General features: G+C 36.5%; 2 protein-coding genes across 7 annotated transcripts; one reads left to right on the forward strand and one right to left on the reverse strand.

Moving 5' to 3' along the window:
- Nucleotides 1–328: 328 nt before the first annotated feature.
- Nucleotides 329–27,986, forward strand: si:ch211-247j9.1. Of its 6 annotated transcripts, none has more exons than XM_087301485.1 (8): nucleotides 329–583; nucleotides 14,834–14,950; nucleotides 21,569–21,776; nucleotides 24,427–24,559; nucleotides 24,689–24,762; nucleotides 24,935–25,056; nucleotides 25,227–26,226; nucleotides 27,113–27,986. In XM_087301485.1, exons 1-8 carry the CDS (start codon nucleotides 532–534, stop codon nucleotides 27,348–27,350), a joined length of 1,944 nt encoding a protein of 647 aa, XP_087157611.1. In that variant the 5' UTR covers nucleotides 329–531; the 3' UTR covers nucleotides 27,351–27,986. The 6 variants fall into 6 exon arrangements, with proteins under 6 accessions (XP_087157611.1, XP_087157612.1, XP_087157615.1 ...); XM_087301486.1 differs by having other exon boundaries at nucleotides 24,430–24,559; XM_087301489.1 differs by lacking the exons at nucleotides 329–583; nucleotides 14,834–14,950 and adding an exon at nucleotides 20,102–21,309 and having other exon boundaries at nucleotides 24,689–24,822.
- On the reverse strand, nucleotides 27,982–56,139 carry mapk9 (mitogen-activated protein kinase 9). Its single transcript, XM_087301570.1, has 12 exons — nucleotides 55,932–56,139; nucleotides 43,229–43,380; nucleotides 42,689–42,818; nucleotides 39,823–39,881; nucleotides 39,267–39,405; nucleotides 36,905–37,070; nucleotides 36,737–36,808; nucleotides 34,989–35,171; nucleotides 34,626–34,750; nucleotides 34,430–34,493; nucleotides 34,066–34,137; nucleotides 27,982–31,538 (listed from the first exon to the last, which is right to left on the reverse strand). Exons 2-12 carry the CDS (start codon nucleotides 43,342–43,344, stop codon nucleotides 31,399–31,401), a joined length of 1,266 nt encoding a protein of 421 aa, XP_087157696.1. The 5' UTR covers nucleotides 43,345–43,380; nucleotides 55,932–56,139; the 3' UTR covers nucleotides 27,982–31,398.
- Between the last annotated feature and the right edge of the window lie 15,950 nt (nucleotides 56,140–72,089).

Below are 72,089 nucleotides of genomic sequence, written 5' to 3' on the forward strand. Positions count from 1 at the left end.
GCCTAATGGAGGACGGTTCAAAAGTTTAACATGCCAGCCACCCGCTCGCATCTTTATATCCTCTTTGAGTCATTGTGCGTGGGTGAGGGCCGATCACATCGATGGCCATTAAACCAAATGCTGGACCGGTCCACAGGAGGGGGGGATTGGTGGATGCATTAGGGAAATTGGCTCTGGCTGACTGAGACGGCATACTGTACTGAAGTAATTACTGTGTGTGTGTGTTTGCCGCAGAGGGTCCTCGCCCCGCCCTTCATCTCCCCCAGTGAGGCGTCTGCCAACGGGACGGGGCTGGACTTTATTGATGAGATGGATGGAGTAGAGAGACAGATGGGGCTTCTGTCCAGGCCATGGCAGTGCTGGGGAGCCTGCGCTCAGGGACGCCACCAGTGTGGCCAGTCTCCACCGATTCAGAGTCGCTGGAGCACCAGGAGCTCCAGTAAGGATGATAATGATGATGTTCATGATCAAATTCAGAGGATCTGAGCTCGGCTGAAGATCTTGAGAGTAAAAGAGACGTGCACCTGCAGGATGGGACTCACCTGCTTTAAGTCCTGGAAGTACAACAGTGCTGCACAGAAAGGTGAGCGAGCGATTCTCACTAGTGTGACCGTGTTCATGTGTTTATATATATGTATATATATATATATATATATATATATATATATATATATATATATATATATATATATATATATATATATATATATATATATATATACATATATACATACAATAACTATAAAACTGAAAATTATGTAAATATTCGTTTTCACTTTGTATTTTTTATTTGTCGTTAACTTTTAAGGGTTTCTGCAAGTTTCATAAATCAAAAAGTAAGACTTTTTAATACCATTATTAATAAAATTTAAGATTTATATGGGAATAAAAACTATAATGAGTATTTTTTTTTCTAATGAAAAATCTAAATAATTTTACTTATCTCAAAGAAATTCTAATCTACTTATTTCTTACCCAAATATTTTAAATAATGCATCAAAAGAAGTAAACTCTCGTTTTGATAGATGCACTTTTTTTTAACATTACATTTCTTTTTTTTTTAAGCTAAATATATGCACAACTGTCTCTCCAGGTCAGTGTCCTCACCATAAATAGATGGATAACTTTTCAAATGAATGTTATTTATTATTATAAGGATGATAAACTATATAGAATGAAACCTTAAACTATATGTTAAAAGTTCTACTGATGTGGATTGCTGGTGATTGGATGATTTAGGCCCAAATGAATGGCTTTTCATGGACATAAGAAAATGAAGACCTGCTTAAAGTGATTTAAGACATACAACCACATTTTGGTAAATTTAAGACTTTAAGGCCCTAAATTTAGTTTTAGGATTTTAAAACATTTTAAGATATATGATATACGTCATGAAAAAAAAAAATATATAAAAATAAAAAAAAAAAATATATATATATATATATATATATATATATATATATATATATATATATATATATATATATATATATATATATATATATATATATATATATATATATATATATATTGAGAGAGAGAGAGAGAGAGAGATTTTTGAAAAGTTTAATTAATATATATTTTAATTGTTACTATATATATATATATATATATATATATATATATATATATATATATATATATATATATGTGTGTGTGTGTGTGTGTGTGTGTGTGTGTGTGTGTGTGTGTAAGGGTCCAGCCAGTTAGTCCAATGATGGTGTCTACTGGTGGATGAAGGTTCACTGCATGTTCGGTCTTTCCAGTGCACAATGTTGATTAACTTTAAACTTAACTTATATCTAACTCCAATTTTAGTATGAGGTGGTTTAGAATAATAATATATTTATCCTCGTTTTATCGGACTACATTTATAAAACATTGATAAGATTCTTTTGTTTCCTTTAACATTAATTTAAACTATGTATAAATATTCTTTTTGATTTGTTATATTTTATTCTTATTGATTCAGATTCCTCTAGCATCCTGAGTCTTGTACCGGCCGAGTTTGCAATGTCTTAAACACAAGCTTGTCAGTCTTGGTCATTAAACAGAGGCGATTAACCACTCTCCTAAAAAGGCAAAACCCTACTTACTCAATTTAGGACATTTTATGGCACCCATAGATTTGTTATCTACTGAATCAAGACAAACTATTTTAGTCATACCATAATCATTACTATAGAATCAAGCAGACAAATTCACTTAATAACTAATAACATGGTTATTAGTAACTTTTAATAATCCCCATAAGATTTATACAGTACATGAAGGCCTAACTTACCCACATTTAGATTAGTCTTAACAATATTTTGTTGTTCTAAATAGAAAACCCATTATTGGCCTTTTACAGTCTATGTATACTTGAATTAGATCCAAATGTGTTAATCGGAGCTCTAAGAACATCATATAGCGTGCCACACTGCTCTGTCTAACCTGTTTTAGTCTGTTACTAACCTGTACCGAAATAATAACACGAACTCTGTTTGAATAATTAAAAACATAACAATGTATTATATATATATATATATATATATATATATATATATATATATATATATATATATATATATATATATATATATATATATATATATATATATATATAATTGAATTCAGAATTATTAGCCCCCTTAATATATTTACCCCCGTTTATTTTTTTCCCGAATATCTGTTTAACGGAGAGACGATTTTTTTCCAACACATTTCTAAACATAATAGTTTTAATAACTCATTTCTAATAACTGATTTATTTCATCTTTGCCATGATGACATCATATTTGACAATAATATTTAATATTAATAATATTTGATATTAATAATATTTTGACAATAATATTTGATCATATTTTATAAGACACTTCTATTCAGCTTAAAGTGACATTTGAAGGCTTAACTTGGTTAATTAGGTTAACTAGGCAGGTTAGGGTAATTAGGCAAGTTATTGTATAGCAATGGTTTGTTCTGTAGACAATCGAAAAAATATATAGCTTAAAGGGGTTAATTCTTTTGACTTTAAAATGGCTTTTAAAAAATAATTTTAAAAAAACTACTTTTATTTTAGCCTAAACTAAACAAACAAGATGAGAAACAAGAAAAAATATTATTAGACATACTGTGAAAATTTTCTTGCTCTGTTAAACATCATTTGGGAAATATAAAAAAAAGAAAACAAATTTCAAAGGGGGGCTAATAATTCTGACTTCAACTGTATATATTCATAATTATAGTAAATAAAGTGATTAAGTATCTATAGATTATATGTAATAATATTACTTACATATACAGGACCAAGTGATTCTGTATTTAACATTGAATAAAATAAAAAAAATGTTTAAAAAAGACAGATGAACTTAATTGTGTGACCATTATACACTCACTTATTTTTGCTTGTTCAAATTCCTTATTTAAAATAAGCTGAATCAACACAATTCTTAAGATTTCATTAGGACAGCTTAATTTTTTTATGTTTAATCCACATAAACTTGTTAAAAGTGTTACAAAAGTTAACTTAATTGATTTGTGTTAGGACAACATGAATGAATTGTGTGAAACCCAGCATTTTTTGCAGTGTAGGAAATTTGTAGGCAACATTTAATTTGTTAAAATGTTTTACTATTAAAACCTGTAAATGTAACACACTAATATCTGGATAAGATAGGATTCGACAATTCTTTGGAATGTAAAAAGACACACTAAATCATCAAAAATGAAGACATGATATACTGTACATACTGAATATACCTAAGCTACAGTTCAGCCTTAAAGATGTGATTTGTAAGGGTTTCTGGGTCAAATAATTTGAAGGAAAGTTGAACAAAGGACAGACCCCACACAGACCGAGATTTCACTTATGAATGCAATAAAGCCCAAAAGCGACAAAAAAAATAATAATAATAATGTTTGAGAAGACGGCTTGATGGGCTTTGATACAGAACTTAAAAATATCTGTAACACACTGAAAAAAATATTTCTGCAAAACTGTTGCAAACAATTTATATTGGTTGAATTTAAACATTAATTTTTTTGTTTAAATTCAACACAAGTATATATTTTAAAACCACTTTACTTAAAATTATGAAATAAAATGAATCATCTTGGAGTCATTTTTTTTAGTGGATCCAAATCAATGCCAATAGAAAGATCTGAATCTGCAAATATAATGAAGAGAATTATACCTGTTGCATGATATACTAATGTTACTTATACAACAAACACCTCCCAGCTGGGAGAAAGATCTGAAGAATGCAAAGTATTAGATGAGTCATGCCTGATAACATTTGTGCCCTGCAGGAGAAGTGTCCTTCAGATTCATGCAAACACAAGGAGGAAGACAAGACTGTTATTTTACTGCCGTGCAAACACAAGGAAGCACTTACCATTCTTTTCAATTACCGAGCTGTCAAAACAAAGCGTCCAAACACCCTTTATTACACACTGCAGTCCTGTCTATTAAACACACTGTGCCAGTCCGCCAGAGAACCAACGGTTTACTCTAGTTCTTATGGTTTTCCTGGTCACGCTTTTCAAAAAGGTTCAATTAGTTAGTTCATGTGTTTATTAACATAAACAATACTTGAACAGCATTTATTAAAGGGATTGTTCACCCCAAAATGAAAATGTACTCATTATTTATTCATCCTCAAGAGGTTCAAATCCTTCATGAGTTTCTTTTTTTCCTCTGTTGAACACAAATGAAGATATTCTAAGGAATGGTAGAAACTGGTAACCATTGACTTCCATAGTTCCATTAAAAAAAAAAAAAAAAACAGCCAGATCTCACGTGGAAAGTTAAACTTTTTTTTTTTTTTACGTATTGTCAGACATGTGGCTAATTAAAACAATTCAATTTGTATAAAAACATACTTTTTTTTTTTTTAAAGAGGCATACCCCAAACCCCACCCCTAACTGCAGGATAAACAAATCATAGTAAAATGTACAACTGCGATGATAGAAATTTACATGAATTACCCACTGAATCAAAAATTATGAATGAAACTGAGCTGGAAAAATAAATACTATGAAAGTCAAGGGAAAGCGATTTCTGACATGTTTCAAAATAATTTTATTTCTGTTCGACTGAAATAATAGAAAAGTGAAGGGAGAAAATAAATCAGATTTGATTGAACTATGTATTTAAATGTTCATGTTTAACATTTACAAATGCATAATTAAAAATCCAAAATGTTAGGGATGTCCAGATCCAATCACGTGAACAGAAATCGGGTCCAATCACATGGTTTCAGACTCGATCGTAAACGGACATTTCCTACCGATCAGGACTCATTCTCATTAATTTTTAAAGCATCTATGCATCTATAGTTCCTAAAAGCCCATTACTGGCATTGCAAACACTGTGGCACTTTTATTTTTTTATTTTACATGCTTGCCGGGTATTTTAAGTGGAGTTGCTGTTTGTTTTTATATTAGATTTTTTTTATATTTACTGTTGCACTAAAGTGCACTGTAGTGCAAGTATAGAGTAAAAGTATCTGTTGTAAGTATTACTTAAAGTATGAGTAAAAACAAACCTTTTTAAAGTACTACGCTGTTAAAACCTGATGCATTTAAACTTAATTTGTGGATGTGTGTAAACATAACATTCTGTAGTGCGTTTAGTCATTGCCCAACAGGCACACAACGTCATAAGTATTTAATATTAGGTTAGAATTAGGTTGTGATGTCAGGTGACCAAAATCCAACATCTGATAGACATCATAGTGGTAATGTCCACACAACGTCAAGCTGTAACATCATTAGACGTTGACTTTAGGTTGGGCATTGGACACTGACGTCAGCTTGACGTTGGGTTCTGACTTCAAACATAAACCAGATTTTAATTTCCAAGCAAAATGCAACGTCATTACAACATTGGGGTACAACCTCAATTTGATGTCATGTTGGCGTCTTATGCCTGCTGGTTGTTTAAGGCCATTTTGGTCATCAAAGTAAACATCCGTCATCTTCTCATCAGTGACCTGCATCTAAACAGTCTCTGGGTCAATGATTGTAAAGATTTTGGACATCTTTTTGGACACTTTTAATGCTTCCAAACAATTTGCTGCAATTATAAATCGCCCATGTCTTGAGGTAGTTCATTATGGTGCGATTTACCTTCTTTGTGCGATTTGATCGAGCGTGTTAACAATGAAAGGTGTCATAATTTGTCACAGTATGAATGTGCAAATATAAAACCCAACTTTACCTCAGTTGGTCTCTGCTAGTCTATTATTATCAATACATTACAAGACAATATGCAGTTTAATGGTGACATTTAAAAACAACAGCAGATGAAAGAGACAGTTCATCCAAAAATAAAAGATTTACTATCTATTTACTCACTCTTGCGTGGTTTTAAACTTGTGTGAGTTAGCTGCAATTATAAATCGCCCATGTCCTGAGGTAGTTCATCAATATGCGATTTTCCTTCTATGTGCACTTTGATTGGACAGGAATCACAGCACTGATTTTTTTAATCCCCATAGACAAGAAAAAATAAGTAGTGACTGCAGGTTGAAGGAAAGTAGTGGAGTAAAAGTGTTGATAAAGCACTGAAAATGTACTCAAGGGAAAGTAAAAGTACACATTTATAACACTACTTAGCAAAGTACAATTACTGGGAAAAACTACTTAATTGATAACTAATTTGAGTATTTGTAATTTGTTACTTTACACCACTGATAATTGTACTATTTACTTTTCCTCATGTGGATTCAAATCTTTATGGGTTTCTTTCTGCTGTTAGACTCTGCTGTAAAAGCATTACCATTGACAAACCCCAAAATGTGTCCAGTACCACCTTTGGACCTAAAACCATAGCCAAAAACCAACAATTTGTTTATACATTAAAAACAAAAGGCAAACGCATTAGGATCTACATACAGACAACAAACTCAATGAAATTAGCCCTAATGTTTGTGAAAGAAACCTTGATAAATTCTCCAATGAATTTTTCCAATGAGTTTTACTTGCTGTAGGATTGGTCAGTCCACAACAAGTTTCTAATACTTGGAGTTTCTAATACTAACCCTAACCCTTTACTAATCCGGGGTCACCACAGCGGAATGAACCACCAACTTATCCAGCACATTTTTACGCAGTGGATGCCCTTCCAGCCACAACCCATCTCTGGGAAACATCCACACACACACTCATACACTACGGACAATTTAGCCTACCCAATACACCTGTACCGCATGTCTTTGAACTGTGAGGGGAAACCGTAGCACCTGGAGGGAACCCACGTGAAGGCAGGGAGAACATGTAAACTCCACACAGAAACACCAACTGAGCTGAGGTTTGAACCAGCGACCTTCTTGCTGTGAGGCGACAGCACTGCCTACTGCGCCACAGAATCGCCACATGCTATACTTGTAAAAGCATTTTAACTACTCAAGCTTGTCTATTGCGTTGGCTTTAATTCTGTGACAAACATCTTTTATTCAGGTCATTTCTTTGAAGCCATTTTTAACACCTGTTAATCCAAATACATTTTCAGAGGTTTAAGCAAAAATAAATTGTGAAAGCCTACTATAATTTATATCTGTAGTATACTTATTCTTGTCATGAAAACAGCCATAAAAGCTGGCATGGCATAAACACGAACAACATTTTTTCTGTTAAACACAAAAAAAAAAAAAGACTCATTCATTAATTTTCCTTTGGCTTAGTTCCTTATTTATCACTGATCACTGGTCGCCACAGCGGAATGAACCATTCCAGCATATGTTATGCAGCGGATGCCTTTCCAGTCACAACCCAGTACTGGGAAACACCCATACACTCTCGCATTCTCATACACTATGGACATTTTGTTTATGCAATTCACCTATAAAACATGTCTTTGGACTGTGGGGGAAACCAGAACACCCGAAGGTAACCCATGCGAACACAGGGAGAACATGCAAGCTCCCCACAGAAATACCAACTGGCCCAATTAGGAGTCAAACCAACAACCTGCTTGCTGTGAGGCGACAGTGCTAACCACTGAGTCACCATGCCGCCAAAAAGAATGCTTAAAAAAACATAAGTTAACCACTGACTTTCATAGCAGGGAAAACAAATACTGGTTTCAGGGTAGTGTTCCAGCTTTCAGCAACTGGAGAGTAATAAATGATGATGACATTTTCAGTTTTAGGTGCACTATCCCTTAAAAGTCAGCATGAGCAACCATTTTTTTTCATATTGTGACACAGTTGCTAGAAAAATTGATTATTAAATAAGAAAACAGTGGGCGTGGTTTGTTTTTTTTCTACTGCAAGTTGATTGGATGTAGTAAAGTAGGCATTTCATTCAGAAAGGTTAGGAAAAAGGTTGAGTTACTACAACCAAACAGACACCTCCTTCTTACCACTTCTATTTGTTCTTATAGTGCTGTCAAAACAGACAGTTGGAGGGGCGTGGTTAAGTATGTTAACCACGCCCAGTACCTCAGACGGACTTAATCTGAGAATTTAACTGAAAACAAACATGAAGTGCATTTTCGTTCATTCATTCATTCATCCTTTTTTCGGCTTAGTCCCTTTTGAAGTGCATTTTCAGATTCAAATTTTAGATTACAAGGACATTTCTTTTCTCCTAATGCCATGCACAGATGAGTTGTTTACCACAAAACTAGCAACTTGAGCTAACAAAATCAATATGGTTAGATTTGATTTCATGTGTACGTTAAGTCCAAATCTCTGCCAATATTTTGATCGATCCCAACTCAATGTCCATCAGAGGGCCTGGTTTAAAGTATGCTGGTCACTTGTCTGAATCTGTGAAATGCCCTTTCATGGCAATTCAATGCTCTCCTTTTAATATCATTATTGCTCAAGCCAGTCTCGTGGAGCGCTCGGTATTGATAAACCACTTAGCTGGATTTTTTACAGCCCTGGTCTTGTTACCGAAAGTGTCCGCTTTGGAATTAATTACTGCACTCTACCGGCAAATGTGAGTGGAATCTGGGGCATACTTTAATTGTGACCGAGACCCATCCAGTGATTAATATTGTCTCTGAGAAACACATAGAGGAGGAAAAAAATGGCAAGAGTTTTAATTAAATTATGAAAATCGATGCTCGCCCCTTCTCCCGCTGAACTCTTGTGGTGCTTAAAGATAAGAAATGGTCATCTGATTCAGCTCAGGCTGTGTTCCAGTAAGCTCACTGATGGACTTGAAGGACACTATGACCATTAAGGACAGACTGAGATTTTTGCACTGTAAAAAGCGATACACACTACTATGGAGTATTCAATACAGTCGGTACAGTCTCATGGGACATATGCTTCGGTTTAAATTTCTACATTTCTACATTACATTTTTACATTGAAAAACTTCAGCATACGATTGACTCGGGTTTCAAAACGTAGTATGTAGTATTTAAAATTTGCAAAAATGTAAAGGAGCACCCTCTAATGGATTTGTCATATAAAACGTGCAACAAAACATAGCCAGAGCAACGTATTTTAAGTTTTGCAAAAATGTCGACTGAGGAAATGGACAGCTGTCTATGTCCAAGTTCAGTAAACCACAAGATTAAACATACCTGGATTACATATTACTTCCTGCAAATGGATAGTTCCCCAAAAATGTTTGATGTAAATTAATAACCAACATGCATACATATACACTGTAAAAACATCCATAAATGAGCAGTTTTCTGTATTTATTTATTCATGTTTTTATTTTTAAGAAACATTTTTTGTTGTGCTGGTTGAAAGTCTCTTCACAGTCCAATAGTAATGATGACAGTAAATGATCTAAATGTGTTTATATGTATTTTTATATTCTGGGTAAAGCATAAAACTATAAAATGTTCATCCAATAAAATAGAGTAGGACCGACATCTCCCATAATACTGATAAGCAGCTCAGACTGTCTGTCAGCAAATGTAGATTCGGACTTCTGCGCATCTTTTCACACAGATCCGCCATTCGTACGTGCCCGTCTGAATAAGCGCCGCGCGGTCACGAAACAGACCGGGAGAAATCAAATGCTGATTTGAAACTTTTAAAAACCCAAATCAATATTGGAGTTACTTTAGCACGCTGGAGGAAGGAGACACCACGGCTGAAGTATTACTGTTAGACAGGTATTGTTCTGTTTTAAAACTATTTTAGTCAGGCTAATATTATGTTAGATTGTGTTCTGTTATGAATGACTTATATGCACAGACGTGTTTTTCAGCCACTGAAATCTCCCGGTGAAAGATTGATGTGATTGTTTTCAGTTTCATAAGGTCCTTTTACAGCATCGATAATGTAGATTTATATTTAGTTTAACAATAAAACATCAGTAAATAGAGCAATTCCGCCTAACTTGCTTTGAGATGAAGTTGCTTTTATATTCACATTGGGTCATTTTTGAACAATGACAGCCTTCCTATACTGTTTACAATGCTACTCTGAATATTTGCTCTGAAATAGCATGTAAGTGTGGCTAAGTAATAAATGTAATTCCTGCAGGCCGCTGGCTAAACACTAACTGGCGATTGGCGAATGACATGAACTAGTGGGTTGTCTGTCTGCTGTTGTGATGTGGTGCACGTGCTCGCGATTTCAGGGGGTGTGGCTTTGAATCACAGTCCCTCCCCGCCATCCAAAGATAATATGCTAAGCGGTTAGCATTTTGGCAGATCACCTACTGCACCTTTAATTAAAGCTTTTGACCTGAATTATGGGTTCTTGATATTTCTTCCATCAACTTTTAACCTAGAAAAGTAAAAAAAAAAAAAAGTGACTTTTATTAACATACTAATAGTTTAAAGTAATATGTTGTCTGGGTGTTGTATACTAAAATACACAAGACGTTATAACAAACTACCAGTACATTTTTTGCTATTTTACAGACTTATTTCTCTCAATATTATTTCTTATATATTAAATTATTTCAAACTACTAAAATGTTCATTAAAACTCATTTTGTTAACCTGTAGAGTTGAATTTTTATCATCAAAAGTCTAGAGAGCAGATTGTAGAACACATTTTCAATAATAACCAAGAGAAGAATCCTTATTTCCTGCTCATTAATACTTGGGTAGTTGTTGATAACTTTAGGTATAGGATAGGATTAAGTAAGACTATGGTAATAAATAATATTAATGAATAATTATTTTTTATAACAGCCAATCAGTGGTGGAAAGAGTACACAATCATAGTGCAAGTAGAGTAAGGCCCAATCCCAATTCTACCCCTTAGCCCTTCACCTTACATAATTCTAATTAGCTTGATGGTGTAGGGCTAAGGGCAAGGGCTAGATAACCTTTAACGGGGAGATTTTTCAGGACCACACTCGAAACCAAGGGGTAAGAAAATTTCCCAGAATACACCAGCCACAACGGCAACATAGCTGCACATGAAAGTCAGGAGATCCACAAATTAGTATTTTTGGTCATTATTACAAATGTTTACAACAAACAAGCACATTTTTCAATACATTCATAACTGCGTTCTTGTTTACTGCCATGCTTTAAAAAAATGGCTAAAATAAAAAACGCAAAATTTCGCAATCTATAATCCCTAAGAATAAATCCTGTACAGCAGTCCCACAACATTCTGTTACTCGATGACACTCGAATACCCTTTACAAAAATACTAGTGGCTGGGAATGACCTTTTTACAGTGTCTGCTATATTGTTAATGTTGTTTTCGTGTGTTTACATAGATGAATATGGCCACGGTGTAAATACATAGTACAGTTACAAGCTTATTGACAACTTATATATCATATAATAACATGATATCCTTATGATAACATGATGTCGTTGCCTTCAGTGACTTTCTGAAAATAAATACCAAAAAAATAACACAACTGGAATAACTACAGCAGTCTCCATCGTCGATCTCACATGAAGCAAGAGCTCACAATGACATATGATGACATGTGCAGGTGCTGTAGTGCTGTCCTATTTCTTAGGGGTACATTTTGAAGCCCTTCCCCTTCACACTCTGTTTCAAGGGCCAAGGGAAAGGAGTAGGGGTACAAAAATGGAATTGGGATTGGGCCTAAAAGTATGTTGTGAATGTTATAAAAAATATGAGTAAAAAGTATCCCCTTTAAAAGTACTTGAGTTGTGAGTATTGAGTATTATGATGTGAAAAGCTAGTGCGTTTACATACAATTTGTGCAGGGATGTGTAAACGTAACATTCTATACTGCATTTAGTTATTAAAGAAACTCTAAATATAATGAAAGACTGCTCATTTGAATACATAGGTGTGTCAGTAATTGTGGCATTAAGACTATTTGGCAATTTCAGTCATCATAAAGTAAACATCCTTCATCGTCCCATCAGTGATATGCAGTCTAAACAGTCTCTCGGTCGTTGCATGTAAATATTTTCAACATCTTCTTGGACACTTTTATTGCTTCCAAGTGGTTTGCTGCTTTATGAAGTGCCTATCTTTTGAGGGGGTTCAGTTTGATGCGATTTACTTTCTATGTGCTATTTGATTGGACAGAAATCACATGACTGATTTTTCTTCTTAGCCGATCCCCATAGACAAGAGGAAATAAAGTAGCGAATGCAGGTTGACGGAAAGTAGCGGAGTATAACAATACAGCAATAAAAATGTACTCAAGGGAAAGTACAAGTACACATTTTCAAAATTCCTTAGTAAATTAGAATTCCTTAGAATCAAGACTAAATTACTGTCATTTGAATGTTACTTTACACCACTGCAGCCAATATCCTACAAGTATAATTTAATTATACTAAGCTAATATGAAACTATAGTTAACAGTGAGCATTAGTAAATATATTAAGGTATTAAAACCCTTAACTAAATAATAAAATACATATGAATGTGTGCAGTAATATAAAAGTAAAGATTATGCTATCTTGTGCTAAACTTTAAATTGTAACTGTTAAACTAAATTTAGAGCAACATATAAGCCTCTAAATAGCAAACTCAAGAATAAACTTAGAATAATGGTATCCATGGCTAAAATAAAAAAATTGGCATGCCTCAGAACCAAATAACACAACTTTACACGGAGGACAGAGTCGAATTTGAGAGTTATCCTAGCAGGCCAGTATGATCTTTTAGTCAGGCAGATCTTTTAGAGTTCCCCTCGTGAACAAAAACATGTTTAAAGGGTCTTTTGTTCCACATGCTATTAAATGAATTAACCCGGCAAGTTTAACCTAAATGTGTGGTAGGCAAGAAATAACCTTATTTTAATGTGATTTGTCTAATTGTGATTTTATTTTATTGCATGTCATTATTCATTGGTTGTCTTAGTTGGAATGAGCGTATGAGTTCCACTCAAGTGGACAATAAAGTTATATACTGTAAAAATACAGGGTTTCACACAATTCATTTATGTTTTCCCAGCACAAATCAATTTAGTTAACTATTAACGCAAAAGTGGATTGAACATAAAACAATTAAGTTGTCCCAAAAAAACTAACTCAAGAATTGTGTTGTTTCAGCCCATTTTAAGTAGATAATTAGAACCAGCAGCACCAATATTATTTTGAGTCTACAAACAAACATTTAAAAAAGTTCAATGGTGCACATCCCACCTCTGATGTATTTTTATAATAAGTGTGACTTTCCTTAATCACAGCATAACTTTGTTTGTTTATTATGATTTTTGTATTCTGTTTTTATGTTTATTTTTTAATGACTTTTGCTGCTATACTTGTCTAACGAAAACCTTGTCTTTGTTCTTTTTTTATGTTCGTATGTTCATCAAAACTAGTGGTAGGCTGTTATCGCTGTTAACATGCTGTGTTAATGCGAGACTCATATTACGTGACAAAAAAAAATGATCGCCGTTAATCTATTCTTAAAGTTGGGTTGGGAGCTGGGTCTATTCTACGCAAGCTATGATGACTTTCACCTTTAGCGCGGATGTATATCTGAGTGGTGAGCCACCTGATAAAAAAGTGCCCTTCAGAATCAAATCAGTAGAATGCCTGACTTTAACTGCATAACTGCAGTTCGGCAGTTTCACTTTAACTTGTGAACATTTAATTCATGCCGCCGTGACAAACTGGGGTATTAGATGCAAATAAGGACTAATGAGAGTGTTATGAAATTTAATAACGCCAAATGGAAAGAAAAAAACTTCCGCATTTCGCGATGTGTGAGTGTGCGGTCCTTTACTGAGAGCTGCGTGTGTGGATCTTGCCGGAAAAAAATTGTGAAAAGTCTTACATGTTTGATTGCGGTGTTTACTTCAATAATGCCACTAATATATGCATACTCCACATGTCTTAATTCCATTTCTGTTTAGTTCAGTTATGACTTTAGTCAGATTAAGGTAATAAAAAAATTTAATAAAAAAATAAGTAAATAAATAAATCGCTGTTTCAAGCTTATGTAGGCCTACAGTTCAAAATTCATGTTTAACTAAATAAACAGTTAGTAAACACTAGCAAACACTAAGTACATCTTATTGAAAATCATTTATTTTCATCACTAATTATCATAGTAGAACAGTTTCTCAAGCAGTTTGTGATGTATTTTGGAAACAGGAGATGAGCCCCTGGTCTAACGCGCCACCTGGCTTGAGAAACCCGTTCTCAAAGACTTTTGGGTGGCACAAATATCGGCAGAATTCAAATGAGCCATTTTAATTTTAAAGAAATGGTGCACATCCAGTAGGCAAAAAGCTCAACAAAATCAAAGTAGGGACACTACAACTCCAAAATCAGCAAAATATTTATGCTCTCACCTGACTTTTCAAGCTTAGAAAACTCAAAAATGTCACTTGTGGTCAGAACAAACAGATATTTTGCTATATGTGGTATGCTAAAGTTTAAACAAGCAACTATGTAATATTTGGATGATTTGGGATAAACTAACAGACCTTTTCCATACCCTTTTCCCTCTCAAACAGGAGGAAACAGGGATGTATTGGTTAGTCCTGGATCATATTTCTTCCTCTCAAACAGCTGTGGTCAGGGAGAGGAGTGGCTGAAGAGCCTAAATAAAGGCATCTGGATACCTTTTACAGGTAAAAACATGTACACACAGACACACACTCATTGGCATTGGTGGTTGATGAAGACTCTTTACAGGCAAAATATATTTTATACTGTTAAAAACTGCTTATTATATAGCCATACACCACCCCTAGCCCTAAACTAAACCTCACAGGAAACCTACGCCAAATTTTGAATGTCAAAAGACCGTGTTGAGTACGATTTTTGAGCATTTTGAATTCCAATGACACAAGGGATGTCCTCATAAACCACCTCAACGTTGTAATACCTATGCCATTACGCATTTCAGCCATGTAAACAACCAAAACCAGTATGCACACACCGGACATATGACTAATCTACCCTCAGTGGTCTCTGGAAAGTCCATGTCTGTGCAAATCATTCTGATGATTAAAACAAGTCGATGGTTTAACATTGAGTGTGACTCGAATATGATGAAACTTCAGATCCAATCAGTCTTCGGGGCTCCGGCCATAGACATAACAACCGACACACACAATACGCACAGATTCCAGTCATTTCCAAATCATGGGCCATGCATTACACACTCCAATGACTAGTCTCCTCACAGACCTTGCTTTGTCTACTTTATTGCAAACATCACACAAAATGGTGAAAAACACATGCCACTAAAGCTGATGTCATTCATAACAGCAAATTGAGAGGATTTTCCTCATGGTTTTTGCTTAAAAAACATCACGGATAAGGTTTGCGCACATTTCTCAGACAGTGTCATTTAGGGTTCAAGCATCATTTCATGAGCTTTTCTTACTTGTTTAGTTTTTTTCCTCGATTACTAGCCGTTTGTTGGAGTGAGAGGGAGATGTGTGTCCATCTTGGCTGTGTGCCTGGGAATGATGATGTTACAGTACACCTCACTTTTCTCAGGAGAACCGTCAACCCCCATCACATTCATGCAATCTCAAACAACGAAGCTCTGGGAGTGAAAGTTCCTTTAGTAAACTTTTGAAGTGGTGAACAGAAATTAAAACAAGTGAAGTTTATTCATAAACAAATTTTGAGAGAATCACGGGATTATGATTGAACACGGCTGGTTCTGCATTAGCATGCATGATCCACCAATCAGGCCATTCCTAACCCACTATAAAGAGCCAGGGTTTTTCACTACAGTCATCTTTGATTTGAAGAATCCCCCTTCCACCCCTACCTCTTTACCTTTCCCTCCAAAGGGTGGCACGGTGGCCCAGTGGTTAGCAATGTTGCTTCACAGCAAGAACGTCACCGGTTCTAGTCTTTTTAACAGGCCGGTGGTCGTTTCTGTGCATAGTTTGCATGTTCTTCCCGTGCTCGCTTGGGTTTTTGCCCAGGTCCTCCGATTTCCTCTCACATTCCAAAAACATGCACTACAAGTGAATTAATCAATCTAAATTTTGTACTACAGTCAATCTCTCATCAAGGGGGAGTTGTTGAGATCTACCTGAGCTCAAAGCTCCCCTCTCGCCCAGCAAACGGGAGGGACCCCAGGGCTCAAGGACCTTTTGGGCTTAGGGCTCTCTCCTGGGACAGCAGGCCAAACTTGCTTATAATCAACCATCAGCTAAGTGTGAACTCTTGAAATACCATTGATTTTCTAAGCAGAAAAGCACCCATGAGCTTCTATCACGACCTTTGTCACTTTAAAAAAAGAAGAAGAGCAGAACAAATAGAGACGGTATAAATAACCAGCCTGATCTCATGAGGAAACGCAAGTATTTTATGTTTTGTCAGTTTAGTGGCTAATTCGTACTAGATCAGTCGTACGAAAATGTACAATTTTAAAAAGGAGGCGTGGCACCCAACCCCACCCCTAACCCTAACCGTCATTGGGTGATGAGCAAATTGTACTAAATTGTACGAATTCATACGAATTAGCCACTAAATCAAAATGTAACGAATTGTCGTGAGATTGCGTTGTAAATAACATAATACTACATATCATCACCTTAGAATTATAAGGTTTTATCTGACATTTTTGTCAAAATTTAGTTACTGACATATTCTTATTAAATGACAACTTATTTACATTATGGGATTTTTTTTACACAAGTTGTTTACATTTTAAGACTATTTATTTAAGAACCAAATGTTACACACACACTGTTTGGTTATGGAATGCAAACACTTTAAAGCTCATTATCTCAAAATCATTCAGAATTCAGATAGAACCTTATAATTGCAAGGTGATGATATGCACAATTCATTTGTTGAAAAGAAAATCTAAAAATCTTTGCTAGATTTTCAATGCTAACATGGATACATCATCATAATGTGAAAAAAGTGCCTGTTACAGTAAATATTTAATCCATAGTTGGATGTTGTGCAGTCCAAATTAAATGTGGCAGAGTGTGGCAATGTTGCTAACGTGTGACAATTCAAATGAAACTAGTCTGATTTATGTATACTGGTTGAGTTAGACCCATCATTTTTTTTTTAACTTATGGGTTAAAGAAATGGTTGTCACACACACAAAAAACATGAAAATACTGTCATTATTTACTCTCTCTTCACTTGTTTTTGTTAAACAAAAGCTGATTTTAAAGAATGCTGGAAACCAATAGCCATTAACTTTTACAGTATGCGTTTTTTTACGGTGACGGAGAGAGCTTAACTCGCTGCAATTTAAGAAAGCACATGCAATTACAAAAAACACCAGCAAATAAAAAAAACGATCTTTATCAGTTTGACAGCACAGGTGTTGCAACTCGGTCACAACACAAACAACTGAAAAAACACACTGCAAGAAAAAAGGACCCCATAAACATACCCTGCTGAGATATGGATGTGTTTTTTTATTATGTTGTGTAATCAGGATATTAAAATAAACTAAAAACAACTCACCTTTCAAAGACCCCCAATCACTTCACTTAGCAACAGTCATGACATCATAACACATCCATATATCAGCAGGGTCCATCATGGTTTTGGCTCCCCTAGAAACATTTCCGTTGTGTTATGTGCATATTTGGAAGTGTTGTGATCAATTTACAGTGCATCTCTTCGGTTGTTGGTATTGTGATCGATTTGCAGCACGTTTCTTTAGTTGTTTGTGTTGTAAGAATTTGCAACACATGTGCTGCCAAATGGATGAAGATAATTTTTTTATTTGTTGGTGTTGTGTAATTGCATGTATTTTCTTAAATTGCAGCGCATTAAGCTCTCTTGGCCATGGTCATTTTTCCTATACTATGGATGTCAATGTTTACAGGTTTTTAAGCTTTCTTCAAAATATCCTCTTTAGTTTTTAACAGAAAAAAATAACTCAAAGATTGGAATATTAATTGAGGGAGAGAAAATAATTAGTACATTTTTATTTTTGTGTTAATTAAAACATTAAAATAACTACATGTTTTGTGAATGCTTTACATAACAACTGTAACAAAACCAGATGTTTTTCCCCAGTGATTTTGAGAAGTTTTTCAAACAGAAGTCAAAGTTGTTCAAATGTTCTGTTTACAAAAAATCAATGGCGATCCAGTAACAGTGTTACTTAGTTGCATTTATGCTGTGTTATCATGTCTGTTGTATAGTTTACACAAGGGTGATAATAGTATAGTTTTGAAAAAAAAAAAAAAAAAACTACTTTGAAACCCATTTTCAGACCCCAAAATATGTGGCATGTAAATGGATGTATAAAACGTCAGCTTTTTAGTTAAAATGGTGTTTCATATACAGTGCCCAGCATAATTTTGAAAATGAATATTTTCATCCATTTCTTAGTGAATATAGGCAATGTATTTTGGTGAATTTGAACAAAACTGAAATGCACCAAAACTGAAAGAGAATACAACTAAATTCAAGCAAAATATTGCAAAAACATTTCAACTAAGTTTTTCACTTTTTTATTTTATTTTTATTTTTTTGCTTCTCTTGATTTTTCCTCTTTTTCAAAATTATATTTAAAATTTTTCTATAACACATACATATAGGTATATTAGTTCTTGGGCCGTTATAAGTTATTCTGTTAGATAAGCTCTGCATTTGACTTCAGTACAGACTAATCTAATGTACAAATATAATACTGTGGACCACAGGTCTCAAATCCAGTTCCTGGAGGGCCGCAGCGCTACAGAGATTAGTTCTAACCCTGCTTCAACACACTTATGCCGCAGTCACACTAGAGTTTGAGCTTGGGAAATTCTGTCGCATGGCGCTGCGAAAAGAAGCGGGATTAAACAAGATGATTAGACATTTAAAAAAGCGAGCGATTGGTCCATATTTAAAATTTCTGCCCAGAGAGGTCATGTTTTGATCCTCGATTGAACTCACACAATTATGTGATGGGATTTCCCAGGCCAGAGTTCACCAAGCTTGAACTTTCCAATGCAGCAAACTGTGAAACTTGTCGCACGAGCTTGCGTCTCCGTATGAATGAAAGTCTATGGGGAGAAAAGTCTAGTGTGACCGCAGCTTTACTTGTAGGTTTCAAGCAAGCCTGAAGGACTCATTTAGTTTGATCAGGTGTGTTTAATTAAGGTTAAAGCTAAACTCTGCTGAACTGCGGCTCTCCAGGAACTGGATTTGTGTACTTATATATGCTAAGCACTGTAATTTGATGTAAACTGGTATCCTCAGAGCAGTTTTTTTTAAATGTATTATTAAATGTATTAACCAGCAACTGAATTGAAACATTTTCAAATTAGTTACAAACAATTAAAAATTTAAAACATAAGATGATTACACCCGAAATGAATCAGAATTTAATAGAGCTTGTACGAGCCTCAGTATGTGTCAAGCAACAAGAAACAACTATGTTCTTAATCATCAAATGCACAGTTGATGTTGTTCTAGACATTCAGCGTGATCCCTGTAAATACATGCAAATCCAAACTAAAGGGGAAACTTGAGTCGCAGAGTCCATGTTCCTGCTTATTTCCCAGGAGAGATTAACATTCCCAATGAATTCCCTACATTACCTCTCCAACATAACTCCAGGGGCTCCTAAAAGGTGAGAGATGTCCCTTTAGATAACACGCAGCTGCGTTCATGCATATGCACCGCACACACTCTAGGCCAACGTCTAAGGATCTGCTCCAGACTGGGATTCTCATCAGGGGCCAAGTTACCGGGCACAAATGTATAAAAAGGGTTTGAGGGGCGTGTTCAGCTCTGTCCAATGGAAAATTCTTAGCCACGTGAGGTACACGAGGACAGAGAGAAAGAAAGGGAGATTTAGCAGAAAGCAAGAGGCAGAAAGTCCGAGCTTATTTATTTTTAGTCAATTTGTGTTTCGTGGTGTTAATGATTCACGGTGAGGGGACAGAAATAGTGGGAACTGAATGTGTTGGCACCACCTTGGCCACACTCCAGTAACTCTGCAGTGGAGTAGCTTGATACGGGGAAGAGGTGGGAGAAAACAGGCAAAGACGAGAGGAAATCTAGTATTTACAGTCAACATGAGAGAAAATGCGACACCATGAGAAAACCAACTGCGTTTAGCTAGGGAGGCGGACGTTATTTGACAGCAAACAGAGGAGGTGCTGACTCTCGTCACTGGAAATTTTCGACAATTAAGTCCAGGCAAACATAACCTCCCATTGGAGGTGAACACAGACTCTTCTCTGTTGATGTCTAAGTCAACAGTGGCATATGGTTGAGACGTAAACTTTAAGAGGCGACAGCACATGGAGCATCTACATTCTACCAGATCTTTTATTGGAAATCAACAGGTGCCTCCATTGGGGAGCTCAAGCAGGACATCTCCTGGAACAGGAGGTCAAGCGTTGGACTACGAGGTGGAGGAAGTGTTTCAATAGCCATTCTGAATTAGGACAAATTAAAGCACAAAGGATGGCAAACTTCTTGACTTGGCTAGACTTCAACTTTTAAACTTCTGGATTTGCAGATTTGAAACTGAAGGATTTTTTTTTTGCAGTAATGTCCTCAAAAATGAGGGGTGTGGACTCGCACAACAATGCCTTCCCTTTCAGAATGAAGACAGTCACCTAATTTGGAATGCTGATATATCTGATAAGCACGCATATCTGAGCTGGAGGGTCAGTGTTGCACATCAGCAGGAGAGAGAGGGAGAGCTTCTTTTCGGAGCACTAAGTCTTACCTGCAGACAGGAGAGCGAGAGAGGGGGAGAAAGGAAAAGGAACATCCAGTTCTAGACCAAACAAGCTTGCAAAAACATGAGCAAAAAGGATTCAGGTTCAATGAGGACATTCCTTCGGTGCCAGTTTCAGGATTGCTACGACGACTGAAAACATCCCAGGGTGAAGTGAGGACTTTGGATGCGTGTGCGTGCAAGAGGGATAAAGGGACAAATGCGAAAAAATGCCTGAAAACAAGCAGTCAATCCAGCGGACTGGGAGCTATCTCTCTCACTCCGCTTACAGGAAGATAAAAAGGGTGCTGAGCTTCAGAAAACGTGAGTATTTTTATTATGCAGGGAGAGGGCACACCATCACAGATTTTGGTGCAGTGCAGTAGGAGCGCGCGTTAATCTTAAGCCACTTTTTAAACAGAACATTATTACTGTTTTATGTATTCAATCCTTGTTTTGCAGACTCAACATGATATTTCTGCTTTAGAGGTTAACTGCGTGTATAGCAAGTCTTCTCAAATGAGTTGACAAAATTAGGTAAGGAAATGTGGTGACAGCTCTGTACTTGTATTATACCATACAGGTGTGTTTGGTCAAAGGTTGGAGGAGACGGTGCTGTATGAGAGGAGGTACGGGGATCACATGGCTCCTCTGGTGGTGGAGCAGTGTGTTGACTTCATCCGAGAGCGTGGGCTCACTGAGGTGGGACTCTTCAGGCAGCCTGGCCAGGCCACACTGGTTAAGGAGTTGCAGGAAGCTTTTGATGCTGGGGAGAAACCGTCTTTTGACAGGTAAGAGACAGACGGTAATGAGAGCAGGGTACAGCAGAGATACCTGCATCATGTACATACCATTGCTTAAAAGAGAACTACATTGTATCTTCATCAGGTATAAATAAATTGAACCTAGGCCCCTGAAGTTATATATATGCTAAAGTGCATAGGTTGTGAAAGATCCTCTATAGAAACATATACTTAACGTTATGGACAATGTTATATTGTAATTCAGTAAACTACTCTTCCTTTAAATATGACGTGGCTTTACTCTGCATACGGACAATAAAACACAACTCATAAACTGAAAAGGAACAGACTCAAGTCTAAATTTTGCCTGACCCCTCTACATGCTATATATACACAGCAGGCTGAGAAAGGAAGGAAGAACCAATTTGGCTGTAGCTAATTTATTCTGAGAAGACTTGTGCAAATATAAATCGAAATGTTTTAAAATAAGCTTCTCCTGCTCACCAAGGCTGCATTTGTTTTATCAGAAATACAGTACAAATTGTAAAATGTTTTTGCACTACAAAAGTACTGTTCAAAAGTAGTTTATAATTTATTTAATTTATTCCAGTGATTTTAAAGATGAATTTTCAGCTTCATTACTCCAGTCTTTAGAGTCACGATACTTCAGAAATCACTCTAAGATTAATAATAACAATAGTTATTAATATCATTATCATTAATGTAACAGTAATAAAAGCAATAATGACTGGAGTATTCATTTCATTTATAACTACATACAATAAGAAAGCAGTTATTGAAAATGTTAATAAACATTTAACAATTTTGTTTTTACATTTAATAAATGCCGCCTTGATGAACAGAATAACTGTCTTAAAAAAAATAATAATAAAAAAAAATAAAAAACTAACCCCAAACTTTTGACTGATTTTGTCAATGGTGGATTTAGGCATGGGCAATAGCCCAGCGCGTCATCTTGCTTGGGGCGATGCAGGGAAATGCTGCAAAAAAAAAATAAATAAATAAAAAAAAAATAATGAACAGTGCCCCAGTTAAAACCAACTGTGCCCCAGTAAAAGCTTTGAGATGTGATTTACTTTGTGCAAGTGAATTAATTTAGGGTGGTAATCTCAGTACAAAGACGTTAGGGGTCATTCACATTTGGCATCTTTTGCATGCGCAAGTTTGTTATTTTCTAGCCAAATTTATAGTATTCGAAAATCAGTATTCGAGAAATACTCTGATGACCTACTACCACCAGAGAGATTCTGAAGTGTGCATCCGATGCATGCTGCGCTATCCCATGATGCCACGTGAGAGAATTTATGAAGATGAGTGAATCGACGCAACTCACGTGTGTAGGTCAGGTGATCATGACAAAATGGCGGATGTAGTACATCCATGTTCCATTTATACTGCTCACATTCACAATGTATAGAACAAACTTTTTTTTTAAGGCCGAGTAGTACATTTAAATTCAAATGTGGTACCTACTGAGTAGTAAGCTGTTTCTGACGCAGCCTTTATTTCTCAGGGGATGGGAAAAGAGGTGGTTTGCCCAGGGTGCCATTTAACAAATATAAAAATTTAACTAAATTTCTTCAGAAATGATTTAATTATTCAAAATATAAAGTGATTTTAGTTGTGGCTACACCATGCTAGTAGAATGGTAAAATCATGACTCTGAAAAAAAAAACTCTTAATTTTGTGTAAAATCAGTTTTGTGAAAGGTCAGAGTTGCCAACATGTAAAATAATAATAATAATAATAATAAATGTATAGGCACATCCACTCGATACCAATTAATACTTTTTCAAATACTTTGTACTGTGCTACAGAATACATGTAACTCATGAAACATATCAAAAACGTATTACTATTACTGATAGATCAGAAAATACTGACAATTCCTCCAAAACATGATTGTAGTGAGTGGGGCAGGGCCGAGAGCCATGAGAGTGCTATGAGGATGGTGGTGTGCATCACCTGTCTCGAGTCTCATGGAGGAGCTCTGGAAACTTAAAAGGAAAGACAGCAATGGAAGAACAAAGAGGACAAGGCCTGGACATTTTGTTTGCTAGCAGTTTGTTTATATTCATAATTAGAATTACTTTAAGTTCTTCAGTTCTTTGCCTCCTTTCCAGTGGCCAGGGAGCCATGAGCTTCATTAAAATGATTTTATTTAATAATGTTTATGAAGCATGCATATGGCTGCTCTGAGCACAACAAAAATCAGATGAAGTGAATTTTATCCACTTTTAACCTTAATATTTAGTGCGTCTACCTACCTGCAAATACAGCAGCACATCTCTATTCTAGTTAACATGTTTCCTGGAAACGTCAACCTTAATGTTATGGTATGGCTTCTGGAACTGAAGACAAAGGCTTTCCTGTGGATTTTGTGAACATGATTGTGTAACAATGACAATAAAATAGGCCTAGGTTTATATATATATATATATATATATATATATATATATATATATATATATATATATATGATACTCACAGTGCATAGTAATGGCTCTGGATATTTCATTATGGGTTTTATAGGTATTGTATTGGCCAATTCAACAAAAACTAATGAAACCTCTATATATCCATTTTCCATACACCACTGGAAAAATACTGTACACAAATAATAGAAATTCAAATGAGTGAATTAGTTCATGTAATGAATACACATTTGCTCTCTCAGCAGTACCGATGTACACACCGTGGCGTCTTTGCTGAAGCTGTACCTCAGAGAGTTGCCTGAACCTCTGGTGCCATTTTCCCGCTATGAAGAGTTTCTTGTATGTGGCAAAAGAATTCCCTCAGATAGGGAAAAGGTAAACTCTTCCAGTTACTTCGAAGAGCACATAATAATGCTTAATTTAAACACAATTGTAAATGTTATTACAATCTGCAGTTAAAGGATTGACAAGAATTCTGTTTTATAACGCCATGCTGTACAACAGGGTTTGCAAGAGTTAAGGAGTCTCCTTTATGAGCTGCCTGTAGCAAACTTCAACCTCCTGAAATACATCTGCCAGTAAGACTGAAGTCCATTTTTACCATCATAAGATCTAGGGATATGGTTTTCCATGTCTAGGTATTGGCGTTTGGAGCTTTTGCTTAATTGGCAATGACATGTCTATCCTAGTCTTGAAACTTTAGTCATGGTTCACATCAGATAATGCAGCAATGACACATCTCTGTTCCAGATTCTTAAATGATGTCCAGTCATACTCTAATGTCAACAAGATGAGTATCCAGAACCTGGCAACTGTATTCGGGCCAAATATCCTCCGGCCTAAAGCTGAGGACCCAGAAAGTATCATTGGAGGTGAGCAATATTTAGGTCTCCATAAAAAGGATCCAAGGGTAAATTCAGGTGATGTCCTGGCTTGACTAAGATTTAGATAGCTCTCTAAAGTTAGCGTATGTGCTCATAGGCTTGTTAAGATATATGATGCTGTTTGCCACACACTTATACATCCTTCTCTCCAACCCTAGGGGCAGCAGTTGTGCAACATATAATGTCAGAACTGATCCGGGAGCATGGCCTGCTCTTTTCCCGAGAGAACTGCAACCTTCCTGAGACATCTTTACAAGCTGTCCAAGACATACAAAGACACAGTGATCTTGTGGAATGGGTGCACGAACCACCTTCTCACCCGCGGGAGCCCCTAATAAACAAAGATTACACCACACTTCCAGACCAGACTGTAGCCTGTCCTCGTAAACACTCTTTACCACTAACCACAGAGAGGACAGGGTCTTTTCAAAAACCCTGTGACAAAACATTGTTACACCATCTCTCTGAAACAGAGCAACAGCTTCAAGAGGACTGTTCGCCAACCAGCTCTACACTAATTTGCGATAACCAAAGTCAACACAACTCAGCACAGGAATCTCTCCATACAAGACATGTACTATCACCCTCCACCCCACCACCTGCCTGCTCTACTGTGAACAATGTGCTGGAAGCTGGGGTCGAAATGTGTGTGCAGTCAAGGAGCTGGTCTGGCATGGAAGATGCCAGATGGGGACCGGAAAGATTGTTAGGAGAGAGTGGAGGCAGCAGTGAAGCTCAGGACAGCACTTTATCTGTCTATGACAACATTGTTACTGAGGTACAATATACAGAGGACAGAGATGCCAAAGGTACTGCCAGTGCGACTGATAGCAACAGCTCCTGGTCCTCCTGTGAGATTGTCCCTTTGGATGGGGGAAGTGGAAGTGGTGGAGCGACTAGCCCTTGCCATGCTTCCCCTGGACAGTTTCCCTCATTTAGAATGGACTCTGGGGAAGAAGACCTTCGCCCCAACTCTCTTGCCTCATCATCTGCTCCCACAGATGCCCCTTTAAGCACTGGCAGCAGTGAAGTTTTTTTGCCAAATGCACCCCAGGAACCCTTAGGGTTTCCAGCTTCCCATGCCATGCAGTGCCTCATTGCAGGGCTTCGTCAACAGATGACCAGGCAAAAGGCAGAGTATGAGGCTAAAATAAACAGGTAAGATCACCTAATTTTGGTAAATTCTAGCAGAACACGTTTGTTTGTTGAGGGAAAACTGCAAAACTCTGGCACCTGATAAACCAATGTCATAAAGAGTTTCTGTAACTTTTATCAATCAAGACTGTTTGGGATGAATTGAATTACAGACAAGTGGGTTGGTCCATGGCTAAATATGAATGGTGTGTGACAGGGGCCTTGGGCTGAGGTGTTTCAACTGGCTGCACCCAAGCTGCACGCCTTCAATGTAAATAACAAACTTGCACGCAGAAGAGACACCATATGTGACCAGCTCCAACACTGCCATCAGTTGGGATCTCCAGCAGTTGATCTTTTCATGAAGACATGCTGGATTCACCTGATTTGTTGACAAATGGTTTTGTATCCATTCCTTGGCAGTTTGTGGGTCCTTCACTTGGACCTTTTCACAAATGAAAATTTCCAAAGAATTCTGTTTCTTACTTATTTTACTAGCTTGTGGGTTAAATTGTTGCACTCAAGTGACTGAGATGTAACAGATTATACAGTCATTTTTCAAAAAAAAAAAAAAAAAAAAAAAAGATCATTCAGATCATGAATAAACTGAACGAATGCTTTTATGCGAAGCTCAGTACCAATTCATCCATGGACCAGTACCGGTTTGCGGCCCGGTGTTGGGGACCACTACCTCCATTAATGCATTATTTCCCAACACTATTCCTGAAGGCACACCAACTTAATTTTGAATGGCTCCATTAAAGAACCCTTCTAGTTCAGGTTACAAATATGTACTGCTCTATGTTGTATGCTGTCCGTTTTCCACATGATAAAGATTTAGAAACACTGAACTAATGTAGGAGTGTACATAAACACAGTTTGTTTACTTTGTTGTCTTTTGTGCCTTTAGACTGGAGCAAAGAAACAAAGTGCTTCAGGGGGAAGTTGCAGGGTTGCGATCAACTCTGGAACAGCAGCGGCGCTGGGTGAGCATGGCTGAGATCAAGATGCGTAACGTAGAGCGAGCCCGTGCAGATGCCGACAGACGAAATGCCACTCTTCAACAAGAAATGGAGCAGTTCTTTGAAACGTTTGGTGAGCTTCATGCAGAGGCTCGAAAAACTGGTCGAATTGTTCAGAGTTTTTGAACCGTTCAGGGGCTGTGCTACAAAAAACAGCCTTCACAGCATCTCTAAGGTTGCTTTAGAGCAGTGTTTTCCAATTCTATTCCTGGAGCATCCCCAACAGTACACTTTTTGGATGTCTTATGTGATATTTCTGATAAATATACATTTTAGGAAGAAGTCTAAAGATTCTACGAGGGTGATGATGGGCTGAATGAGGAGAACATACAAAATGTCTAATGTTGGAAATGGTTTAAGGGCTGTAGAAATAAGGATGCATCCCTGAGAAAACCATTGCCCTACTTTAAGTACAGTTCAGTTGCCTGAACAACTGTGCGGACCAGCATGTCAACTTTAAAGACCATTTTGGCCATTCAAGTGATCAGAGACAATGGAATGAACCAAAAAGTAGAACAAAGTTTTATGATGTCTAGAAAGCATGAATGCCATTTTTCAGACAGGATTCTAATGGAAACTTGTCTTTTGGGATGCTCTATTACATACGCTCTGGTGGGTAGCTAGGGTCTCACTGTTTTACAGTTTTATTTGACTCCTGTGTAACCGACAGAAGACACGCATACCTTGTACATTGTTCATACACTGAATGTATTTGTACCATATGAAATAAAATGTAAAAACAAATCAACAAACAAACTTTAATATGAGCTTTTTATTTGGCCAGTCATAACAGATGTTTAATTTCTTTATCTTTTTTTGAGAGAGAAAAGAGGTATCACTCTACCATTGTAGATGGAGGACTCCATTTAAGGTTTTGCATATGTTTCAGACAGGTTCGTAATTTGGGTCACCTTCATCATAGCCCACTGACAGGGAGCCCATATGTAGCACAACAATACAAAACACATGAAAGCTAAACAGACATTACTAGCACAGAGCAGTTAGATATTTATTCCTTTTACAGGATTTGATTGTGAAGATTCTGATTGACGATGACCATGAGAACTGTTTTCTTAAGAAGAAGTAAATGAATATCTAAAAAGTGAACAATTCTTCAAGTCATAACTGATTCCACCTCTAGTGATAGATTGTCTTTTGACAAAAACACACTGTTGGTTAGACATACACTCTCTCCCCCAAAGGAAATGGACACCTAAAAGAAGAGAAGTTAAGCCCTTGAGAAAAAGCGTGAGCCAGCTTTGTTCGTTTTCTTAAAGGTCTCAGTGCCATAGAGGTCCATCACTAACGTTCATAACAGGAGTCACAACACAACAGTGAAACAAATGTGCATGAGGCTCCGAAATGAAAATGGAACACAATGCACTATTGCGTTGTTCTAATACATTATCACTGCGCTAACAGTAAAGTGAAGCACCAAATGAGATCTCACAATCTTAAGGAGACCAGAAAAATGAGATGTTTGGGAAAGCAGATGAACAATCCAGACTGTCGGAAAAAAAGAGTCAAAGCTTGATTGTTGAATATAATATTACTATCAATTGTTTCGTGGCCAAGCTGTAGTGATGGTTGTAATGAGAAGCTTAAGGCATGAAAGTCATGGTGATGCCAAGTTCATTCTCCAGTCTCTTTCTTTTTTCAGTCCATTAGAATAACTTGGAGCCAGATAAACTCAACAGACTCATATAGTCCTTCTGAGGCTCTCAATCAATCTTTTACAACCAGAGGACACAATTCTGCAACATCCTCAAGTTCTGAATGAAGGCGGCTTGTTTTCTCATGCATAATGAATTTAGGGTACAGAACACTAGTTTATACAGTCATCTATTTTTGAACTGAATGAATGGGGAAGAAAAGGAAGTAAAAAAAAAAAAAGGCTCTCAATCATGAAAACCATAGCTAAAAAGGAGAAAGTCAAAGGGTATGATTAGCCACAGTATGTCACTAGCTGTTTCCATCCAACTATTTGCATATGAACATAAAAAACTAATAGAAATGCCAAAATGTGCATTAAATTTTGCACATAACCGAGTAGCATAAAGTTTTTATTCAATTAAAAAAAAATGCAAATAAACTACAATGGAATCACTTTTACTGAACAAAATCCAGTATGCACATTAAAAAAGGTCATGTGATTTTGGTAAAAGAGATCATGTCATAAAAATGTGTGTGAATGGATAAACAAGCAGGCTGAACACTCTAAAACATCTGAAATGTTCTCTTTAACTAATTGGCAGTGGCAGATTTAGACATGGGCAATATTGCTGGGGGCGGCACAGGGAGATGGTGCAAAAAATAAATAGCGCCCCAGTAAAAACCAACCATGTCCCAGTAAAAGCTTCAAGATGTGATTTACTTTATGCAAGTGAATTAATTTAGGGTGTTAATCTCAGTACAAGGACGTTAGGGGTCATTCACATTTGGCGTCTTTTGCATGCGAAAGTTTGTTATTCTCTATCTGAATTCATAGAATTCCAAAAACAGTATGCGAGAAGTATTCGGATGACCTACTAATTCCGGCAAGATTATAAAGTGTATCAGATGCATGCTGCGCTATCCCATTATGCCCTATGAATGGGAGTGAAGCGACGCAACTCACGTGGGTAGGTGAGGTGATTATGACAAAATGGCGGATGTAGTACATCCATGTTCCATTCATACTGCTCACATTCATAATGTATAGAACAAACCTTTTTTAACGGCAGAATAGTTTGTTTTAATTCAAATGCGGTACCTACAGAGTAGTAGACGGTTTCGGACCCAGCCTTTATTTCTCAGGGGATGGGTAAAGGGGTCTATTTAGGGTGGTTCACCAAGGGTGCCATTTAAACTAGAACTGCCACTGCTCATTGGATGGAAACGCTGCTTTACTCGCACGTCTTTTATGCGATAATTCAGTTTTGCGCATAGATTTAATGCACATCTTTGGATGGAAAAAGCTACTGAATTGCAAAGTTAATAAAATGTTCCTGGTAATCTATAAGAATATGACAAATCTTTCAGCTTGTCAATATATGAGCATCTTAATGAAAAAAAGAAAGAAAAAGCCACTGACAAGACTTCTTAAGAGTAAAAAAAAAATCTATAAATTTGCTTTATATAACATTCTTATAGGCATTTCAAGTTTGAGGAGATTAAAAAAGGCAATGGATTGCAATAGCTCATGCAATGAAACACAGTCGTATGAAATACGTCATGAACTTGCCAGCAGTGATTAATTACTCTTGGAATGATGAGGAACGGGACTCCGATTTGGATTTTGCATCTACAGTGTACCATTTTGAATTTAGATGCACTTTTTTAAAAAGCTGAATGTTAATTTTTGACCCTCTGTGTGCAATTGTATTTTTAAATCATTTTTAAGTCGCATCGCAATCTGTTTTAGAGTAGATATTAAAAAGCTGTAAAATGGTTTCCACAGCACGAACAAAGAAAATCCGAACATTTACACGAAATCTATGTACGTATATACACACTTGACTACACCCTAACCAACTGAAATCCATCATTGGGTTTTCTTTTAAAATGGGTGTATGGTGACTATATACAGAGGCAGGCACTATTGTTCTGTTTCCTACGTGTGTTTAGGCGTATTTCAGTAATCTGTAGTTGCGCTGTCTGTCTAATAAGTGTTCTTGTTAATATCATGCAGCAATTCTTGTAACAGGAATTGGTTCTGGAGGGGATGGCTAGCTATAAAGTTCAACAATTTATATCTGTGCTTCTTTTAGGTGATGAAATGAATAGTAATAAAAGCTACATCACAGGGGGAGAGCGAGGGCATTAATGACAGGGATAGTCTCAGATATTACATATGCTGCTGCAATAAGAACTCCACCGGAGAAGATGGCATGTTAGTTGTTGTAAAATGAAATGTAAACGCATTAATGCACTCTTCTGTCTATTTGAACGGAGTTCCTTTATAAAATCTAAAAGAAAATAAGATGCTTTTTTGTTGGAGTGTAATCTGAGCATCAGCCTACAACTCAAAAGCTAATACTACACGAATGAGAAGAGAGGAAAAAGCAGACCCTTAAAAGCAATAGTGAAGTGTAAACTTGAAGCTGTATGAACGTGCACCCACGGTTCAGTCCAGACCTCTGCATGGCCCACACAGCGATGTGAAATGAGGGAGAAGAGCTGGAAGTCACTGGAGTCACTCTTCCAATGGGCCCGTGAGGGTGTCAATGCAAGAGCTGTCGGTATCTGAAGCCAGCGTCTGCTCCGTCGACATGGATGAGATGTCATTAATAGAGGACGACTGGGAGGGAGTGGCGCTGCTGTTAACCGTACCGTCTACAAAGCACAAAGAGCAATCCATTACTATGAGTGTCTCTGAGGGTAATGTGTTATTTATACTTATGAATGCAGGCAACATTTAACCCCGCACCTGTTCCAAGTGATTGAATTTATTATAAACATCAAGGCTAAACAAATGCATTTGACGTGAAACTAAATTTAGCTGCATTCATGTCATTGCAATTACTACACTTCAAAAAAAAAAAAGATCAATTAGTCATGACACTAAATGTTTTAGTTCATTGAAACTTATTAAACCAAGAATATCATGTTCTAACTTAATTGTATAAGTTACACAAGCAGTCAGTCAGTCTAACATAGGTTAAATAGATTCATTTGATTAAGCTTAAATATTTAAAGTAACCAGGATTCTTTTTACAGTGTAGGGATGCACTGAAATAAAAATTTTAGGGTGAAACCCAACATTTTGCATGCACTTGGCTGAAAACCCTAAACTGCTTTGTAATAATTATTTTTATTTCATTAACACTGGAACTACCACAGGGCGTCAAGGTGGTGCAGTGGGTAGTACAATCGCCTCACAGCCAGAATGTTGCTGGTTCGAGCCTCAGCTGAGTCAGTTGGCATATCTGTGTGGAGTTTGCATGTTCTCCCTGTGTTCACGTGGTTTTCCTCCAGGTCCTCTGGTTTCCCCCAAAAGTCCAAAGACATGCGCTATAGTTGAATTGGGTAAGCTAAATGAGTGTGTGTGGATGTTTCTCAGTGATGGGTTGCAGTTGGAAGGGCATCCACTGCGTGAAACATGTGCTGGATAAGTTGGTGGTTCATTCCACTGGGGCGACCCCTGATTAATAAAAGGACTAAGCCGAAGAGAAAATGAAGGAACGAAGGATTGGAACTACCAACATTCTATAGCTAATAGAATTACAATAGCGGTCACCGCTCTCATACAAGACATCATGTTGTCATTTAAAACTTCTACAGAGATTATAAAATTAAGCTTTGATTGTCTGTTATCATAGTTAATTAAGTCATTACCCTAAAAATACTACCTTTTTGGTAATACAGCCTATAAATATATACAGTTAGGCAACATTAGACCACTTATGAATGAATCAATTTTTTTTCACGTTCACAAGTAGGGGAGAAGGCTTTTCATGGCACTAAACATGCTGTTTTGAAAGACATATCTTTGAAGATATGTTTTTGCCAACAGAAAGTTGTTTTGGTTAGCATGAAGTTGCTAGGCAAAATTACAGGGAAAAGTAGCAGACATCAAAATGCATGCTATGGTTTATCTAGGTAGAAATAAAAAACTCTTTTGTGTTTTTTTTTTTCTTCATTTTAATAAAATGTCAATGTTAGAAGGATAATACACAATTTTAGTAAAAGTCATGGAATTATAGATACAGGTGTTTTATCTTAAAGTTATTAAACAGCAAAAAAATACAAATGGTCAAAATTACCACCTCTGTAGTTCTAGTGATAAATAATATTAATTGATTTTTACGTATTTACATTTAACTCAATAACCATCATTTTACAGCTTAAAAGCCAATGAAATAACCACATTTAAGATTACAAAAACTTTTATTATTAATATTGAATGCAGTGCCAAGGCAGCACTACTGCAAATAGCAGGAATGAGTTGCTCTTGTGATCTGATCGGTGCAGCAAAAAAACAACTTCGCTTTTTGAAAGCAAAGGTTCCATTCCTTCATTTTCTTTTTGGCTTAGTTCCTTTATTAATCTATGGTCGACACAGCGGAATGAGCCACCAACTTATCCAGCATATGCTTTACGCCAAGGGTGTCCAAACTCTGTCCTGGAGCGCCGGTGTCCTGCATATTTTAGCTCCAACTTGCTTCAACACACCTGCAAGGATGTTTTTAGACTGCCTAGTAAGAGCTTGGTTAGCTAGGCCAGTGTCTGATTGGGGTTGGAACTAAACTTTGCAGGACACCGGCCCTCCAGGACTGAGTTTGGACACACCTGCTTTACACAGTGGATGCCCTTCCAGCTGCAACCTAACACTGGGAAACATCCACACACACTCATTCACACACATACACTACAGACAATTTACCTTACCCTATTCACCTGTACCACGTCTTTGGACTTGTGGGGGAAACCGGAGCACCCAGAGGAAAACCACATCAACACAGGGAGAACATGCAAACATTACACAGTAATACCAACTGACCCAGCTGAGGCTCGAACCAGCGACTTTCTTGCTGTGAGGCTATCGTTCTACCCACTACGCCACCATGATGCGTAGTTTGATGCATGTTTCATAGCATTGCGATTTTTGCGTTTAGTAAAAGCTGTTTCAGATTGCGAGAGAGCTGGAGGGAGAGTGAAATCAGTGCCCTGAACAATGCTGGGCAGTGCAGATCAGTCAGACTTATTTTTTCTCTCATAATTTGTTCCATCATTAGTAATTACCTTAAATACGCATCATTCACTTTATGCATTATAACTCTGCTTTGGAATAAAAGTAGCAGCATAATACAGATTATTTAAATAATAAAACAATAACTATTAAAGAAAATATGTGACTCACCTAAACACTCCTCTTTCAGTACCCCATTCTTGTTCCGCTCCTCCCAGTCCATTACTTCTTTATAAATCAACTCTGCAAGGAGGGAAACCCCACCCCAAGAAATCATTAACAGAGTTCAGTGGATTTCTATCTGTTTTTTGTTTTTTTTACAAACCCTTTAGCAAACATTAGGATTATGAACTTTTAATGTCAAAATCTTTTAATGACACAAAATCCACCCGATTACTGTTTATTAAAATGAGAACACAAATGACCTTGGATACATTTAACCAATACACCACAATGATCATTTCTGCTGTAGACATTTATTTACATCTACAGGTAACTTTTAACAGAAGATGTTGACAGCAGAGGGCGACTGTACCTTTCCACTGCTCAATGCTGTGTTCCCGCTCCTCAAGCTGCTTGTCTGAGATCTGTGGAGGAGGCTGAACACATAAAACAATCAGTACAAATTCAAGGCCCAAGACCTCCCTGACATCGTAAAAACGTCCCCTGTAAAACAGTTTGTGCTAGTCTGGGCAGGACAAAGTGACATAGATAGACAGAGGTGCACTGACCGCATCAGCCTCAGCTGGGTCGTACCACACATGAATGTAGGGGTGATTAAGAGCCTCCTGCACAGAGATACGGCATTCAGGGTCGATTACCAGCATCTTGGAAAGCAGATCTCGTGCTTGACTTGCTACATTGAAAAGAATAGAAATCGGGTGTCAGTTAACGGCATTGTTATCCCAAAAATGATCATTTACTCAGCCTTCCCTCATTTAGTTCTAAACCTTTATGAGTTGACCAGATTTGATACAAGTGGAGAGTGATTAAATGACAGAAATTTCATTCTTGGGTGGACTATGCCTTTAGGAGTGTGCTAGTGTAAAGTAGAAAAAGAAACAGACATGAAAGAAAAGCGAGGATGGTTTTACTTTTGATCTTGTCATGCTCCGTCTCTGATGGGAAGGCCCAGTCGGGAAAAAGCTCATTAAAACTGACTCCAGGAAACTGGGGTTTGTTCATCACATAGTTCCTTACAGTCTCCATCAAACGGTTCATAAACTCCAGAGAGGGGGTTCCCAGAATCTCGATCACCTTATTCCACTGGTCAATATCTGAGATGAGCTTAGTTAAAGAGGATGATGAAATTAAGAACAGTTGCTTTTTTTAAAGGCATCATTATCCCAAAAATTTTAACCATTTTCTCACCCTACTGTTGTTCCAATGTCGTATACCCATTCATTTTTTTCTTCAGACGACAATATAAAATTTAAAAGATTTTTCATTCATTTTCCTTAGTTTCCTTTTTAGAGGTCGCCACAGCGGAATGAACTGCCAATGTTTGTTCTCATATACAACAGACAATTTAGTTTATTTGATTCACTTATAGTGCATGTCTTTGGACTATAGGGGAAACCCTTGCGAACACAGGGAGAACATGCAAACTCCACACAGAAATGCCAACTGGCCTAGCCAGGATTCTAACCAGCAAGCTTTTTGCTCTGTTAAAGATTTTATTTTATTTTTTTATTAATATCCAGCTTGTGCTCTTTTATATAAAAGGCAAGTAGAAAGTACAGTATCAAAGTAAAAGTAGTAACAGTAAGTAAAAGTTATAGCATCAAAGAATGTATTCATGTACATTACTATGTAATGGTTTCTTTTTATTTGTGAGTTGGTTGTGCACAAAATCAAAGTCAGGATTTTTACTAATTGCAGTATTAGATTAAATGAAACCTCCAGAACATCTAGAATATATGGTATGACATGCAGAGGACCGTTTTTGCAACAAATTATTTCTCATTCTACTATTGTCTTTCCACAAAAGAAAGAAGGGCATACAGCATTGGAACACAGTGCGTTTTACTTTTAAATTACCTATTCCCTTACTTAATAGAACAGACAATGGAGAATAAAAAGAAGATTAAGTATGGTTAATCAAAAGAATGGCCAGAGAGGAAAAGTTTGCAGAACTATTCAGAGGAGTAGTGTGTGGTTTAATTTATCAGATGAGGGTTTCACAGACCTCTGGAGGATCATGATGGAATTGCATGCAGTTATTACTAGAACAGAATAATGCATTGTACAATACAAGTTAAAAGTGTGGAAACATTAATGTTTGAAAAAAAGTCTCTTCTGCATGCAAAGGCCAGATTTATTCGATCAAAAACACAAGTTAAAAAAATTGCTAAAACAGCACTCAGATTGAGATATTAGTTGTATACTGTGTGTTTTAAAATGTACTTTATTTGTCTGATGCAAAGCTGAATTTTAAGCATCATTGCTCCAGGCTTCTGTGTCATATTATGCTTCAATATTCATCTAAATAAGTTCCTTTAAATAATTTTTCAGAAAGGTTATTTAAGGTATTAATGTAAAATTAAAGGAAATTAAAGATGAAAACATCATCTGCTTCACAGTTTGGGGACAATTTTATTTCACTTTAGTAAACAAGTTGAAAACAGTTACTCTAAATGTAAAAAAAATAAAATGAAATAAAAATTCAGTTTTTAAATTTTTTTTTTGTTTTTATTGTATTTTTGATCAAATAAATGCAGGTGAATATATATTTGAAGAGCATATTTGAAAAACTAAAATATGAAACTGACATTAAAAAATAGCATTGCAAAAAATGCAAGCTTAACTGCTTATTTTTCAGGTTTTAGAATTAAGTGGATACGATCAGTGCCCTGGAATATGACGCTCCCTTTAACCATTTCGCCCATGATGCAGCCTACAGACCAGATATCCACTGCAAAAAGACAATCAAATATTAATAACACAATTTCATTTCAATATCTTCATTGGCTCTGAAGGGCATTACCGCCAAAAAAAAAAACAGCATTACCGTTCTCCTTGTATTTCATGCCCAGGATGACCTCTGGCGCTCTGTAGTATCTGGTCACTACGTAAGGTGTCATCATAAAATTAGTGCAGGCGGTTCTGGCCAGTCCAAAGTCTAAGATCTTTAAAGTGCAGTCGGACTTCACCACTATATTACTGGGCTTCAGATCCTGAATAGCAAAGAGAATGCAATCCCATACTGTCATGCTGAAAGACAATCTCACACATTAACACAATGAAAGGTCTCAGTAGTTTAAAATTCACTTATTAAATCAAATTATTAGACTTTATTAGGAAATGTGGGGTTCTCTCCTTGAATATATGGAATTGTGTACTCTCTGGATGATAATTATTTTTACATTCTTTCCTACTGTGACAGCTCATGTGACCAGGCTTTTAATTTAAGGTTTAAACAATTGTTCTGGTTGGCATTATTTATTTATTTATTTTTATTTTTACAGTTCTAAGACATAAATAGATTTAGGGGTCAATGATTGTTACAATCATTTTGGATCACTTAACTCTCTACATGTTAAAATCAAGCAGCAACCTCCTGCTCTCCCTCGTGAAGCAAATACGGAAGTAACTGAAACTGCAATTCATCGAAATTCCGCTATTCCTGGCTCTATGTGGAGCAAATTTCTTTTTGAGCCCACTGTTACAATGGCAAACTTTACCAGGAAAAAAAAGTGTTTACAGCCTGGTACAAAAAACAGTTTTGGTTCATATAGCTGATATTACCCTTCATAAAAACGGAGTTTTTTTTTTTTATCTCATCGGTTTCATTTATTTTAAGTTATATTAAGTTTGCATAATTAAGGGTGTGGCCATTTGAGTGACAGCTAGGTCTCGCTGGTCGCCATCACTTCACCTCAGCTGATTCCGACTGATTAGCTGCTGAACTCTGCATATACATAATATTTTTGTTTTGTTTTATGTGGCTTTGCAAAATCAGTTGCCTTTTGGAATTATTTCTTACAATTATTAGATGATATGGCATGCTGTGTGCACTTAATTGTGCTCACAAACCATTCACATGGCCTCCATTTCCCAGGTGAGTAAAATTCTAAATGTATATACCATATCTATAAATGTATTTGTTTTATTTAAAATTATTTATCATTTATAATGTTCTTTAGACCTGTAATGCACTCCAGAATCTGACATATTGATTAACTGTAGGCTCCAAAAAAAGATGGATGGGCTACAGCAGCAGAAGACCACACCAGTTGCCACTTCTTTCAGCTAAGAACAGGAAACTGAAACTACAATTCCCACAGGCTCAACAAAATTGGACAATAGGGCATATGCCGAGCTAGTGCTGTTCCCATGCTGATACACTTCCGGTGACCTGTTATTAAGAACTTTCCATAATTTCCATTTTATACGGTTCCTTTTACAGCATCGATGTTGTAATGTCATTAAAATACATTCAGTTAAATAAACTTTAGCATTTATTTGGTTGCTCAAGCAAAACGAGACAAAAAGCTGTTTACTCGCACGCACCCGTCAGAATTGGCAGGCTAACACAGAAGCTCCATTGAATATACTGGGGTAAAATAAATGCTCATTTTATAAAGATATGGCGGGGGAAATGTAATTTAATGCAGTGCTTCTTGTACAATCTGAGACCCACTTTAAATTGGATATCACTCAGTCAGTGGATATCGCTCATTTTTAAAGAAAACAGACCTTAAACGCACCGGATTTTGCATTGGCATTCAATTCGCCGGAAGCGCTTAACCCCGGTTACTGGCAAATTAAAAGTCTTATTAGCATGCTTCGGCATATACCCCATAGAAGATTGAAAAACATTGCTTGGTCTGATGAGTCTCGATTTCTGCTGCAACATTCGAATGGTAGGATCAGAATTTGGCATCAACAACATGAGTTCACTGTACTCAAATGACCTCCACAGTCACAAGATCAAAATCCAATAGAGCACATTTGGGATGTGGTGGAATGTGAGATTCGCATAAAAAATTTGCAGCTGACAAATCTGCAGCAACTGTGTGATGCTATCATGTCAATATGGACCAATATCTTTGAGAATTATTTCCAGTACTTTGTTGAATCTATGCCATAAAGAGTTAAGGCATTTCTGAAGGTAAAAGGAGGTCCCAAACCGATGCTAGAAAGGTACTTTATTGTACCTGATAAAGTGGCCAGTGAGTGTATAATACTAACAGTAAAATTAGTCGCAACGTCTTCCTATTACCATAATAATAACTAAACAATAAGCCAAATATTCATTTTAAAGAAAGTTTCTGTGACTACATGATATAATGATAATTTTTTCCACACATAAAATGGCAAAACACTCATTTAGTGACTCTCATTGCAGCACTACAGAGAGATCCTCTTACCCTGTGAATGATGCCAGCAGAGTGTAGATGTCTGATGCCACACAGGATCTGGTAGAGCAGGTAAGACATCCTTTCATGGTCCAGATCCATGTGGATCACCTGACAAAGACTAGCATCCATCAACTCCATCACCAAATACCTGACCAAAAAAATACAAAAACATATACCCATCGGATTCTCCAAGGTTTCTGTGCTTACATTCAGCTCAGAACATCTCTTACATGCATAATACTGATGAGCAAAGAATAAAACAACCTCAGATCCCAAACCTAAAACTTAAAGACAGCAAGAGAAGTGCTGTTGTCAGGAGTTGTAATTAATCTTGATTTAATAACATATCATTTCAGATCCTAAAGCTATAATTACCACATGCAGCAACGGAACAGTGTAATTCATCAGTTGTTCGTGAGAGCGCATTGTGGTCTCAGCAAAACCATGAATGCTAATAACCACTCCTGGGACCAAAACACCTATTCACCCAGCGGTCACCTGATCTCAGATTACATGAAATGACAGGGTCAGCAAAAACGCACCAATTTACAAGTTCAAAACTTACAAATCCTGGAACTCCTCCAACGACTTCTGGGGTGTGAAGACGTTAAGCAAATGGATGATCTGGAAAGAAAAAAGTGAAGGATGAGAAACAAACCTACATAGAGATGTGGACAAAACTGTTGGTAGACTTCCACTGAAGAAAGAACAAACTGCAGCGGTCACCGAAATAACAATGATTAATAAAAATTTATTAAAATTAAAAGAATGAAAATCAGATATTGCTTTTGAATTGTGGTTTTAGCTGAAACAAAATTGAAGGGTACCAACAATTTTGTCCACTTCTGTATAAGAAACAGCTTGGCAACGAAGGCCAGTGTCTCACAACTCAATTTTAAGTTCCTGTAGCTATCAAATGAGGAAACGCTTTACAATAGGGTTGTGTTAGTTAATGTATTTATTAACATACATTTAGTATAGTATTCATCTTTGCTAACATTAGTTAATAAAAATAAAGTTGTTCATTGTTAGTTTATGTTGTAACAGTGCATTGTTGTTTTCAAGAATGAATTTGGATTTTAATAATGCATTAGTAACTAGAACTTAATAATAAATATCATACAAGTATTGTTCATTATTAGTTCATGTTAGTAAATAGATTAACTAATAACCTCATATGTATATTTAATTAAACTTAGTACTTGCTGATTAATCAATGTGAGTTAATGATAAATATGTTACATTTAGCACTTTAGGTTTTAGAAAAGTGCATTATAAATCAGGCATGTGATCAGCCAAGGACAAAAAAGAAGACGAAATCGTTTAAAAGCCTTAAAATATTAAGTCCAGTTGAATTTAGTAGCCTAATATACTTAAACATTTCACCCTGAAAAAATATCATAAACTCTTTTTAGCGATGTATCACTTTTACTTTCCCTTTCCTTCAGCGTTGTCCCTGCTTTTGAATAGTTTTAATTAATTATAAAATACATTTTTATCAATTTGTAATAGCTTATCATCTAAACATTCAGGTTTTAAATTTGAGGTGCCCGGCTCTAGAACAGGTGATTTGCTGAGGATAATAACAAATGTGCAAACTGATTTTATTTATAATGTACATAGAGTGCACATGATAATGACATGCAATGGAGAGAGCGGAAGAAGCGTGCACAGCTGCGCATGAATTCATTCATTCATTTTCTTGTCGGCTTAGTCCCTTTATTAATCCGGGGTCGCCAAAGCAGAATGAACCGCCAACTTATCCAGAATGCAGCGGATGCCCTTCCAGCCACAACCCATCCCTGGGAAAGCTGCGCATGCATTTAAAACTATTTCATGATCAGTGGCTTCCTCGTTTGCGCACATTATAGGACTACACAATGTCATTTTACACAATAGTCTAAGTAGGTCTACAATTACATCCCTGAAAGATGACCAGAATGAAGCAGTTACTACTTCTTCCTGTGCACAATGATGAACACTGTAAGGGTAAACCATTAGGTAGTCTGCTTTGATGACGAAGAACCACGCTGACAAAGTTGAAGGCAACTGTATGTAGTGTGAGTACGCCCTTTTTTTGGCGAAAAGAGCAAATGGTCTGTTTTGAGAATGTTTATGGTACCTTTCTAGACTTTAACTACTACTTTTTCTACCTTTTACTAGACCTTTCCTGTCTATGAAGGATGAGGGAGCTCTCAGATTTCACTTAACATACCTTAATTTGTGTTCAAAAGAAGAACGAAGGTCTCAAGGGTTTGAATTACATATGGGTAATTAATCAATGACTTTATACTTACTATTTATACATGTTTTAAGGCTGAACCCCACACTACACTCTTTATACAATTTTCTGAGACAGGCATTAACATTTTTACACTTTTCTTTCTTGTTTAAACACTCTCAAAGTTCAAGCCTTCATAGAAAATTTCAGAATGAAACCAAAAGCCAAAACCTGTTGTTGGCGCAAACATTCACACGGTCGTAAAAGGTTTATAAAGCTTATTAGCTTTTGTGTGAATGACAGTTGAAAGTAAAACACAGACGTGCACATTTGCATGTTATTTAAAATGAAAATATTCAGATGGCGCACTGTGGTGCTGCAGAACTATAAAAAGTGTCCCAATTCTAAAATGCATGCCACTGCGTGGTGTACCGTGGCACAGCGCATCCGGTTTGTGACCACCTTTATAATGGTCTTGCTGCAGACAGTTACAAGCCTTTTTGCATCCTTCTTGGAACTTACACTGCTAGCAATCAGCAATTTATGTTAATTTGGCAAGCTGAACGCATTCTGAACTGTAAGGAGACACAGAGGACATTGATTGAAAATGGTTTACAGCCAATCAGGTTGCAAAACACAATGCTCTGTTAAAAAAAAAAAAAAAAGCATGTCAAATTGCACAAAATAATTCCGCGAAACTGCAAAGCCTAGAAAGGTTATAGCGAGGGACCACTATGATTACATTTAATTAGCCAATTAAATGTTTAAAAGTCGTTTAAAGATAGCACCGATGACATACGATGCAACATAGATGATTGCTTCAGAAAAATTACATTTACACAAAACATACAAAACAAAAATCATACCACCAAAATAATGATGAGGCTCAAACTCTATTACTGATTATAAATATTTGACAAAACTCTATTGATTCAAGGATTACATTTAAATTTAGCTTATGCCAATAGTGTGTGTTTTTGTGGTACTCCAATTCTTATTTACTTTTTTTTTTTTTTTCTAAAATGAGCTGTTTGGAAGTAACAGGAGAGAAATGTCAGAGCTAGTTGTTTTATTGACTTCTTTACTGTTCGAGTGTGACAGAACATTCCTGGGGAAAAACAGCCTGTGACAGCCTGACTGAAATGGAGCTGTTTGAGTGTGCAAACAAAATGTACTTTGAGTGGAAGAGTGCACTGTTAAGGGGACGTACGTTCTTGTGGTTAACACACTTGAGCAGAACCAGCTCTCTGTAGGCCCTCTTTGCATGGGTCTGGTTCTGAAAGGGCCGGCTCAGTTTCTTCACAGCAACTGGGACGCCAAGCACTGTGTCCAGAGCGGAGCTAAACACAAAAAATGGGCACATTAATGTAATCACAGTCATCACTGCTGTTCCTATCACCCAAGTATGATTTATATTCATATTCAAATTCATGCATGGATAATGTCCCTTTGTTCCTCAATCCCCTTTAAATGCCATGTCATTAAGGTATTGGGACAACATTACAGCACACAGTGTTTAGTGTCCATCTCCTGTGCTTGGATAAACAATTTAAACATGCAGCTAGCGTTTCATTACTGCAGCTGTAAACCAGGCGTTGAAGCCTCTAATGAGACATTCAGGTCAATGACAAAAACACATCTGCTGCGCTCATGACAAATAGAGACAGCCGATGCCTAATGGGATGTGTGATGATGACATCATTTAGCATGGAGGCAGATAAAGCTCCGCTAATTCCAGTCGCCCACTCACCAGACGATACCCTGGGCACCGGATCCGATGGCGCGGAGCTGCTGGTAGCGTCTGAGGACCGTAAAGGTGGAGTCGCCCACCTGCACGCTGTAGAACTGCCCTTCCCCCTCAGTCATGGCTCCTCCCACTGGATGCCTCTAGACGAATCAAACCTGAAATTCATAGGAGTAAATGAAGAGCAATGAAGAAATGATGTGAGACGTGGCAGTGATGACTGCATACTGATCTCACTCCCCCGTGTTTACGGCACCGTGTGGGGGATGACATTGCCGATGACTCATCCAAGGAGAATCAGATACAGGGCAAAGCCATACTGAATGACACACACGATACCCTACCTATAGGATGCCATTAGAGACAGGAGTAAAGCCAGAGATGTGGTAGATAAAAATCACAGTTTATCGACCAGGACATGCTTAATGGATTTCAGCCAACATAAAACAAAAACAAAAAAACTTGTGTTTATCCTAAACAGACTTTGCTGAACTAATAAAACCTCTGTTTACAATTAAAGGAATTGTTCACTCAAACATTTTTTTATTCTGACATTATTTACTCACCCTTGACTTATTTTAAACCCGTTTTGCTTTTTTTTTTTCTGTTGAACCTGAAAAAAAGACATTTTGAAGAATATTGGAAACCTTTAACTATTGTCATCTATATTAGGAAAAACAAATACTAATGAGGTCAATGGTTCCAGCGACGTCTCTAACTTTATTTCATATGCAAGCTATTTTTCCAAAATTGAATGCGTCCGAGAGCTACTTGTGTTATGGTCACTGATTTTTTTTTATTAATTGTACACTCACCAGCCACTTTATTATGTACAACAGCTTTTTACGCAAATTTCTAATCAGTCAATTACATGGCAGCAACTCAATGCATTTAGGCACATATAGACATATCCATATCATAAACCGCAAATCATCTCAGACTGGTTTCCTGAACAAGACAATGAGTTTGCTGTTCTCAAATGGCCTCCAGTCACCAGAACTCAATCCAATAGAGCACCTTTGGGTTGTGGTGGAACGAGATTCGCATCATGGATGTGCAGCTGCCAAATCTGCAGCAACTGTGTGATGCTATCATGTCAATATAGGCCAGGAATATTTCCAGTACTATGCTGAATCTATGCCATGAAGGATTAAGGCAGTTCTGAAGACAAAAGGGGGTCCAACCTGCAACTAATAAAATAGCCGTTGAGTGTATATCATATAATGCATCATATATCTTAAATGAACAAAAAAATTTGTTTAATAACAGTTAACCAAAAAAAAAAAAAACTGTTACAAACAATAATATTTGTATTTTATATTTTATACAGTAATTCATTTTCTTTTTGAAGAAATAGAGTGCGATAAATTGTGTTGCAGAAATAGAAACCATTTCTAAAATAGAAACTAATAGAAAATAAAATAGAAAAAAATAGAAAAAGACACAATGCAATATAACAAAGAAAAGTGAGAAAGACAGTGAAAGTGTGAAGGATGAGTATTAGATTCATTTTGTTTGTTGTTTATTGTCACTAAAGTTTACTTTTCCCTGGTTCCTTTTTAAAACAACTTTGAACCGTGTGACATTGGTACCAAAGCCTATGAAGGTGGAGGATGGATGAATGGCCGGAGAGTTTTCGCTGATGAGGGGGATGTGAGGTCAGTCAACAGGATGGACTAAGGAACAGAACGTGCTGATTTTGCTCTGTTGTTGTAATTACATATCACTGCATAACTAATATATATCTAAACAAAAAAAGCCTGATGGTTTTCGGCCAATTTAACTAAATGAGAATTAGAATGGATGGACACCCATCTATGTTAGTTTTCTAAATTAATGAAATGTAAATCCATTTACACATGCTACTCAAAATCAAAGTACAAGTAAAGTGTTGGAATCCCAACACTAGAGTCTTCAGAATATCTTCTTCTTGTTCAACAAAATAAACAAACAAAAAGTTGAGTAAGTGAAGACAGAATTTTCTTTTTTGGGTGAACAATCATTAGCTGCGTCGAAATGGCACACTACACAATATGCACTTACACACTCAACAGCTACTCAACACTACACAATATGCACTTACACACTCAAAAGCATAGTATGTGTATGTAGTGTCATCGCAAATGTATCACTAATGTTTTTTTTTACTAAGAAGAAATTCAAACTGTTTTGAAAAAATGAAAAAAGGAACCATCTGCAAAAAAAGGAAAATATTCAATGTAAAAAATCATCTTTGCTACTGTTGCTGATAATGCTAAATATAGAAATCCATCCAATACATCTTGTACAACATATTTATTTTCAATTAATGACTCAACAATTCATACATAAAACATCTTGTTTAGTTATAGGTAGATCCTTTTTGAAAACTTATTCAGGGACATCATTTTGATCATCTTTCACCAGCGTCAAACATTCACCAGTCAGTGTCAAGTTTCATTAAATGGTGCTTTTAATCTTTACTATAAACATCAGTGTTTATATCTGAACTATAAACTGTTCTCCCAGTACTTCAGTGTTATTTAATTGTTTGTAAGAACTGAAAAGGTGTGAAAACAATCTCTCAGTAATTGTTGTAAATGCTGGATTAGCCTACAAGTTAAAAAAAAGTTATCAATTCGCGGGTCACATGCGTTCCGAACTGTGGGCTGTGATTCGTACGGATCACGGATTAACCATGATCCGTTACAAGCCCACTCAAATCAGTAGTGGTTTCGATACTGCCATTTGGCCAGTCAGATCATCAGAGTGATCCAAATGCACTGTTGTGTGTAGTATTCTAAGATATTTCATATCTTCTGATGAATATTTTAGTCCAGGGGTGTCAAGCTCAGTTCCTGGAGGGCCGCAGCCCTGCACAGTTTAGTTCCAACCCTGTTCCAACACACTTACCTGTACGTTTCAAACAAGCTTGAAGGGCTCAATTAGTTTGATCAGGTGTGTTTATTTAGGGTTGAAACTAAACTGTGCAGAGCTGCAGCCCTCCAAATACTGAGTTTGACACCTGTGTTTTAGTCTCTACAGTAGTCTAGTACAAGTTCACATTAATTATTTTCTTTGCAACAGCATGTGCACAAAGAATGTGTGCTGTTACACAAACTGCTAATGCTTGCTTTAACCCTAGTTTACTGTTCAAATTTACTACCCTTTTGTTATGTTTGTGGCTGTTTGTGCCTCATAGACTTCCATTTATAATGACATTTTTTCACTGTCAACAGTAAATACAAAAAACATATTAGCTATTCCCAAAAGAATAAACAAGGGACAATCAAGAATGCATGATTAAATGCCGTCATGGCTTTTAATGGAACTCAATGGGGCAAAAGCAGCACCAAACATAACAAAAGGGTAGTACATTTGCCCAGAGTCAGTGTGTTGTTGAATTTTTTTTTACAATTTTCAATGCATTTTTTCAAAATATGTGTCAAAATAAGAGGTCAACAATAATCATTCCTTGATCTGAATTGCAGAGTAAGTTCTGGTCAAATTAAGACTCAAAATCACCCCAGAGTGGACGAAAAGATCCCCAACATCGCACAAAAGAGGTGTAAAGATTAATCTGTGATCTGTACGAATCAAAACCCACAGTTCGAAATGCAAGTGACACAAAGATTAATAATTTTGTTGAACTTGTAAGTTAATTCAACATTTATAACAATTGCAAAGAGATCGCCTCCGGCGTCATTTAAAGCACGTGTATGAAAGCATTTTAGCTTCCCTGTAAAATATAATGATGACGAAAAAAGTTGTGGTGGGACCTAAATGCTTTCTTATTTTATTCATTAAAGGTGTTTTCTTTCACTGTTTAGCCAGCAATAACGCATACAGTGACATTCAAAGATCGTGATTTTAATTCAAACCCGCACAACATGAATGATAAATGATAATATTTGTATGGTTATGGTTATTTAGCATTATCAGCAACAGTAGCAAAGATCACATTTCCTATTTAATATTTTCGTTTTTTTCAGCTGATTCTTTTTTTTATTATAAAAATTACAGGTTCTAAGTTATATTTGTTAAAGCCAATGATTTTTGCAAAAATATTTTTGTATAAATAACAAATGACATCGTCTCCTCCCTTTTTCGCTGATTCAATGTTCCAATCCATGACTCAAAAACTGTAGTGTAATCCGAACCATGAAATTTGTGATGTGTTACACCACAAGCACACAAGGATTAATGCAATTCAAACCTGCAAATTTTATGCAATAGCAAGAATGACATTTGTGCTTTTAAGGTCATGGCACACCAAGATGCCAAAACCTGACTGTGGTATTAGGCTGTGTTGCTCCACTCGCTGCAAGTAACAGCCAACCAACATGATCTGCACCTGTGGAATAACCATCCACACCAGCAGGTGCCAGTAAGCCAAAACGGATAAACAGATGTTCAAGAACTGCAGATTGTTAAACTGCAAATAAACAGCGCTTCTTTACAGTTTTCCCCTTGTTGTCATGTGCATGCTGTTATGACCTCCGTTTTTTACTTTGCTCAAGCTCACCAAGTTGAGCAGACACTCCAAGTGAGCTGAAGTAATAATTGGCAATTCAACATGGGGGACTGAATTCAGTTTTCAGAAAGTCACAGATGCAGAAACCAAAGAAAAAAAAAAAAAAAACAGGCAACCAGACGCTCAACAGCTGTGGTGATATTTATCCAAGCGATTAAATACACAAATGCTAAAAATCGGTTGAATAACTGATAAATTATAACTGATAAAATGTATGCCATCATTTTAATTAAATGAATGCACCAATGTATGTATTCTATACAACATGCATTTCACTAGTTCAGACAAAAGGACAAATGCATTTTTACCTCTGATGAGTCTAGTAAAGACAGCCTCAAGCCGATGAGGCAGATTGCGTCATTGGACATGCCCTGGTCCCTGCTTCACTTTACTTCCAAGTAATCCCTCAAACACTGACGCAAAAAAACTATATTTCAAAGATTTTTTTCTTCCTTGTGTATTATTATTTAACAAACTCACTGTGGGCTCTAAATTTCCTGTTTTCCTTTCATGTCTTCACTCTTCCCCTTCTGAGAGCAAAAGATGCTACACCGCAGCAAGCACTGCATCTTCAAATATCAGAAAATATCCTACATGTAAACAGGTTCTCTAGTGGGATTCAGTCTTTCCAACAGATCCTCCTCCTTGCTGCTGTCATTTTTTTATGCAACAGAAAAAATCCCAAAGTTATTTGCAACTTCTATTATAAAATGTTCAAGATCAAAAAGGAAAAGCAAAATCCCTCTGTGAATCACAAATAAACCCAAGCTGCATTTAGACAACTTTCACGTCAATAAAAGACAAAGCTAACGTCTCACACATTAAAGAAAAGCTTCAACGGTGAGCTGGAGCTTTAGAATCATTAAGCTGCCTCCTTAAAGCCATCAGATCCAATTTCACCATGACTAAACATTATCTGTTTAAAGCAGGCCCAATAATCCAATCCCGTAATGAAGCAGGAACATGGCATAACAGTATGTGGGATTAAAATAAGTAACCTAAAACAGACTACATGAACTGACAAAAGAATAAGAAACTTCATATAATTAAAAAGTTTGTTACTGTGTATAACTAATAATGTAACACTTACATGTAATCTAGCACCTCTGTTGGTCTTGAGGTGAAAGCAAATTTAGAGCGACAAGATCAGCAGAGCTTGTCAAATTTCTGACAAAAATCAGCTTGAATGCAGTTAAGACTTCCAGTGTGATCCACTAGAAAAGCTCCTAGGTTTAAAGTAAAAAATAATGAGAAAGGCAAATCAGCTGGCTAAATTAAATATATATATATATATATATATATATATATATATATATATATATATATATATATATATATATATATATATATATATATATATATATATATATATATATATATATTTATTTATTGGCTATGTAAACAGCAATTAGACAACTTTGCTTGAGCATGTACCGCTCACTGCTTCTCTTGCTTGGTTTGGGCAGCACAAACCAAAATGACCTGACTGACAGGCAGATAGCATTACTGTCATATCAGTTATTTGAAAAACTTGTGCAATGAGACATCAACAATGTTGGAAGAAAATCATAAGTTAGAAAATGCTTTTCTTTGATTTTTTTCTTATTTCTTGTAGGGCTAAACAATGTATCGTTTGAGTATCGATATTGCAATGCGTGTATCCACAATAGTCACATTGCAATCTTAGATTGTTTAAGATATTTTAAAATACTTATATAAAATATACATAGGAGTCAATGGCGTAGTGGTTGTGCATTGACACATGTTGACCAGAGTTCGATTGTTAGGGGCTAATGCCCATGGTAATATCTCCAAAAGGCAAAAAGTTCGTAGGTGACAGGTCAGACTAAGTGTGGTTCAAAAACCCCTTATAAGCACCATAACAGCATGGACTAGAGCTCGTATGTGAGTGCCTGTTTTATCCCACAGAACCCTGCGCTCTGTTAAGGCTTGTCTTGTCCCTGTATGAAAATGTAGGGGTTTGGTTTGCATTGACGGCAATAAGTCAGACTTGTTTCCAGTGCATTGCTGGACTGGGCTGGCCTTTGTCACCAATTCTGTTCAGAATTTTTATGAACAGAATTTCTATGCACAGCGTTGGGCTAGAGGGGGTCCGGTTCGGGGATCCCAGTATTTCCTCTCTTATTCCCAGATCATGTTGTTCTGTTGGCTTTATCTGCACTGGGGTGGTTTGCTGCCGAGTGTGACGCGTCTGGGATGAGAATCAGCACCTCCAAATACGAGGCCATGGTGCTCCACCGAAAACAGGTGGTTTACTATCTCCAGTTTAAACAAAAGTCCTTACCCCAGGTGGAGGAGTTTAAGTATCTTGGGGTTTTGTTCACGAGTGACGGAAGGATGGAACATGAGATTGTCAGGCGGACTGGTGCAGCGGCAGCAGTAATGCGGTCGATGTATCTGTCCGTTGTGGGAAAGAAGGAGCTGAGCCGAAAGGCAAAGCTCTCAATTTACCGGTCAATCTACATTCCTACTTTTACCTATGGTCTTGAGCTTTGGGTCATGACTAAAAGGACAAGATCTCAGATACAAGTGACCGAAATTAGTTTTCTTTGCAGGGTGGCAGGGTGCACTCTTATAGATAGGCCGAGGAGCTCTGTCAACCGGGAGGAGCTTGGAGTAGAGCCGCTGCACATCGAGAGTCAGCTGAGGTGGCTTGGGCATCTCAGCTGACTGGAGGGACTATGTCTCTCAGCTGGCCTGTGAACACCTTGGGATTCCCCGGAAGATCTGGAGGAAGTGTCTGGGGAGAGGGAAGTCTGGGGTTCTCACCTAAGTCTGCTGCCCCCGCGACCCGGCCCCGGAAAAGCAAATGAAAATGAATAAATGAATGAATGAATACTGTTACACTCCCAAAAACAACATTTTATTTTTGCTCCGTCATATTTATATATGTTGCAATTTTTTATATATATTATGCTGATGCAAAGCATAGAAAAAAACTTGATCCTCCCAGTCAATCTAAAATAAAGAAGTCCTTTTAAACATCTTCAAATGATCTGGCGAAATTATATTCATATTGCAGCAAAATAAAATATCGCAATGTCCGATGTACCCCAATATAGTGCAGCCCTAATTTATTTTACATTTTTCTAACTCTTAAATTAAGAAACATTTCCTAGACAAGTGAAAAGTTCTACTCTGTTTTTAGAAATAATAAGTCAGAACAGAGTTTTTCCCTTAAAACATTTTCTGCTAATGTGGTAAGTATAAGTATATTTTTTCTAAATATTTAATATTAAAAAAATAGATTTTTTTTTCCGGAATATTTTCGAATATTAAAAATAAATTAAAAATTTTTATAATGGAAAACAAGATTATTTTAACCCATTGAAAGAATATTTTTCTTGTTTTAAGGAAAACATAAAGATAATATTTATTATTTGACTAGAAAAATGCTTCTAGAATTAAAGAATTATTTATCTATTTGGACTAAAAATAAAACAAAGACTTCTAAGAAAAGCATTGGTTTTTCAGTGATATACTTTGCAACACAAACTGGATGTTCCAGATATTTCAGACGAAACCACAATTCAAGTTCCTGCATGCGTTTCTTATTTGGACAAATGCAGCTCACAAATCACAAAGACATTTACAGACATCAACTTTCTAACTGCAAGCATTAAATGTCTCAAGCCCCTCTTATCATAACATACAACTGTGCTCTAGCGAATACACCAGACTGATCCAATGATGCTGTACGACATGAAAAAGCTTGAGCAACACGATGCACACACCGTACGGCTCTCAGCGGTACATGAGTCAGCTTGTGCCCAGCCTGAATTACAGTCATGCTGCTAGGCCATGCTGTGCTAAATCACAGTCAAAATGGCCTGGCTTGTTTTTAGCATGGTGTAGCCGACAGGACCACTAGCCTAAATTTTTATCTCTGCCTAAGAGCTGTTTCAGGGCCATGTTCCCCCATTTGAGAGAAAAGACCATTTATCAATGCATCCCTGACCATTACGACCAAACCATATCCTGACAAACACGGAAAATAGGAGGATGTTCATGGAGAGATAGGATCAAAGCATTAGAATTAATTACCTTAGATCCATAAGTGGTACAAAGTCTCTGCATGTAACTATGAACCTGTTTTCAGTGAAATGGGTCACACAAGATGCATTCATTTAGTTTATACTTGATTTTAATATGTGTACATGTGTTTGTGGTCAGGATTTGACGAGTGGCATCCATCTTACATTTACTCCATCACTTTCACATGATCGTTTACATGTACTGTGAATGTACAAACTGTTGACTGTAGCAGTGTCCACTTGTGATCTTACTGACATAAGTGATTGATAAAAAAAAAAAAATTCTTCATATATTAATGGGTGGGTTTTGCCCTAAAAATGGTCTTTAAAATCTGCAGATTTCTGCATGTGCAGATTCCGTGTGGGCCTAGTTATAAGTAACGTGCTGTAAGTGCAATGTGTCATGTCAGTAATCACTTTACTCTAGTAAGTACAACATTTTAATTCACGGCCGTTATGAGGGTAGTATGAATGGAATTTGGCCACACTACATCTGTCATGTTGTCCTAATCATATGACCTATTTGCATTGCTTTTCTTCCATTAATAAATTGTAACATGTGGCCTTATAAGATAGTAAAGTCTCCACTGGATTTGCACTTCAGAATCTTGCTGGATGTAGAAAGTCATCCGGGTACTTGACTACTGTTTTTCTAACACTAAAGGGACACTACACTGCTTATGTACTGTTTTCTCATACTATACACTAGGGAAGCGTTCGATTTCAGATGCAACATCAGTCTTTACAATCAAATTAATCTTCTAGATCCTGAAAGACAACCAGATATATATATATATATATATATATATATATATATATATATATATATATATATATATATATATATATATATATATATTTATATATATATATAAACTGCTTGTTTAGTCAAAGATGAAGGTTAAAAATCCATTACAATTTTGAAGAGTGAAGGCATGGTCACTAAACATATCACTCCGTTGACTGCCATGCATACGTTTTAAAAAGGTAGAAAGTTATCTTGCTCAGTGAACTCTGACCGGTGAATCTGTACTAAGTGAAGCCACATGTCCAGCAGAAGAATGAAAAAATACTTCAGTGGACTTTCATGAACTTTCTGTAATTCAGTGTTACAGAAATGTGGTGTAGACCGCATAACTTTACACACTGAATGTATTTTATTTAGTGCTGGGCAAAGATTAATCATGATTAATCACATTCAAAATAAAAGTATGTTTTGGCATAAAATGTGTTCCCATCAGATCATTTACTATAGCCTTCAGAATTTACTCATTTAGGTGTCTGAATACATTGTAGGTGTTTTTGAAGCCTGTGGCTTTAAATGCAAATGAGCTGGTTCTCCCTGCCCACCCTTCCCACATGCGTGTCTGCTTCTCACCATGCGTTATGTCAGATAAAGATCTCATTAGTCAAATAAACAGCTCATAAGTCAAAAATACTAAGTAAGTTTATTTCATGTATTTGTGGTGGAGTTTATTCAAGCCTTTCTGAAATGATGAGTCTCATGCCTTATTCACACTAGCAGCGACTCTGTAGCTGCCTGTTGCTCTGGGTGGCGATTAAAACAATTGCGGGTGTTCCCACCTTGAGATTGCTTATAACGTTTATGGTAATATTCACAGAGAGCAAATGAGTTTGCGTGCCACTGAAAGTAAACGTTGTTCAGACGAAATACACGAAATATAAACGGAATCAGTACATAAAACGCTTAACTACAAAGATGATCAAGAAAAAATGTGTTCTCTGTCATTGCGGCTATTTATCTTCAGGCAAACGCAGGTCTGTGTATGTCTACAGCATGGAGAATACAACATGCTTCTGCCGAAGCTGAGAGAGGATCACATGAGCTTCTCTGGTGCTTCTATTGGCTGTCACTCAAGCAAGTCGCTCTTCATTTGCATAAAGTTGAGCTTGACACACCCACTTTGTCACTAACGGTCGCTGTCGCTCATGTAGATGGAGGTCGCTTGCTCTTTATTGAAATGAATGTTCGCTTGTCGCAGACATCCCAAGTAAGGAAAAGTGATTTCCAGTGAAGACAGGGATGATTTAAGGGAGATTGAGGGGTGGAGCGCGACATATCTGAAGAGCGGGGCAGGGGTGCACAACGTATCTGAAGAGCAGGGAGGGATACCGATGGAAAGAAGTGTGCAAAGAACTTGAGGACCGGGCAAAAGAAAAACGATTTCCGGGAGATTATCATTCGTTTGCAGGCATCCAGGAGTCTTTATGCATTTGGGGGTGACTCCCGAAACTTCCTGGAAACTTAGGATGTCTGTTGTCACTTGTCGCTGCAAGTCACTCATAGAAGCAGTACACACACATACATATATATGTGTGTGTTTACTAACACCACGCGGCCGCAGTGATTATAGCGGTTAAGAACAAAATATCAATTTTACTGTCTTTATTACAAACATGCTCTGTATTAAAAACTTTTAAACTTAATACAAAAATTAAAGAGTTGGAACAAATATTTTATCCCAGTTTATTTGCAAACAAATGTTCTGTGGACATGTCTATACATGTATTATAGAAACGTATGCTGTCAATCAATTCGGTGCACATGGAAACCGTACTCCTATGTCACGTTGAGCCTCAAAATCACTGGGATCTGGGTCCTATTTTAACATCAGGAAATTTTAAAAATGAGACTTGTTGGGTTTCTATTACTCCAACATGACAGTGGACACACAAACAGATAGTTCTGTCCAAACAGCTTACAGAAGCTGATTTTCATCATAGGTGCCCTTTAAATGGTGGCAAAACTAATTTTTAATTAGATTAATTATTTTTCCCTGAGCTATTTTTTTTATGACTTTTATTTTTTTTTATTTAAAGATGAAGTAGAGCATAATCGCTGCAGAATCCAATGAAACTTTGAGTGCCCAAAGTGCAATGCGATTTCCTCAGAACTTTCTAGTATCATCCTGAAAAATGAATAGAAATGTACAAGAAATAGCTGCTTAATGGCATCCTGCTATTAACTTTCTCACAAAACAAACACATACAAAAATACCTGCTGAGTGCTGCTGACACACATACAGTTCAAGTCAGTATTATTAGCCCACTTTAATTTTTTTTTCTTTGGTAAATATTTCCCAAATGATGTTTAACAGAGCAAGGAAATTATCACAGTATGTCTGATTTTTTTTTCTTCTGGAAAAAGTCTTATTTGTTTTACTTTAAGCTGTATAGAAGTGACTTGAAAAAAATCTGGTCAAATATTATTTACTGTCATCATGGCAAAGATAAAATAAACCAGTCATTAGAAATGAGTAATTAAAACTATTATGTTTAGAATTGTGTTGAAAAAATATTCTCCGCTAAACAAAAATTGCGGAAAAAATAAACAGGAGGGCTAATAATTTATCCAATGATGAACCAATAACGTAATATTGGACTGTAAATGTAAATAACAGGAAATCATACAAATCTTTCTCAATGAAAAGCTAACTTATTACAGGTGATTGTTTTAGATGTACTTCAACTTTTAATGTTAGGTGAATAAGCAACTAAATGGCCTACAGATATTAATCGTAGTTGAATTACAGTGCATCTCTTGACCTGCAGAATGTCAACACATCCTTCAGTTCATGCATCACAGCAGTGTCATTGACCTCATTCAGATACAAGTTGCCCCCCTTACAGGATATACACTGATATATTAAGCCAATCCACGAACACTAAATATAAATCCACAGCATGTCAAGAGTAGTTTTACCACGTTTTTAAGGCATGTCATTCTGCTGCCAGGCTGCAGTCGCTCCATCACAGCAAAGCTAAGTCGCAGCTAGCTACGTCCCTGCATAACATACACCAGTTAAACAATAAATCGCATTAAACTAATAGACTTTACATCCCAAACACTCATGGTGAGCTCTTCTGCGTGGCTGTGAGTGACTCTTGTGTCGGCCTGATCCATCTTGAGGCCAGAACTGCTGCAGATGTGTATGTGTGTGTGTGTATGTATGTGTGTCAAACTCCCGGCAAACTGGCACTCCACGACAACACGAGCACACAAACACGCGCTTTCTGCTCGCTCCTCCGTAAAAACACGACAGCATGTCTTTGTAGTGGATAAAAGAAACACACGACTGTTTGAGGTGTATACATTTTCGCTAGCTCGCTGCGTGCTTACCTTCTCTTCTTCTCCTCGCGTTCTCCAGTTCACTCCCATACATACACACACACGCCAGCAAACAGAGCCTCTGAACCGCGGAAGTGTCGGCGTTTATCGCTTCCACGTTCAACACGACGGACAGGTCAAGTTCAGCTCTCTTTTAGGAGGCTTGACAGTAAAATCCAGAGTGTGGCATGACTGACCGTTGGGCGGAGGTTGGTGGGACAGTATTTTTTCGACGTCTCTCTCTCTTTCTCTCGCTCGCTCTCGCGCACTGGGTAGGATGACGTAATGGCGCACTCGTCAGGTCGAGTTGTAACTTTTGATGCAGATTGAAAAGTTGCAGGAAGGATTGAAGTTCACTGTCAAATTGAGGTTGTGGCTAATAGACGAGAGACTTGTTGTCTATAAACATCGTTTTTAACTAGGCCAGGCTTCACAAATATAAGGCCTCCGTGCTGTCATAGTTTTTCTGTTAAACACAATAGTTTGTTTAAATGTAAATCCCATAGACGGTAAATCCAAACAAATTTCTTCATTATATTCGCTAATAATTGTTTGACACTGAAAACACGCCCTACCCAATATATATATATATATATATATATATATATATATATATATATTTTTTTTTTTTTTTTTTTTATAACAAAAATAATTCAAGCTTAGGTGTCTGTTCATTGGTAAAAGAGGAAGGATAGCTTAATAGGGTGAGTGTGTGGGGATACTTTCTGTTGTTCATTTTGTTGTACCTTGCCTGGTGCACTCCATGAATACCAATTAGCACAATGCAACTAAAATCATGTCAGCAAACTAATCTTAAGATATCAAACCAACCTGCCTCAAAAACACAAAACCTTTTTTTTATTATTATTATTTTGATATAAAAATAAGGAAACTAGATTCTATCTGATGTCTCAAAACAAATTATTGTCTTCTTCTTACTAAGTTTTTATTTCGTTTTATTATTCGGTCGGCCCTTTAGAACAAGTCCTCCATTTAGACTTGTCCACATGATAACGACTTTTTTTTGTCACCCTCTTACACTCATACACTACGGATTTAGCCTACCTTCCTCTGTCAAGCATCTCTTGGGAAATATTTCAAAAGAAAAACATGCACCATATATATATATATATACACACACACACACAAATATCAGATGGTAAATCAACCTTTCTTTCATGCACCACAGTGCAATTTTGCATCAAAGATGTCATGGGATTCATTCATTCATTCATTCGTTTTCTTGTTGGCTTAGTCCCTTTATTAATCCAGGGAATGAACCACTAACTTATCCAGAAGGTTTTTACGCAGCGGATGCCCTTCCAGCCGCAACCCATCTCTGGGAAACATCCTCACACACACTCATACACTACAGACAATTTAGCCTACCCAATTCACCTGTACTTTGGACTGTTGGGGGAAACCGGAGCAAACCCACGCGAAGGCAGGGAGAACATGCAAACTCCACACAGAAACTTCAACTGAGCCGAGGTTCAAACCAGTGACCTTCTTGCTGTGAGGCGACAGCACTACCTACTGCGCCACTGCCTCGCCAAGTCATGGGATTATCTGAGTAAATTAATTTGTGATAGCACTCTCTGAGGTTGATATTGAGTCAGGTGAACCCACTGATCTGAATATTTGATCATGGAAGCGTTAAAGCTTCATGAATGAGGCAATAGGTGGAGGGTCCATTCATTCATCTCACACCCTAATTATCTCATCAGAGGAGCAGTTCTGACTCAATCCCACTGGAGAAACAACAACATATTATAGAATGTGATCAGGACAGAGGAGAAACACAGGGCTTCCCTGGGCCTCTGGTTTCTCCAGTCTTCACCAGAGCCATGCATATAGGGCCAGACAGAATCTGCGGACATTTTTTGCTTTTTCTGCTGATTTTAGTAAAAGTCTGCGGATTTCTGCGGAATTATTTTTAGAGTATCATAACTAAAACCTTAATATGTGATATAAAAAATTATATCTTTTAAACTTTTATTTAATGTTTAAAATGCAAATCCAATTAGATTCACTTTACTTGGTAAAAAAAGCAAATCTCTCATATAATATATCCACTCAAAAACAGAAAATATAACTGTATAAACTGCATTGTACATAAATCAGATGAACATTTTTATATTAGTCAATAATATTACTGTAATTAATTTTAAAACTGAATAAATATAAATTTACACACATTTACTCAGGTAAATAAACAGAATTAATGATGGTCTAAAAATCTGCAGAGAATCTGCGGAGTTCTGCACACACAGATTCCGTGTGGGCCTATTCGGCCTATATAGGTGAATTGAAAAAACGAAATTGGCTGTAGAGTATGAATGTATGTATAAATGAAAAAGTGTATGGGTGTTTCACAGCACTGGGGGGTTCACAAGTTAGTGAACTCTCAGGGCTAGGTTGTGTGAAGAAGGGCATGTACTGGTAAAACATATGCTAGAGTAATTGGCATTTCATTCCACTATTGTGATCCCTGATAAAGCAGGGAATTAGCAGAATGAGAGTGAGTGTACAGATTTAAAAAACAAAATGGTGGGAAACTGAAAAAAAAAAACAATCTAACACAATGGGTTCTACAGGACAAATTTTCTCAATAGAGCTGTTAAAGCCGTATTTTTAAAGAGTAATTCTATGGTTTAGCTCTAGAAAAGCAACAACGAGGTGCCTTAACAGTTACAGATTTGACAATCGAAAAGGCAGGAAATGAAGAACCCCAGAAATGAACACAAGAGTACCATTTCAGCATAAGTGTTCATGATGATTCTAAATAGAACTTTTATTGAGTGTAAAGAACACCTAAAATATATATTTTTAGTGGTTTATTGTAAAAATCAGATGTCATTTAACAGTTACAGAATTGAAAACAAAAGGTGAGAAATAGATAACCCTAACACAACGAACCATTTCAGCACAAATAAGTTCTCCACAATGATATGATTATAAACAGAAGGGTAAATAACATTTAAACAACCATAATAGTAGTATAGTGTATTGCTGAACTTTTGACCCGTAACAGATTTAAAAGACAAATAAATAAATTAAGAATCATGAATTAACAAAGGGGCTGCAAAATATATCGCAAAATGATTGTTATCACAATAATTATAATAATATGCAATATAAACATCACAGACATGTGTGATAAGTTACATCTATTTTATGCATTGGTTGTTTGTTTGACCAATCAGATTGGGCATTACTAGCTCTACCTTCCCAGTAGTTGCTGTTTTGCTATTTGTGGAGTGGCTCAAAGCTGAACCCAAAGCTGAAAACAAACACTAATGGCGGAAGAGAGAAAGGAAAATGACAACAGCCAATCAGATTCAGAATATCTGCTGAGGTTTTCACTTATTCTAAATGCCTATTTGTTTGCACCCTGAAAGATTTTTTTGGTCTGATTAAGCATTAATAAGATCTGAATAAATTATTTTAAAACATAGCTGATAAAAATAGCATTTATCAAGGGAAATGTTATATCTATATATCATTAGCGCGAAAGTCACCAACCATTTTGTATATTTTTCCAGTATCGTGCAGCCCTATTTCCCAAAATGGTCCTTCGTTATGACTCTGAATAGATCTGTTCCCAATAAAGAACCTTAAAAAACACTTTTTCTGAGTGAATGACATCACTGTTTGTGCTGCAGATGTTGACCTCAACTATGATCTGGACTGAGAATCGTGGCTTTACCCTGAACACTTGAAAAGAGGGCCCGCTCCTAGACTGCCAAATGACTTTTCAATGCTCAGTGACCTTCCGAGTGCTGATAATGAACACACTGTTGGATTGGATTTGTAAGTGGCTCTCTGTATGAAGTGATAAGGGAGTTTGAGGAGCTTAACCACCATCGCCAGTCATGTGGTTTCCCTCCGGTAGCTACAATCCTTTTAGCGGACCGAACTCTTCCAAGTACTCTTGAATTATAATTGAATCCAGGAGAACTAGGAGAAATAGTCACGTATGAGCATTATATAGATTAATCCATGTAATGCATTAGTCATTGTCAGGAAATTGAGAGTGTGACATGCAGATTGTAACTTCATTCATTTTCTTTTTGAATTAGTCCCTTTATTAATCTGGGGTCACCACTGCAGAATGAACCGCCAACTTATCCAGCATATGTCTTAAGCTTCTTGCTGTGATGTGACAGTGCTACACACTGCACCACCATGCTGCCCATCAGATTGTAACTTTTTAAGGTTAATTATTTTGTGTGTCGATTTTTTGTAGGCTGTAGTTAACAATTCTGTCAAAAAATTTTTTTTTTACTAATACAGTGCCATTCAAGTGTATATAGAGCCGGTAACTTTGCTGTTTTCTGAACCTGACCTGCACTGATAAAAGATGAATCATTGGATTTACTTAATTATTTTAAGGTAACTAGTTGCAAACAATTTATATGGACTGAGTATAAACATACAAATTAAGTTCGACATTACTAATTTGTTTGTTTAACTAAAGCCATATCCCATATCATTTTTAAACCCATATTTTTTTTAGAAAATTCAATGAATCTTTTTTTTTTTCAGTGTGGGTTGCATTTATTCAGTCAAAAATGTTAGGGTCAGTAAAAATAAAGATTCCAAAAAGAGGGTTTTTCGAAAACCATTTTTGGTTCTCCAAAGATCAGTTCTTAAAAAAAAATTTTTCTTAGTGCAAATGACATTCTAACAATCTATACACTGTCAAAAATGCTGAGTTCCACACAATTCCTTCATGTTGTCCCAACATAAAATAATTAAAATAATTTGGTTTAATTAAAATCGTTTTTACAAATTAAAGAGGATTAAACTTAAAATAATTAGGTTGTCCCAAAAACAATGTAAGAATCGTGTTGTTTCAACTTATTTTAAAAAAGTAGATTGAACAAGCAGTCAAAATAATTTTTTAAATGTAAAGGGGCTTTTTCTAGTTATAGACACTTTTTTTGCAGTTCAGTGAGTTCATTGATGTCAAATGTTCTTTTACATCAATGCCAATAAAGAACCTTTAATTGTAGGAAAACCTCATATAAAAAAACCTTATGAGTAAAGCTCTTTACTGTTATGAGTAAAATAACATTGAGGACCGGGACGTTGCCTGGTATGGCGCTGCTGGGGCCCCACCATACAGTCAGGCCTGGGGATGAGGCTTGTATGTGAGCACCAGGGGCCTCATGTATCAACGCTGCGTACGCACAAAAACTTTGCGTACGCCAGGTTTCATGCTCAGAATCGCTCATGTTTGGATTTACTAACAATGAACTGAACGTGGGAATGTGCGCAGCTCCACGCCAGCTTTATGGCTGGCGTACGCACATTTTTTGTGCGTGTCTGTTTTATTTCCATTGGCGACTCCTAGAGCAAATAAAATATGATGCACAGACTTATTAATGATTCCTACTTGTCTTTCTCGTGATAAATAGTAGGCAAAATCTGATATGTAGCGGGGGAAAAAAGAAGAAAGAGTTGAAGAAAGACGCTGGATTCGAACCGAGTTCATGTTACGGGAACTGCAACATTTTACACCTATAAACCACACTGTTTCTATTTTAATTCATTCAGTGCGATGTTCAGACCCTGACAGAAGTGTATTTTTTTCTTTTGTTGTTAATTCCGGAGAACAAACTTGCAAATAACACCGCTTTTCTCCGGTCTACCTCTGAAAGCAGCACCTCCAATTCACATTCTGTTCAAAGTTTCTCTTTTTGCTTGCTTTTGCCTTTGATTTTTCGTTGGGTTTTGCCAAAGTAGAGTCATTAGAATATTCATACGGGGCAGGGAGGCAGGGAGGGGTTTTGTGCTCGTGCATGTTGCGCTCAGTTTCACGTTCATTCGGATGTACAAAAGAATATGCGTAAGATTCAGCGTACGCAGTGTTTCATACATCTGAATTTTTTTGCGTACGCAATGTTTTAGTAAGATTTCCACGCAAGTCTTCGTACATGAGGCCCCTGGTGACTGGGTTTTTCCTACGGAACCCGGCTGGGTGAAGTAGCGACATGGGACCATCCTCCTGCAGGCCCACAACCTACAGGGGGAGCCATAAGGGGCCGGTGCATTGTGGAACGGGTGGTGGTCGAAGGTTAGGAACCAACAACCCGATTGTCACACTGGACCAGCTCTATATCCTAACCAGGATGATTGAGGGTTTATGGGAGAATGCCCAACCAGTCCACATGTGTTTTGTGGTCTTGGAGAAGGCAGACACAAGATCATGTCCCTTGTGTCATTCTGTGGAGGGTGCTCTGGGAGTATGGGGTCAGAGGCTGTCTGTTGAGGGCTGTCTCATCCCTTTATGAACAGAGTAGAAGTTTGGCATTGCCAGCAATAAGTCAGACTTGGTTCCAGTGCATGTTGGACTCCGGCATGGGTGCCCTTTGTCACCAATTTTATACATTATTTATATGAACAGAATTTCAAAGCACAGGGGGTCCAGTTCGAAGATCACAGAATTTCATCTCTGTTATTTGCTGGTGTTGTTGTTCTGTTGGTTTCATTGATCTTCAGCATGCACTGGGGCGGTTTGCTGCTGAGTGTGACATGGCTCGGATGACAATCAGCACCTCCAAGTCCAAGGCTATGGTACTCCATTGGAAAAGGTGGTTTGCCATTTCGAGATTGGAGGAAAGTCCTTACCCCAGGTGGAGAGATCAAGTATCTTGGGGTTTTGTTTACAAACGAGGGAAGGATGGAACGTGAGAATGACAGGCTCATTGGTGCAGCAGCAGCAGTAATGAGGTCGATGTACCGACCCGTTGTGGAAAAGAAGGAGCTGAGCCGAAAGGTAAAGCTCTCGATTTACCGGTCAATCTATGTTCCTACTCTCATCTATGGTCATGAGCTTTGGGTCATGACCCAAAGGACAAGATCTCGGATACAAGTGGTTAAAATGAGATTCCTTCGAAGGGTGGCTGGGCGCACCCTTATAGATAGGCTGAGGAGCTCTGACACCCGGGAGGAGCTCGGAGTAGGGCCGCTGCTCCTCCACATCGAGAGAAGTCAGCTGAGGTGGCTCGGGCATCTGTTTTGAATGCCTCTTGAGCGTCTACCTATGGAGGTGTTCCAGGCATGTCCCACTAGGAGGAGGCCTCGGGGAAGACCCAGAACACGCTGGAGGGACTATGTCTCTCTGCTGGCCTGGGACGCCTCGGGATCCCCCAGAAGAGCTAAAGGAAGTGTCTGGGCAGAGGGAAGACTGTTGCCCCTGCGACCCGTCTTCGGAAATGCGAATGAAAATGAATGAATAATTGTATGTACATTGTAAAAATATTGCTAAATAAAATAACTAGGATATTAAATAAAATTCAATTTGTTTAAAGTTGAATTATATGTCATTTTATTTCAGTGTTGACCCTTGAGGAATCATTCATATATGCTTATTGGGAATATTATTATTATTAATGTTACTAATTAATATTAAAATTTTCAATGTTGAAAATGTGCTGCTTAATATTTCTTTATTGCAATGCGGTTAAATGTAACATAATTTTTTGATGAATAAAGGTTACAACATAAATAACAATGTTCATACCACAATTTAACATGTCTCAAAAATAATTATGTCTCATTATTAATTAATCATGTCTCATTTATTGAACATTGTTAAACAGCCATGGAAGTGTTTTTTTTTTCTCCTAAGATAGCCACCATTTAAATGTTTACATTTCAACAGTGAATTTGAGCAGAAACAGAATTATGTAATTAAAAGATTTAATTAGTCTTATAAAAGCTTTACGGCCATTATTACACATTGAGAGATCTGGTCACTCTAATTTACATATGTAAATTAATTTCAGTTAATTTCCTAATTGATTAATTTCACCCATTTTCTTCCCCCACACGGCCCTCCGACCAATAAAACTCCAGAAAGAAACAGCTGAGCTCATTTTAACAAGCAGATGGCAGTGTGACACTGAGCTACTGCACACTGAGCTCTAAAGACCAGCTTACAGACCACACACACACACACACACACACACACACACACACACACACACGTATTGATATGAGCCAATAAAAAAAAACTCATTTGCTAGCTCAAAATTGGAAAATAGTTTATATATATATATATATATATATATATATATATATATATATATATATATATATATATATATATATATATTGTTCTGTAGCTTGAAATTTGACTATTGAGCTTTTCATATGACCTCACATGTTATTGTCTAAAAAAACAGATTCTGAACTGTTTCCATCGTCTGACACTGCGAATAAAATCTTGGGTTTGGTATGACCCTGAAACACTAGTTATATCTGAGGGCTGGAAGAGTTTGGTTCACGCCGACATGTCAAGAAGACACTGTTATTTTGTTCTGTGATAGCAAATCAACTTTGCATGCACTTTCAAGGGACTTTTTATATGGTTAAGATGATGCCATTATAACTGTATCATGTCCTAACATGGGGTAGTTCCCAACAAACACACAACATTGCCTCAACGTAGCGACCTTCCTACAACGTTGTACCAACTTTGTAAAAAGTTTGAGGATCTACGTTGTTGCTGAAGGTTGTCACAACTGTGTCTTAATGTTGCTGTTTTAACAGTCGTCGCTTAAGGTTGTTCTTAGGCGGCATGGACAACCACTGTACAACATTTTCTCATCATCACTGAATCAGTTTAAATTTCAGCAGACCGTTTGGCATCTAAAATTATTACTGCTTAGGCAGTATTGATAAACTGCCAGGAAAAAAAAAACAATAATAGCTACTTGTTGTAAGAACGTCATCTAACAGTTGCTGAATGTTACACAGCAACATTGCTACAGCCCTCTCTTGTTTCTATGTTGTGACAATGTATCGAGCACGTAATTGGCGATGCAACGTTGTACAGACATCGCTACAATGTAGATGTGTTTGTTGGGTTGAACTTAAGATATACATTAGATGTTTGGCTTTTAAAGGTGCCATATAATTCAATTCTGGATATACCAACACAATCTCACGGCAATTCGTAACTTTTTCATTTAGTGGCTAATTCGTATTAATTCGTACGATCTAATTCGTACAATTTAGTACGATTTGCTTATCCCCCAATGACGGTTGGGGTTAGGGGTGGGGTCAGGTGCTATGCCTCCTTTTTAAAATCGTACCATTTCGTACGACTGAACTCGTACAAATTCGTACGAATTAGCCACTAAACTGGCAAAACGTAAAATACTTACGTTTTCTCATGAGATCAGGCTGGATATACCTAGGCATAGCTGAATATTAAGAGTTTAGTACATGAAGATGACAGACTTTGAGCCTCAAACACCAGTGTTTCATTAATATTATATAAATTCAATAACTGTAAAATCCCTGTGAAAACCATGTCAAGTGCAACAAAACACAGACTGGGACATCACACACAGGATCAGTAATATGTACGCCCGAGAAGCATTTAATTGGTCACATAATTTCCTAGTGAGATTACAATATTTTTTCTCAAATTTTTCTCTGTTTAATATATTTCCTGTATATATGGGATTCTTATTTTGAAAACGAGTCAGGCATTGTCACATGGGATAAGTGAATGCAAAAGCAACATATCTGTTATGGATTGACAGAACTCAAAATATACAGTTAAAGTCTGAATTATTAGCCCCCCTGAATTACTAGCCCTGTTTATTTTTTCCACTATTTCTGTTTAACAGAGAGAAGATTTTTTCAGCACATTTCTGAACATAATAGTTTTAATAACTCATTTCTAATAACCGATTTATTTTATCTTTGCCATGATGACAGTAAATAATGTTTGACTAGAAATTTTCCAAGACACTTCTATACAGCCTAAAGTGACATTTAAAGGCTTAACTATGTTAACTAGAAAGGATAGGGCAAGTTATTGTATAATGATGGTTTGTTCTGTAGACTATTGAAAACAAACATATGGCTTAAAGGGGCTAATAATTTTGACCTTAACATGGTGTTTAAATAATCAAAAACTGCTTTTATTTTAGCCAAAATAAAACAAATAGAACTTTCTCCAAAAAAAAAAAAAAAAAAAAAAAGGATTATCATACTGTGAAAATTTCCAGAATCTGTTAAACATCATTTTGGAAATATTTAAAAAAGAATATATATATATATATAAGTAGATTAATCACTTTTGGTTAGTTTTGTGGTCTACGATAGATAAAATGTGCTCAGACAGGCACAATTTCTTCTATGTCTGTCTTTTTTCGTTTATTTTAAGGCATGGAAAATAATTGTAGTTACAACGTAAACTTAGCCTTTAAACTTCTGAGAAACACTTGATTTGCTTTAATATTGATGCAGTTATGAATACAATTGTATTATTATAATTTATATAGATTTTGGACGATTACTGTTGTGGAAAACAACAATCTGGTAACACTGTTCCTCATCTTCAAATGTATATTGTTATCAAACTATATTGTTCTGAGCTATAGACGACTATATGTGGGGAAAATATATTTTTTAATAAATGAACTTGGATGTAGTTAGATAACGTCGCTGTTTTACGGTACACACTTAATTTATATCAAGTCTGCAGTCTTTTACTGCATCAGGAGATAGCTACCCTGCTTTTAGAAAGGTTCTAAACAAACCCTAATCTGAATCAACAAATCGTCTTTATTTGTTTACTTTTTACTTACCGAGTGGACGTTGGGATCGCAATGAACCTTGGGATTGAGACCATAGACTGTAAAAAAAATAGGTCGCGACATACAATGACCCCAACTTCAATGAATAATTTAATAATAAAAAGATTAGCTAAAAGTATTTTTTAAACTCAGTACTTTAAATGTAATATTTTTTAAACTAAAAAAAAAAATAAAAACAAATATATATATATATATATATATATATATATATATATATATATATATATATATATATATATATATATATATATATATATATATATATATATAAATGAATCGATCAGTTTTATTAGGCATAATTACCCTAAATTGGGCATTCGAATATAATTTCACTCATTAAATAGAAAGTAAATGATAACATATTTATCAACACCAACTAATCTCAAATAAAAATAAAAAAATACATTATTTAGCGTTAACCTACCACGTATTGTTGCTGGCCTTATTTGGGAAAGAGTTGAACTCATTGGAGAACTCACCGGTATTGCATTTTGACCAATAGCTGAGCGATGTTAAACTCACCGTGAATGGAAGTCACGCTGACCGAGCCTTTTTCCTAGTTACAGTTGTCTAGACCCTGTTAACAGAAGCTTTTAATGCACAAAAGAAAAAACACATATTTAAAAAAACAAAAAAACTGTGATAATAGGCATAAACCAGGTTCAAAATATTGCGTTGACATCTGTTGGTAACTATACGAGCCTTTGAGCGTCTCCACCTGACGCCTCAGGGCAACCCATTAAAAGCAATGGAATTCCTTTTGCGTCAGTATAGTGACACCAGGGGGCACCTTCCGCGTCCTCATACTGATGCCAAGGTGCTTGACCATGCTTTAGTTTTTGATGCCTTCAGGGTGAGAATGGGTTCGATTCTAACAGATATCAGTCAAGTTTGGTGAAGAAAAAATCATGGTTTGGGATTACATTCAGTATGGGGTTTGTGAGAGTTTTGCAGAATGGATGGCAACATCAACAGCCTGATGTGTCAAGACATTTGTTCCGCCCATTACATTGTAAACCACAGGAGAGGGCAAACTCTTCAGCAGGATAGCGCTCCTTCTCATACTTCAGCCTCTACATCAACGTTCCTGAAAGCAAAGAAGGTCAAGGTGCTCCAGGATTGGCCTGCCCAGTCATCAGACATGAACATTATTGAGCATGTTGGAGGTAAGATGAAGAAGGAGGCACTGAAGATGAATCCAAAGAATCTTGATGAACCCAGGGAGTCCTGCTAGGGCGCTTTCTTTGCCATTCCAGATGACTTTATTAAAAGTTATTTGAGTCATTGCAGAGATGTATGGATGCAGTCCTCCAAGCTCATGGGAGCCATACACAATATTTTTTTTTTCTACTGCACCCTGACTTTATATTCTATACTGTTCATTATTTCTGTTGAGCGACAAGACTTTAGTCTAAGCAAAGTCAGACCCTACTGTCTTAATTAAATAATTAAAAATCAAGGCATGATTATATTTAATTTTGGTCAAATAAGCCTAATCTTGACCTAATCTAATAAGTATAACCCTTGACTCTCCTATTAGCCACTTTTGATACCAAATGATCAACTAGAAGTCAAGTTATTATTTGTCGTTCCTAAAACTTGAATAGGCGACATGTTTTTTGTCAGGTAGTGTATGCATATTTATTAGCGCACATTTGTTTTCTCTGAATCACACTTTTGAGGAATGATCCAAGAACAAATTTCAGACAAAATTTAAATGAAACAAATCTATTCAGACCTCGAGAAAAGTGGTTATGTTGCAGTGTATTGTAAGAATTGAGATATCACAAATATTCTGATGTCTTTGACAATTCAAACATGAGCTGAAAACAGAGACTGGTGACTCCACAACCCAGCAGGTGGGAATGTGGGAAAGAACCAGCTCCCCCTACATTTACATTTGAATCCCCTGAAACTTGACTTCAACCACCCCAACTCACACATATGGTCATTTCAAAGTCTGAATGTTCTAAATTAACCCAAGTGACTTTATCTATCATGTTTGATATTATTTTAAATGTCTCAGTGCGACTGGTACAATGGTCTCATTCCCTCAGAAATAGACATAATCAAAACAATAAATATATAACTTCAGGCATCTTTTGAACCACTGTGAAGGGTGTGCCTTTCCTATAGGCAGCACTAAATGCAAATGCCCTTTGTTATTTACACACCCCTTTCCTTGAGGGGATTCTTGGATTACTTAAGGGAGGTTTGAAAAATGTTAGGTGCGATTCTGCTTACCCAGATGAGCCCGTAACATGGAGCTTACGATCCATGTTATGTATATTTTGAAGTCAGGTATGCCTCTTTTAATCTTAGATTTTTCTTTGATAATTTGATGTCCTATATTGATTGTTTATGAATTGACTGAATTAATTGGCATAATACACTATTACCTGACTAATAAATTGTTATGTTTTGAATTATTCAAACAGAGTTCGTGTTACAATCTCTAGTAGATTGTGATAATTTCATAACACCACAAGCCCCTGTACAGGTTAGTAACGGACTAAAACACAGTAAACGGAGCAGCGTGGCACGTTATACGATGTCTTTAGAGATCCGACTAACACATTGGCTTTAATTCATGCATACTGTAAAAGACTGTAAAAGGTTATCTAAGGGGAAGACCTTCATCTGTTAAACGTATAATACTATTTAGATAGCATAGTGATTATTCAAAGTTACTAATAGTTTAAGTATGACTGGTCTGCTTAATTCTATAGTAATGATCATTATATGATTAAATAGCTCTGTTTGATTTAGAAGGTAACAGCTCTATGGGGACCGCATAAAAAATATCCTAATCTGAGTAAGTAGGGTTCTGTCTTTTTAGGATATCGGTCAATTGCCACTGTTTAGTGAACAAGACTGACACGCTTGTGCTTAAGAAACTGTATACTCGGCCGGTACAAGATTCAGGATGTTATTGGAATCCGAATGAACAAGAATAACATAAAATAATGAACCGAAGAGAATATTCAATCATTATCTAAAATATCAATGTTTTATTATTGGAGTCAGATAAAACAAGGATAAATATATTAATATTCTAAACCACCTCAAACTAAAATTGGAGTCAGATATGAGTTAAGTTTAAAGTACTGTAAATCAACATTGTGCACTAGAAAGACCGAACATGCAGTAAACCTTCATCCACCAGTGGACACCGTCATTGGACCAACTGGCTGGACCCTACAGTATATTATGTAAACAAATCACGTTTTTGACCTATGTAAAATGATTGAAACAATAAAACAAAATAAACCACAATATCCAATCCAATACCCCTCCACCCCCCGCCCCATCCCCCCAAAAAGGGCTTGTTCACACATACAGACCTTTCCGGAAAATTGCCGGTAATTTCCAGAATGGTCTGAATGTGTGAAAGGGGTTATTATAAGGAAATTGTGTGGAACCCTGCATTTTTTTTTTCCAGTGTTCTAAGAACAGTGTACAAGATCGTAAAAATTACCATCAAAATAGAAATTAAAATGCAAATAAATAAACAACAATAAAATCATAAAGGATAATTCAAGTAACTCACACCGTTGCTGGTTGCATTTCAGTTTATTTAATCAATTTGCAATTGATTATCATCAAATAATATACAACTGTTTTTTCCAAAGCTGCTCTCAATGATCCAACCCTCAACCATACTGTAACTTTTAAAAAATACAAAAGTGATTTATAACTGATGAATATGACACCTATATATACCAGAGAAATTATGCTTTAAACCAACCAAATCCAATGACAATATCATTTGTCCCATCAAGACTGTAAAATAAAAGAGAAGAGTTACATTGAGGGTTTTAAATCTCATTTCGGCAAATATATATTGTAAAAATCACTGAAATTTGTAATTTAAAAAATAATAATAATAACAAACTGTATTTATATTACAATTGTTCCCACAATGAGTGCTTCACAGTCATAGTAAACTCAGACAGTACAGTAAATCTTCCAGTGGAACCCAGTTATTCATATTATTACCGTTTTGTTTTTTTCCGCATAAGTGATTGAATGCTGTATGTAAGGTCATTGTGATTAACACTTCATTGCTCCATCTAAATATATGACAGAATCTTCTGTAGAAATGTGTGCAATAAGGATGATAACAAAGTGTTTCTAGCATATAGCAAAATAGAGCTTCATTTCAATACAGTTCATACTTGTCTTAAACATTCATGCACTTCCACAATAACACACTCATCCTAACAAAGATCTTTGGTTCCTGCGATCAGCGGCAGCACGTTTCTTACGATGTACAGATTATTTGTGCAGATTAAAGTATATTGCACTTTGGTCACTTGCACTTGCACTTTTTCTCAGAGGTAAACATTCGACTTCAGGCCAGTTCACACTAAAAATGAAATCTATGAAAATATTTAAACGAGTGTGCATATTAAAACACAACATTGCTCGGTTTTATTATGTGCACACATTGCGGTTTTATTGTATGTCACTTTAAGAAAAGACACTTTGTAGGTGGTTATAGTTATGATTATGACTATGGTGAAAATGAACTCACCAGTTGATTGATTATGTTAAGAATATTTCATAAGTATTCTAAAATGCTAAGCTTAAATATTCAAATAAAGCATTATTTAATTAAATAAGCAGTAATTTGCATACACTTCTAGTACAAAAATCTGAACATTGGATAAAATCAGGTCCAAATTCTTCTCAATTTTTATTTTTGACGTAATTGGAGACACACGTTTTTACATTTTTAGAAATTATTATTAACAACCAGAATACATTTGTAGAATAATTAATTTGTAGTATAAAATGATGAGCATAGACACATTCAGAATATACAAATAAGTATATTTGGAAAATAATTATTGAAAATAAGTATTGAACACGTCAATATTTTTCTCAGAAAATATATTTCTAAAGGTGCCGTTTGCTTGAAATTTTCACTGGATGTTGGCAACGACCAAAGAACTGAATATATGCAAGAAAATGAAGTTATGAGTAATAAAATGAAAGGACACAGGAAAAAAAGGATTGAACACATGAAGAAAGGAAGGTGTAGAAAGACAGTGAAAAACCAGACAGCAGCTGAAATCTCTTAGAAGTTCTTTAGCAACTTTCTGCCATTCATCATTGTAAATGAATATTAGCTGCTTCAGTTCAGCATCTACATTAGCAGGATGATGAAGATGATGCAGAACTAGAGTGGACATTTCAGCAAGACGATGAATTAAAAACACAGTAAAGGAATTTTCAAATGTCAAGCTGTAGAATGGCCTGGCCAATTACCTGAGTTGAATCCAATAGAAAATAAAGATCAGATTTGATAGACGAGACCCACAGAATCGTCATGATTTTTGAAGTCTGTGAAAAACTCCTGAGCAGTTTATGTGGCCTCATTCTCCATATGAGAGGTGTCTTAAAGCTGCCATCACCAAAACAAGTATTACCAACGTTTTAGTAGTTCAGCACTTTCTCCTTGTGTCATTTCATTGTTTTTACACTGATTTGTTAGATTTGTTTTGTTTTATTTACATGTTTGTATTGTTTGGGTTTTTAC

The sequence above is a fragment of the Danio rerio genome, chromosome 21, assembly GCF_052040795.2.
Source record: "Danio rerio strain M-AB ecotype USA chromosome 21, GRCz13ab, whole genome shotgun sequence".
NCBI lineage: Eukaryota > Metazoa > Chordata > Actinopteri > Cypriniformes > Danionidae > Danio > Danio rerio.

Coding starts and splice junctions, on each gene's coding strand:
- mapk9 (XM_087301570.1), bottom strand. CDS start 43,344: ATGACTGAGGGGGAAGGGCAGTTCTACAGCGTGCAGGTGGGCGACTCC. Junction 42,819..43,228: donor GGTGCCCAGGGTATCGTCTG/GTGAGTGGGCGA, acceptor TTTTGTGTTTAG/CTCCGCTCTGGACACAGTGC. Junction 39,406..39,822: donor TTGGAGGAGTTCCAGGATTT/GTAAGTTTTGAA, acceptor TTTTTTGGTCAG/GTATTTGGTGATGGAGTTGA.
- si:ch211-247j9.1 (XM_087301485.1), top strand. CDS start 532: ATGGGACTCACCTGCTTTAAGTCCTGGAAGTACAACAGTGCTGCACAG. Junction 24,560..24,688: donor TTCCCTCAGATAGGGAAAAG/GTAAACTCTTCC, acceptor GCTGTACAACAG/GGTTTGCAAGAGTTAAGGAG. Junction 24,763..24,934: donor CTCCTGAAATACATCTGCCA/GTAAGACTGAAG, acceptor TCTCTGTTCCAG/ATTCTTAAATGATGTCCAGT.